Source organism: Gastrolobium bilobum, unplaced genomic scaffold (genome assembly GCF_033153095.1).
Source record: "Gastrolobium bilobum isolate Gb01-03AN ecotype WA unplaced genomic scaffold, APGP_CSIRO_Gbil_v1 utg48056, whole genome shotgun sequence".
NCBI classification, from domain to species: Eukaryota; Viridiplantae; Streptophyta; class Magnoliopsida; order Fabales; family Fabaceae; genus Gastrolobium; species Gastrolobium bilobum.
The window spans coordinates 16,679-86,907 of NW_026899624.1; the positions used below are offsets into that span (position 1 = coordinate 16,679).

Here is a 70,229-nt window from a genome sequence, read left to right on the forward strand (position 1 = left end):
TACAGAGTACTAAAACAACTATAAAGCATCAAACACTAAGCATACTCAACAATAGCTAACAGTTATTCCCGACGAAACTGCTCTGATACCATAAAGTGTAACACCCCGTTCTAGAACCGGTTTGTTAACATCGCATTATGATATTAAGCGCAGTTACAATCACATGGGTTCAATTAAAATCCGGATAAATTTTTCATTTTAAAACGTACCGAACTTATAATACCCAATTTCGTGATCATAACCATATTACCTTGCGGAAACAGATAAATTAAGCTTAACATCATGTTCATTTTCCATTTTAAACCATTAATTTACTTCTTATTTAGTTCACAACCTCTACTATATTGTAGGTTTCTTCATTAGCTATGCGTGGCTTCAAACCGCGCTCAAATCGGAGCACTGTAGCCCAAGTTAGGACAATTTGAAGCAACACAAGATAGTGTTGGTCACAGGCCCCGCGCGCTTCAGCGCGCTATCGGGCGCTCAAGCGCGCGCTATCGGGCGCTAAAGCCTCCATCTGGGCGCTTAAGCGCACGGAGGCAGTAAGCATCAGGCATTCCAGTGTGGATGGGCGCTTAAGCGCGCATCAGGGCGCTCAAGCGCGCTATCCTGGGCGCTTAAGCTCCCATTGGGACGTTTTAGCGCGCAGAGTCAGAAGCATCTCCTCCTTCAGTGGCTAAGGGCGCTCAAGCGCGGACCAGGGCGCTCAAGCGCGCAACCCTGGGCGCTTAAGCCCCACCCTGGGCGCTAAAACACGAGGGGACAGTAAGCATCCCAACTTTTTACAGCAAAGGGCGCTTAAGCGCAAGCCAGGGCGCTCCAGCGCGCAATCCTGGGCGCTTCAGCCCCCACTTGGGCGCTCCAGCGCGAGGAGGCAGAATGCATTGGCACACGGAGGGGCAGCAGGGCGCTTGGGCGCGCTCCTGGGCGCTTAAGCGCGCTGCCAGGGAATTCCAATTCCCACATTTTTCAAGTCCAAGCCTAGGGGAAGATGCATCCCCATTCCAAACCCCAATTGTCCATGCCCCAAAACTAAATCCTAGCACACATCCAACCTCTCCTCATGAGATTTAGCTAGAATTTGGGCAGCATGACCTTTGTTTTCTCATCGTTTACCAATTTAAACAAAGGGTACCTAATTGATTTTCAGCCCAACCAATTCAACAACTCAATACATAACAAGCATGCATATATTGAATTTCAAGTAGGCATCATTTACATTACATATCATTTACAAATCATAGAACTTAGCTTACAAAACACTATGATCATTCCCTTGGCTCCTATCAACAAAAGGTGTAACCAAAGGCATGAGCATAGGCTAAGTTCATCCAATGAATCAAGATATACAAATGACCAAAGGCTTTGAAAATAAATTCCTATACATGTCAACTACAAAGGCATGCATAAACTCAAAAGGAATGCCACATTTCATGCATAATCCAGATATGGCCACTTGCCACCAGAGGCTCCTGCAGCATCCTTACCTGAAAGGGGGTCCCCACAACACGGGGTGAGATATACGAATATATCCAGTAAACCAGGGGTCCTTGGAGCATCTCTCCACCCCACAGTTCCATATCAGTGTAATAGCAATAACAATAATAATGCAGTAAATACATATCTATGCAAAGTGCAATACATCTCCAGGAGAAATCCCTCGAGCTCTCAAGCTGTCCTAAGGAAACTCAGATGCAAATAGTCCTACTGGCCAGCTAACTACCATGTATGATTTACGCATCGTCATGCAACATACCAACATAGGGAAACACCATCCTATGCCACACCAAATGCATACACATACGTATAACAAAGCATTACACTATTTTATTGCATTTATATACACAATCACAACCTCCACCCTTTCAGGGCTTGGTAGAACAGTCAAGGGAATTACACCCAAGGTCCGAAGGCTTACCTCAATGCTTCAGTCGACCTTTGTTCTTCACCAACAGTTTCAGCAATCCACTTTTACAAATATACACCTATACAAGGGTAATGCAATTAACATATTGCATTCAAGGATAACTCATCATCATCAATCCAAGCTATCCTATTCATACCACAACACAAGGATGAGCTTACCAATTCCAATGAGCTATTCAAGCTCCATAGCTTGCTCCAATGATTGATCACTCACGGTTGGTCCAAATGTCTCAATCCTAGACATCACAAGGACACAATCAATCATTCAACTCACTAATTGTTCAACATGCTAGAATACTAACCAATCCAAGCATGAATTTTCCAATATTATGAACAATTATCAAATGACCATCTAGGCTCATTTCCACCGATTAAATGTCGTTCCTAGCATTTTTCACAACATGCTCTAAGCTTAAATCTTCCTAGAACATAGTCAACTTACTCACAATTTCTAAAATTCCCACTTTACTATTCACAAAACCCTACTCATGAAATTTTCCATGAAAATAAGGTTCAAGGGTTTAAATCTTACCACCAATGGTTGCACAACAATGATGTGAGTGCTCCTCAAGCTCCCATGGAGGTAGAAGCCACCAAAACTCCAAAATCTCACCAATGGCCGAATTTTTGAGAGGCAATATCCCTCTCCACAATGCTCCCCACTCAAAACAAAGCAAGGATTATGAAAGAGGAGGAGATTCTAAGCGATTTAGGCTTTTGAATCACTCAAATCGGTTAAGGTTTCCTCTCTCTCTCTCTCTCTCTCTCCCTTTCTTCTCCCTTCTTCTCCCTCTCCTTTCTTCTCTTCTGGTTCGACGGGTTGCTGGGGGAAATGGGGGGTTCTTTTTGGTGTTTTATCACTTAACATTGGTTAAGTGGTAACATGTGGGTATTGGTTCGTCTATCTATTTAACTCCAATAATTACCAAACTTTACCCAAAAGTCTGGAATATTATTCTAGGAATATTACTATTTTTATTTTTATATTTTGGGCACTTTCGTCAGTACCCATTTATACCCCTTAATTTTCACTGAGTACACTTTTTAACTCCAAAGTGACTCAGATTCATTTAATTAAGCCTTATACTTAATTTCACTCACTAAAACATGTTTAATTAATTAATTACACTAGATTTACTAATTAATTAAGTTGGGCTATTATATGTAGGATTTGATTTCTGCTGTTGCTGGTCATTTTGCAGTGTTTTGCTGTGCTTTTGATAGAGCATGTCTGAGTCCAGTAATGGTCTGATAGTATAAATCTCCAGTGTCCTTCCCACTTGTTATCCTCTGTACATCCTCCTCAGCATTCTTAACATCCTCTAAAGTAATTGATTGGATCCTGTCAAGTTTTATGTGAATAGCTAAAACTTCTAGTGTACACTGAAAACTTCTAGTCTACTTATTGTTATTTTCTTCTAAAAGCATGAAAAGCTTTTAAAATAATTCAAGGAAATTCATTAATTTAGTTACTGCTCTAGACATGTGAATTATCAAATTCATTGTCCAACTTCATTGCTATGCTGTATTATGATAAGTTGCCGAAAGTTTAAATCTTTAGTTTGATCTAGGTTTATGCTTTATGTACCGTAGCTTCCAAAACTATACATTGAATTTATGACATGTTGCTGTTTTTTCTTATATTTGCAATTTGTTACACTGAAGGGTGATATATTGGAAGACCCAGCAAAATAACCTAAAAAGGATATGTACATGATGACTGTAGACCCCCAGGATGCTCCAAATCAACCAGAGTAAGCATGCTCTTAACTTGTCTGCAAACTTTATTTATAGCCTCCCAAACCAAGTTTTATTTGTTTCTTTTATTTTTTCCATAAGAGTGGAATGGCATCTCCTGTGCAATATTATGGATTCAGTTTTCTTAACACTGACTATTGTATGCACATGCATAAATGGCACTCTTACAATTGTTTACCTTATGGATATTTAACTCTATTTTTGTGTGAATGGTGTCTGTTCAGATTGAGGATATTTTGAATGAACTTGCAAGTATGGTATTTGCACTTGACCCATCAGGGGGGCAAGTTGGGGATGATTTAATAGCATTGCTTCAGCAGGGGAGACAATTTAATGAATCTAATAACAGTATGGTGTTCTCCCACTATTATACTCATTGGTATGTATATCCATCAAGTTCTCTTGGTCAAATGGTAGAGCATATGGATGATAGTAATAGACATGGTTTTTGTTGAGAAGAGCCAATTTATTGAGAGTGTGTGCGAAATTGTTGTCAAGGGTCATTGGGGAAATTTGTTGAATGCAAAGAATGGCTCTGCTCTCACTTCCACTACCATACACAATGTGCTTTTGCATCTCTCACTTTATGGTTATGGGCCCTCTTATTCCTTTCCATTCTTCAAATGGGTTGCCTCCATCCCACATTTTAGCCACTCCTTGCAATGTTCATGGACCATGATTCACATACTCACCAAACACAAACATTTCAAAACTGCACAACAGATGCTTGACAAAATTGCCCACAAGGATTTTCTTTCATCTCCTTCGGTTTTGAGCTCTTTGGTGAGGATTCATGACGACCCAGAAGTTAATTCACATGTTTTGAGCTGGCTTGTGATACATTATGCAAAGTCAAAGATGACCCAGGATGCAATTCAAGTTTTTGAACAGATGAGGTTGTTATATAAAGTCAAGCCCCATTTGCATGCTTGTACTGTGCTTTTGAATTGTTTGGTGAATGATGGGATTACTAATATGGTTTGGAAGATTCATAAGAGAATGGTTCAAGGTGGGGTTGTTCTCAATATCTACATTTATAATTGTTTAATCCATGCTTGTTCCAAATCAGGAGATGTGGAGAGGGCAGAACAGTTACTAAATGAGATGGAAGCAAAGGGTGCGCTTCCTGACATTTTTACATATAATACTTTGATATCATTATATTGCAAGAAAGGTATGCACTATGAGGCTTTGTCCATCCAGGACAAAATGGAAAAAGAGGGGATAAATCTTGATATAGTTAGTTATAATTCTCTTATTTATGGATTTTGCAGAGAAGGTAGGATGAGAGAAGCTATGAGGATGTTTAGTGAAATTAAAAGTGCAGCTCCCAATCACGTGACATATACTACGTTGATTGATGGTTATTGTAAAACGAATGAACTGGAGCAAGCTTTGAAAATGCGTGAGCTGATGGAGGCTAAGGGATTGTACCCTGGAGTTGTTACTTATAATTCAATTTTGCGCAAGCTGTGTCAAGATGGCAGGATAAAAGATGCAAACAAGCTTTTGAATGAGATGAGTGAAAGAAAAGTTCAAGCTTGAGAGAATATACATTACTCAGCAAATGTTTTCAAAAAAATTGTTCCTGAAAGTTTGCGTAAGTTTCTGTATTCCTCTATTCATTCATGTGTGAGTCTGCTATGGCTCAAATTGTATACAGTTAGCAAGAAATAGAGAAAGAAAATGTTAAAAATATCATTTGAATTATATTTTTTATTTATGCCTGCATAGATATTGGACGTTTTTCATTACTATTGGATGAGAGTTTGGGATGGCATTGGCTTCAAATGAAAAGCAAGGATAAGAGAACAGATACTGCAAGTGTGGACATGAAATGGTATAACCTTGATAGACTGCAAAGGAGGTGAAGTTTGCTAGTAAGCGCAATGCAAAGATCTCTTGGGTATACTTTACTATTGGATGAGAACAGATATTTTTTATTTATGTTTCTTTATTGAAAAGGGAAAGAATCGAAATATGCATTTATTATACCCAACGAAAAGTTGCAAATTTTTTTTTTCACTCAGGGTATACTTTACTAATATTCACTCAAGTAAACAAAAAAAACATATTAGTATATCACGAAATAAAATTGGTTTGTCATGTAAAAAAAATAAAATTAGATATTTTTTCAGTAGTTACGTTCTTTTTTTTTTTTTTTGGTAATCAGTAGTTACAGTCTTTGTTTTGAAGAATTATACATCCAACTCATTAAATTTATCTATATCTTATATATATATATATATATATATATATATATATAATAAATTTAAATTTAATATAAAATTATTGAATAAACAAAAAAAATTAAAATTATAAATATATATATATATAGTTGATAAAATTGAAATTTGAAATTTAATTGAAAATAATTAAGAAATGACATATTTATACTTTAAAAGAAAATAAAATAAAAACTTAACTTAAAAGAATAATATAAAAAGATAAAAAATTTCCATACAAGTATTTTTAAGAAAATATTTAATATAAACCTTTTAAATATATATGTATAATCAATTTAAAATATATATAAAAATTAAAAATTAAAAGAGAACAAAATTATTTTTTAAAAGTATGTATAATCAATACAAAACAATTTAAATTTTAAATTTTAAATTTTAAAATTAAATAAAAAAATTAAAAATGACAAATATTATTCGGTTAAAAAAAGTAGAAAAATTTATTGACTATAAATATGTAGATTTTAATTTAATGCATATGAAAGAAATTAAATTTTTACTCGTTTGATGTAAGAGCATAATTAACACAAAAGATATACCAATGATTGTGATTTTTGAAGAATTATACATCCAACCATTAGATTTTATAGATACTTAATAATTGATTTTTTTGGAACATATAATGTCAGAAAATTTATATAAACTGAACTAATGTTAAATATATTCTAAATTAAATAGAATTGCATAAGATATGCAATTTTTTTTTATTTCTCCAACATTTGAGACGAAATGTCCAAAGATCTGAGACAGCGTATTATACAGTGGAAGTAGTTGAGATTTGCCACTATTTATATTTTTGTCAAATGGAAAAAAGTGAGTGGTCAAAAGAAGGATTTTGTTTCGGTGGGAAATGCAAAAAATGGAATTTGCAGTCCGCTTACCCTTCATCCTGAAAAAATGCAAGAAAAATCTTGGATTTTGAATTTTCATCATGGATTTAAGGCATATTAAAAGATTAAATGTTTCTCTTGTTATGGGAGATAAATTTATTTTTTATACACATATAAAAGTATATAAAATCCATGTGGATTCATATAAAAAAAATAATGAAAAAAAATATATAAAAAAATTATTTTCTATAACATGAGAAATATTAATCTCTATATAAAATTTACAAATATGGAATATTGTAATAATATTCTAGCAAGAAAAAAGAAATAGTATGATAATAAAAACTATAATGGATAAGAATGACCTATAAAAAATTTAACAGTGGAGCAACGAAATCATTACTCAATATTAATCATCCCCTCAAGATTTGATTTGATTTGTTTTGATTTGTTTTGTTTTTCAACATAATATTATTCTGATTTTTATTACCGTTACAATGACTAACAGTTATGATTCTTTATTGACAGTTAAATGTTTATAAAAAGGAATCTTTTATGTTTCTTTATTCAAAAGGGAAAGAATCGAAATATGCATTTATTATACCCAACGAAAAGTTGCAAAAAAAGTTTAGTATGGCGCTGTTGTCTTCTTTTCTTGTTTTAATTAACAATATAACATTAATTTGTCACTTTTATTTCTATAATTTTTTTTATTAATTTCAATAGCCTTTTCATTACGCTTAATTGGCATATAAATTAAATTTAAAATTAAGGATATTATATATGGTAATTTAATAATCAATCTATATCTTAATATATATATATATATATAAATTTAAATTTAACATAAAATTATTGATTAAACGAAAAAAAAAGTTAACAATATAAAAATATATATATAGTTAATAAATTGAAATTTGAAATTTAATTGAAAAAAATTAAGAAATAAAATATTTATACTTGAAAAAAAACTAAAATAAAAACTTCACAAAAATTCTACATAAAATAAGGACATAAAACAGAATGATTTTCTGGTAACGGATATATAAAAAAATTGCTTATTTTAAAAATTCACTCACGGTATACTTTACTAATATTCACTGAAGTAAACAAAAAAAAGCATATTAGTATATCACGGAATAAAATTGGCAGAATTATAAATTAGTAGGATTTTGTCATTTCAAAAAAATAAAATTAGATATTTTTCAGTAGTTATGGTCTTTTTTTTTTTTTTGGTTATCAGTAGTATTATACTTCCAACTCATTAAATTTATCAATATCTTAAAATATATATGTATATATGTAAAATAAATTTAAATTTAATATAAAATTATTGTTTAAACGAAAAAAAATTAAAATTATAAAAATATATATATAGTTGATAAATTGAAATTTGAAATTTAATTGAAAAAAATTAAGAAATGACATATTTATACTATAAAAGAAAAGAAAATAAAAACTTAACTTAAAAGAATAATATAAAAAGATAAAAAATTTCCATACAAGTATTTTTAAGAAAATATTTAATATAAACCTTTTAAATATATATGTATAATCAATTTAAAATATATATAAAAATTATAAATTAAAAGAGAACAAAATTATTTTTTAAAAGTATGTATAATTAATACAAAACAATTTAAATTTTAAATTTTAAAATTAAATAACAAAATTGAAAATGACAAATATTATTCGGTTAAAAAAAGTAGAAAAATGTATTCACTATATGTAAATTTTAATTTAATGCATATGAAAGAAATTAAATTTTTACTCTTTTGATGTAAGAGCATAATTAACACAAAATATTTACCGGTGATTGTGATTTTTGAAGAATTATACATCCAACCATTAAATTTTATAGATACTTAATAATTGATTTTTTTGGAACATATAATGTCATAAAAATTTATATAATATTTTGCCAAAAAAGTTGTAAGGACTTATAGAGAGAAAATAGTATTAATATAGATTATTTTTAATACCAATTTTTTATTAGAAAAATATATATTATGTCAATATTCATATAAATATTATATTGCTTCTTAATTAGATTTGTCTAATATGTTGATTTTAATAAAAAATTATACATTTTTGTGCTAAGAAAAATCGCGACCTATAACTTGAAAAATCATTTTTTAAATTTTCAAAAGCTCTAAAAAATCTAATGTTTTTGAGATGGATTAGGTTAGACTTTTGTTGGATTGTTATTTCTGTGTTGTTTTGTGATGAAAATCGCTTAAAAATTTATTTTTTTAGCTTTGATGAAGCTCTCCTAGCGAAACCCGGTTTCGAGCGGGTAGACCCGCCAAAAGAAAAAAAAACTTTGCAATTAGAAATCTTAAGAAAACATAGAGGTTAGTATAAGATTGTAAAAAAGACATCATATCTGTATTTCTCACTAAAAAATCTAATAAAATTTACATTAATAGAAAATTAACTAAAATCGTCATATATTTTGATATCACAAGATTTTTTTTCTTTATATAAAATACTTGTTGAATACCACCGGATTTGACTGCACTCTAAAATAATCTTTTAAATTCTTAATCAAATATTAAGTGATTTTTTTCAATCCTTCAAAATCATAATTAAATATTAGTAGATTTTTTTTTGCAATTCTTTAAAATTTCAATCCATAGAAAATCTTTCCAAATTAGCACCCTGTCTCTTTATATATATTAGTAGTATATGTCTATTTTATTTAATTACTCTTCACAGTAATCCATTACCCTCTCCTTCCCTCTGAAACTGCGAATTCCTTTTTTGAATACTCTTCTTCACTCGGTCTCGTCTCGTCTACTGCTATGGCAGAACCATCCACCGCCGAAACCACCTCCGCCAGCGATGCTCATCCGCCGGCGCCAGCTTCCTCGTCGCTCAACGTCCTCGGATTAACGATTGACGAGAACAAGAAGCCTTCTCCCAAGTTCTTGGACGAGCCTGAAGACTCCAACATCCAAGCGGTTGGTTTGATCCCCATTCCCGATTTCTCTTTTCTCTCTTTCTCGGCGAGAAATTGACGGTTTATGGTTTTGAATTTATGTGCAGGTTTCGTCCGGCGACACTCCGTACACGTCAGCTACCACCTTCGAAGAACTGAATCTCTCACCGGAGCTTTTGAACGGACTCTACGTGGAGATGAAGTTCCATAAACCTAGTAAGATCCAAGCCGTAACCTTGCCTATGATCTTGAATCCTCCGAATAGGGATTTGGTCGCACACGCGCATAACGGTTCCGGAAAAACCACGTGTTTCCTTCTTGGTATGCTTAGTCGAGTTGATCCAAAGTTGCAGGCTCCTCAAGCTTTCTGCATTTGCCCAACCAGGGAGTTGGCTATTCAGGTAAGGTTCTAAGACATTGCTTTTTTAAATCGACATATAATCTTATTCTTTCATGGATTAAATAACCCATAACTATGGTTGGAAGAGCATTACTTTGGAGTCAGATTCTGTTCAAGCTTTAAGCTATCTTACCAAGTAATCTTGCTTGATCCTGCTTGATAATCTTATTCTACCATATAATCCTGCTTGATCCTGGACAAGTCCCAGCTGATGTTTAGTTACTACTGTTCGATCTGCTATGGCTAACAGTAGTGCCTTTTACGCTTTCTGTTTTTTGCTGTCTTTGTAGTTTGCTTTTAGGTTCTGTTTTTGTCTTGTGGGGCTATGCCCCATGTAATTACCAAAAATAAAATAAAAAAAATAACCCATAACTAAGAATGCAATAGCTGGTGGCCCCATACTTCCGGAAGAAAAGCTATATCCCTCCAAAGGGATATCTGATCGTGAGCCCTAGAAGTTTTTTTTTTTTTCTTCTTTTTTTTTGGAAAAGCTCAGCAATGCCCTGCGTGGTTTACTAGAATCACCTATATCCCGTTGTTTTTTTTTATCACATATGTCTATTTGCAAAAAGTTATGTTTTTTATCACACATGCAGCTGTAATTTTTTTTTCACAAACCACATGGGTATATGTGATAAAAAAAAAATCACAAGGCATAGGTAATTCTAAAACAAACCATTTACTACAAAATCACCTATGCCTTTGATTATTTTTTATCACTCGTGTGGTTTGCGAAAGTATATGTTTTTTTATCTGCTCCCGTGATTTTTTACTTTTACAAACCATGGAACATATGTCATAGGTGATTCTAAAGCAAACCAGCTTCGGTGAACTTTCCTGTTTGTTTTTTTTTATTCGTTTGTTAATCACTGTTATCGAACTTTTCCTCGTGATTTTTTTATTTTTTACAAATCAATGGGACATATGTGATAAAAAACATTGGGCCATAGATGATTCTAAAACAAACCGGCATTGGTGAACTTTCCTCTCTTTTTTTATTCGTTTGTTAATCACTGTTATCGAACATTGTGATTTGTGACTGTGTTAGTTGTAGCTTGATGATTATTGTGTTGTGTGGCAGAATACTGAAGTTCTCCGAAAGATGGGAAAGTACATGGGGATTAGCTCAGAATGTGCTATACCAGCAGACAGTAGTGATGCTTTGCCGATAGCGAAACGGGCACCGATTATGGCTCAAGTGGTTATTGGGACCCCTGGCACGATTAATAAGTGGATGGCTTATAACTTGGACTAGGCAAGCACATAGCCTTATCATTCTCCCTGAGCTTATTATTGTTACAATCTTTTGGGGAGTTGGCAACACCCTTGTTTTTTAATAGAATAAGTTACAATTAAATGGTAAGTTGTGACTCTCCTCCTTTAATGATGGATAAAGAGGAAGAGTGCACTAGTAGACCGCTTGTTTTAACCATAGTTTTAAATAGCGGGTACAAGTTTTCAAAAACTTTTTTTAAAAGATTTAAAATAATTATTAAAATGGAGGAATTGAAAGCATATTATCAACAATGAAAAAAAAGAAGAGGAAACGTGTAGATATAGACTTATATCTGAAAAGCAGATGTGTGTGACAGCCAAAGAGAAGTGTACGGGACTGCAAGGAGTGTGACAGCAAAGAGATGTGTACGTGGCAGGTGTGCATGTGACATGATGACTGATTCAAACTTAAAGTTTTTTTTTAAAAAAAAAATTGGCTGGCTTTTAAAGTTAAATATCTATTTTACCCTTCATTTATCCTTCCTTTTTCCCATTATACCCTTAAATGATAATCTAATTTAATAAACACAGCCACCGTACTTTCAGCGTTTCGTCTTCTCCATTAACGTCTGCAACTCTTCTTCCTTTCCCTGTAGCGGCTTAATAACGCTGTAAGAGCTGTTGGCCGCCACTGCCGCCACCGTACGCTACCGGCGTCTACCGGAAACTGTGGCGTCGCGGTTCGAAAGTTGCGGCTGGGTGCCGCAACCCGCACCAGAACCGCTATCGCGCGCTATAGCGCCGCTATTTCAATCATAGGTTTTAACTCATGATAATATATATCTTTTTCTAGTTAGTAATTACTCTCTAGTAAGTATTCTAGAGATCCTAGGACCTAGTTTTAGGTTCAGGGAATTGTTATGGTTTACTGAATTAGTATTGTGATTTTCTTTTGTTTTTTAAAGCAGAGGTATTCGCAGTTCGGGTTCTAAATATGTTGTGCCCTAACTTGCTTAATTACTGTAAACTTTGCAGGATGGATTTAAAGATGATTCCCTGAGGATAATGAAAGGAATAGAAAAAGTCAATTCTAACTGTCAGGTTTGTTGAACTCTTTCTTGCGTAGTGTGCTTGTGTGCATGGCATTTTCATCCATCCAAGAAATTCTGGCATAGACTTAGTCTACAAGTTGCATAGCCTAAGCTAAGTACACACTTGACACATCGTCATTTTACATTAAATAACTACATGATATATGTGTCAATCTACTACTTTTAAAATGATAATGTATTAGTTTATGTTTTGGTTTTATTTATATGACTTGTGTAGATCAAATCTATGCAAGAATTTATCAATCCATAGGGACAGCACATCCATGTATACATGTTGTTTAAATTACCGTCACCCATCCTTCAACCTGTTCGGGTAGAACACCTGCCAATTCATGGAAGGTCATGCTCTCCCTGAGCCCTTGTGCAACTTGTGAAGTATATTTAAAAGAGTAAAGTGATTCATTCATCTTATAAGAACAGAAAAAAGTATGAGGAATTTTTTACGTAGTACATCATGCTCAATCAAATAATATTGCATAGATATGAAGATTGAATGTTAATTTGATTGATGCTAATGGTTTGCTATAATTTAATTTGAATCTATGTAGAAGGGAATTATAACTGTTCCTTGTTATTTTTGTGCACCATAACCATTTCGTCTGTACTTAAATGAACATTTTACCAAGATTGGTTGCTTTGTATGTGATTCAAATGTTGTGTGTGCTTGTATGTGATGTAGTTGTTTTTTTAGTTTCTTTTCTTATCTAAGAAGATTTTGATTGACTTGTGTATGTCTAGGTTCTTCTGTTTTCTGCTACATTGAATGACATTGTCCAGAATTTTGTTTCGAGGACAGTCAAGCAGGATTATAATACACTTTTTGTGAAGGAACTATCTTTAGATGCCGTAAAGCAATATAAAGTTCATTGTCCTGATGAACTCTCTAAGATTGAAATGAAAAAAGATTACATACTCGAAATAGGAGAGAATCTGGGGCAAACTATAATATTTGTTAAATCACTTGTTGTCGCTCCTGTTGTCGCTCCCGTCGCCCCAAGTAAGGGAGTCGACAAGGGAAAAAGGAAAGTGGTGAACATTGTTAAAAGGAAGGTCCGGTCTGCAGCGGACATTCCTGCCGAGGAGCTTGCTAGGAGGACTGGCGGCCCGGTTATTAAGGATGTGCAGGAGAATGCCCAGAGTTTGGCGGTCAACCCTTCTGCACCTGAAGTTATTCCTCCTAAACCAACGTATTCTGGAAGGAAGAGGGTTGCTAGCGAGGATTTAAGCTCGCCTAAAGGAGCTAAAACGGTTAGGGTGGAGCCGACTGAGTCTGGTCAATCAGGTGGTAGTCTCTCGTTTGCCATGGAGAGTTTCTCGGACGCCCCTGTTGTCGCTCCCGTCGCCCCAAGTAAGGGAGTCGACAAGGGAACCCGGGAGGCTACTCTTGCTGTTGACAACCGTTGTTCTACCCAGCATGATGACTTGGTACAGAAAGGGCGCAAGATTGAGTCCTTAACGGCCGAGATCAGGCGGTTGGGTAAGGAAATTAGTGACCTGAAGGCAACCAATAAAACTTTATCTGACAGCAACCAAGAACTGAAGGGGGCTAGTGACGTGGTACAACGCCTGTCGCAGGAGAAGGATGACTTATCAAAGTTATTGGATGAGTCTTCAACCGAGAAAAAGGGGCTCCAGGCGGCGAATAGCCAGTTGACTGCCGAGAAAGCTGCCCTTCAGTCGGAGAAGGATGCGTTATCTGTTGAGTTGACTGGCGTATGTGGTAACTTGCATGCCGCCCAAGAGGATTTTAAAAAAGCTTCTAGGCGAGTACAGGAGCTGGAGCTTGGCTTGCCTTCAGTTTTTTATGATTCTTTTAACAACGCCCTGAATCAGGTTCAATTTCGATATCCTGAGATAGATGCTTCGGGCTTGAGTGCCGATTATGTGGTGGAAGGGAAACGCCTGCTTCATAAACTCTATAATGGCGAGACGACTGTGATAGAGGAAGGGCCTGACTCTGATGAGGAAGAGGATGATGTAGAGGAAGAATCAGCCAAGTTCGGTGACTCACCTTTAGGCGACCACCATGTGCTGAGCGGAGAGCAACCCGTAGATGGCGAACCTACTGACGCCGTAGAGATCCCGTCGTGCGGATCCCATCGTTGGCGATGGTGTTATTGGCAACACTTCCTTTGGAAGGTATTGGTGAGGAAGCTTCATCTAGGAATAACGTTGAAGACACTGCTGGGGAGGACGCCACTGAGGGGGTCTCAATAGCTGAAGAGGGAATCCCTACTGAAGATTGCCCAACTTAGTTTTTCTTTTTAACAACTATCTGTGTTTGCCATAGTTGATTCGCCACTGTAGAATTGTACTTGTTATTAATCAATGGATAACCTTTCTTTTGGCAACTTCAACGCTTGATTATTGATAAATGATTGTGTAATACGCTTATTAACTGCACACTGGCTGCGGAGTAATTTGGAACTTCCTCCAATATCTATGTTTTTTTTTATCTAATGTTAAATATACATCTGAGAGATTTTATATATTTCTTTATTCTTTATTGATGACCCTTGCCATTAAGGATAGAAATTTTCACTAGAGATCAAAATTTGAGCATGGTCTACCAAATTCTCTTACGGATTCATTATGGCACAAAAGATGTTGGCACTTCAATCTCTGTTGCTTAAATTTTATGCATGATATAGACTTGATGAAGAATGTGTATACTGTTCAAAATACTAACTGTGTTCGTATATATGTTCTACCAACTTCAGAAATTGATAAATATACATCTGAGAGATTTTATATATTTCTTTATTCTTTATTGATGACCCTTGCCATTAAGGATAGAAATTTTCACTAGAGACCAAAATTTGAGCATGCTCTACCAAATTCTCTTACGGATTCATTATGGCACAAAAGATGTTGGCACTTCAATCTCTGTTGCTTAAATTTTATGCATGATATAGACTTGATGAAGAATGTGTATACTGTTCAAAATACTAACTGTGTTCGTATATATGTTCTACCAACTTCAGAAATTGATAAATATTAAGGATAGAAATTTTCACTAGAGACCAAAATTTGAGCATGCTCTACCAAATTCTCTTACGGATTCATTATGGCACAAAAGGTGTTGGCACTTCAATCTCTGTTGCTTAAATTTTATGCATGATAAAGACTTGATGAAGAATGTGTATACTGTTCAAAATACTAACTGTGTTCGTATATATGTTCTACCAACTTCAGAAATTGATAAAAAACCTTTGTACCAATATGGCCTAACTTTCTTTTATAGCTTAGAGTCTCGCCATTTAAATTAGGGAATATTGGTTATAGAATATAAAGGTTACACATTTTGACAGACTAAAATCCAATCCAAACAAGTAAAGGAAGAAAAATGGGGAGAAAGAACCTTGATGATCCCTTTGAGGTGCTTGACGAGCTCAGAATCGGAATTTGGGAGGTGAGAATGGTCTGCGAGAAGGAACAAATAAGAGAATGAGGAAAAGAAGCGAAGAAAGAAAGGAAATTTGAAGAAAGTACCAGGTGGGTTGTAAAGGCCAGAGCGGTCGATGGAGATTGCCGTGCCTATATTTTACTGGGAATATATTTTACTGAAATATTATTAAAAAACTGTTTGGCAGACCTATATTTTTCTGGGAAAATTAAGGTTATTTTACTGAGTATGTGTTTGGTTGGTTATGAAATATGAGTGGGAATGTGAGGTTATTTTACCAAAATAACCTCACCTTTACCCTTTACCAAAATTGTAACGTTCGTTCCTGAAGACCACTTAGAAAGAGATCTGAGTTTGAAGTGAGTCAGATTTATTAACGTTCACGCTCCTCAACATACGAAGATGAAGGAGGGTAACTTGGATCAACTCAAAGGTAAATGCTTTGTCCTTCTGCCAGAAATATCTTTTTGCATCCTTCCACTCTTGTATATATCATTTTTCACTATCTTACTCGTAGCTTGAACTTCATGTTTACTTTGGTTTTCAATTACTGCTGTGAAATAGTATTTTGGGTTCATATCCTTAATCATACCTATATTGCACTTTCATTATGTATTGCACTTTCACATTCAGTTTCTGTATTTTATGGGTTTTATTGCCATTTGAATGGAATGCTTTTATTCTTTGTATTAGCTTTTAATATCCTGAATTTATTATTTGATAAGTGAACATTTCTTTTGCTCCAAAATCTATTAACAACGTAATGCTCATGACTTTTATTTCGATGAAATGAAACTCGTTAGTTTTTTCATTTCGCTGAATGGCTATTGCATTTTATGCTATGAAGCTGTTTTGCCTTCATTAGCTACTCTTTCGTAGTGCTGTTTTCAAATTCCAATTTCTAATTTCTACTAGCTAAAATTGTATCTACTTGATAACATGTTCAAACTTTGTTTTAAAATGTATCTCTCTTGAGCATTGGATTGTGTTCTAACAAATTTCTTTATTCTTAGGTTGTTGACTGAATATTTGGTTAAATTTGTTTGTATTTCAGTCTTGCATGCACGGTGATCTAGCAGAATATAATTACTAGTTACTAAATATTCAATTAAATATTTTGGTTGCCATCATTTGCATATTTTTATTTAGCCTGCCAACAAGAGCAGGATATGAAATATACCAATCTCAATCTATGCTTCCCTGCTTTGTCCACCTTTAAATTATAGAATCATTGTGGTCGTTGTTGTGAGCTTCTGGTTCTGTATAAATATAACAAATGGAAGTGTAAAATCGTAGGTATGTTGTTACCTTCCTCAAGGAGCATAGCAAGGAAATATATAATGAAGTTCGTGCAGCGTACATTGATATAATACAAGCTGACTTTTATAATTAGATTCTTGAATCAATATTGCTATTTGGATTAGAAAAGTTTTGGTTTATCTTAATGTAAATTATCTTTGTTTATATTCTTGCTTGTAAGCATCTTTTTCAAAGTATAATGAACTTTACAGCAACATTTTAGTTCATATGTCATTTGGAGAATCTTTTTTGTTTGACGAGTTTACTATTCTAAAACCTAAGCCGCCTATAATATGGGAACCTGTTGACATAAAGCTTGTTTTGTACGATTAATGAATGTACCTAAATATAGGTTCTATATTGAAGGAAGTCCACACCAAAAATACATATTACATATTTTTTAAATGGAATTGTGTTGTGAGATATGAATATGATAGCATTCAAGACTTTAGGTAGCTCTGTTTTGGCCTGACACACATATAACTGCTGGATGGAAGGTGCTACTGCTTCTATGTTGATCATCAAGTGTCTCTAATGCTATGCCTGGTTAATCTATTGCTAACCTTCATACATTCATAGTTCTAAATCGTCAATCCACATAAAAGACTTTGTGCTCGGGTTGTTCCATTAGATTAGGATATTGTTTGATTCACAGAAAGTTATATTTATCAGGTACACACCGGATTAATGTTATTCAATTCAGCCACCCTTTTTTTGTTCAAGTCAAATATTGGTTTAGAAAGTGTGGGGTTCATAAATAGGGTTCTACTGCATGTGTGGAACTAATCAATAGACCCAAAAGCTTGTAATAAGCACACGCACCCACCCCACATTTTCATCAAAAGCAATTAAAAAATTCATTGCTTACACTTTACTACCCTGCACAGTATAAGCGGATAATCCTGCAGAATTGGAATTGATGCCATCTGTTTTTGGTCGAAGACAAACATGGCCTTGAAACTGTAAATTTTTCTAATGCAATTGAATTTTCTTCACTGTACTCAACTTGGTTCATCATACTATAAGTTTACATACATGTAATGCAAATATGAACAATAGGACTTTTCTGAAGCACTTTCATTATCTTCATCCTCTTCAGATTGAGACTCAGCATCATCCTCATTGTTACCTCCTTCTGTAGGATTTGATTTCTGCTGTTGCTGGTCATTTTGCAGTGTTTTGCTGTGCTTTTGATAGAGCATGTCTGAGTCCAGTAATGGTCTGGTAGTATAAATCTCCAGTGTTCTTCCCACTTGTTATCCTCTGTACATCCTCCTCAGCATTCTTAACATCCTCTAAAGTAATTGATTGGATCCTGTCAAGTTTTATGTGAATAGCTAAAACTTCTAGTGTACACTGAAAACTTCTAGTCTACTTATTGTTATTTTCTTCTAAAAGCATGAAAAGCTTTTAAAATAATTCAAGGAAATTCATTAATTTAGTTACTGCTCTAGACATGTGAATTATCAAATTCATTGTCCAACTTCATTGCTATGCTGTATTATGATAAGTTGCCGAAAGTTTAAATCTTTAGTTTGATCTAGGTTTATGCTTTATGTACCGTAGCTTCCAAAACTATACATTGAATTTATGACATGTTGCTGTTTTTTCTTATATTTGCAATTTGTTACACTGAAGGGTGATATATTGGAAGACCCAGCAAAATAACCTAAAAAGGATATGTACATGATGACTGTAGACCCCCAGGATGCTCCAAATCAACCAGAGTAAGCATGCTCTTAACTTGTCTGCAAACTTTATTTATAGCCTCCCAAACCAAGTTTTATTTGTTTCTTTTATTTTTTCCATAAGAGTGGAATGGCATCTCCTGTGCAATATTATGGATTCAGTTTTCTTAACACTGACTATTGTATGCACATGCATAAATGGCACTCTTACAATTGTTTACCTTATGGATATTTAACTCTATTTTTGTGTGAATGGTGTCTGTTCAGATTGAGGATATTTTGAATGAACTTGCAAGTATGGTATTTGCACTTGACCCATCAGGGGGGCAAGTTGGGGATGATTTAATAGCATTGCTTCAGCAGGGGAGACAATTTAATGAATCTAATAACAGTATGGTGTTCTCCCACTATTATACTCATTGGTATGTATATCCATCAAGTTCTCTTGGTCAAATGGTAGAGCATATGGATGATAGTAATAGACATGGTTTTTGTTGAGAAGAGCCAATTTATTGAGAGTGTGTGCGAAATTGTTGTCAAGGGTCATTGGGGCAATTTGTTGAATGCAAAGAATGGCTCTGCTCTCACTTCCACTACCATACACAATGTGCTTTTGCATCTCTCACTTTATGGTTATGGGCCCTCTTATTCCTTTCCATTCTTCAAATGGGTTGCCTCCATCCCACATTTTAGCCACTCCTTGCAATGTTCATGGACCATGATTCACATACTCACCAAACACAAACATTTCAAAACTGCACAACAGATGCTTGACAAAATTGCCCACAAGGATTTTCTTTCATCTCCTTCGGTTTTGAGCTCTTTGGTGAGGATTCATGACGACCCAGAAGTTAATTCACATGTTTTGAGCTGGCTTGTGATACATTATGCAAAGTCAAAGATGACCCAGGATGCAATTCAAGTTTTTGAACAGATGAGGTTGTTATATAAAGTCAAGCCCCATTTGCATGCTTGTACTGTGCTTTTGAATTGTTTGGTGAATGATGGGATTACTAATATGGTTTGGAAGATTCATAAGAATGGTTCAAGGTGGGGTTGTTCTCAATATCTACATTTACAATTGTTTAATCCATGCTTGTTCCAAATCAGGAGATGTGGAGAGGGCAGAACAGTTACTAAATGAGATGGAAGCAAAGGGTGCGCTTCCTGACATTTTTACATATAATACTTTGATATCATTATATTGCAAGAAAGGTATGCACTATGAGGCTTTGTCCATCCAGGACAAAATGGAAAAAGAGGGGATAAATCTTGATATAGTTAGTTATAATTCTCTTATTTATGGATTTTGCAGAGAAGGTAGGATGAGAGAAGCTATGAGGATGTTTAGTGAAATTAAAAGTGCAGCTCCCAATCACGTGACATATACTACGTTGATTGATGGTTATTGTAAAACGAATGAACTGGAGCAAGCTTTGAAAATGCGTGAGCTGATGGAGGCTAAGGGATTGTACCCTGGAGTTGTTACTTATAATTCAATTTTGCGCAAGCTGTGTCAAGATGGCAGGATAAAAGATGAACAAGCTTTTGAATGAGATGAGTGAAAGAAAAGTTCAAGCTTGAGAGAATATACATTACTCAGCAAATGTTTTCAAAAAAATTGTTCCTGAAAGTTTGCGTAAGTTTCTGTATTCCTCTATTCATGTGTGAGTCTGCTATGGCTCAAATTGTATACAGTTAGCAAGAAATAGAGAAAGAAAATGTTAAAAATATCATTTGAATTATATTTTTTATTTATGCCTGCATAGATATTGGACGTTTTTCATTACTATTCGATGAGAGCTTGGGATGGCATTGGCTTCAAATGAAAAGCAAGGATAAGAGAACAGATACTGCAAGTGTGGACATGAAATGGTATAACCTTGATAGACTGCAAAGGAGGTGAAGTTTGCTAGTAAGCGCAATGCAAAGATCTCTTGGGTATACTTTACTATTGGATGAGAACAGATATTTTTTATTTATGTTTCTTTATTGAAAAGGGAAAGAATCGAAATATGCATTTATTATACCCAACGAAAAGTTGCAAATTTTTTTTTTTCACTCAGGGTATACTTTACTAATATTCACTCAAGTAAACAAAAAAAACATATTAGTATATCACGAAATAAAATTGGTTTGTCATGTAAAAAAAATAAAATTAGATATTTTTTCAGTAGTTACGTTTTTTTTTTTTTTTGGTAATCAGTAGTTACAGTCTTTGTTTTGAAGAATTATACATCCAACTCATTAAATTTATCTATCTTATATATATATATATATATATATATATAATTTAAATTTAATATAAAATTATTGAATAAACAAAAAAAAAAAAAAAATTATATATATATATATATATATATAGTTGATAAAATTGAAATTTGAAATTTAATTGAAAATAATTAAGAAATGACATATTTATACTTTAAAAGAAAATAAAATAAAAACTTAACTTAAAAGAATAATATAAAAAGATAAAAAATTTCCATACAAGTATTTTTAAGAAAATATTTAATATAAACCTTTTAAATATATATGTATAATCAATTTAAAATATATATAAAAATTAAAAATTAAAAGAGAACAAAATTATTTTTTAAAAGTATGTATAATCAATACAAAACAATTTAAATTTTAAATTTTAAATTTTAAAATTAAATAAAAAAATTAAAAATGACAAATATTATTCGGTTAAAAAAAGTAGAAAAATTTATTGACTATAAATATGTAGATTTTAATTTAATGCATATGAAAGAAATTAAATTTTTACTCGTTTGATGTAAGAGCATAATTAACACAAAAGATATACCAATGATTGTGATTTTTGAAGAATTATACATCCAACCATTAGATTTTATAGATACTTAATAATTGATTTTTTTGGAACATATAATGTCAGAAAATTTATATAAACTGAACTAATGTTAAATATATTCTAAATTAAATAGAATTGCATAAGATATGCAATTTTTTTTTTATTTCTCCAACATTTGAGACGAAATGTCCAAAGATCTGAGACAGCGTATTATACAGTGGAAGTAGTTGAGATTTGCCACTATTTATATTTTTGTCAAATGGAAAAAAGTGAGTGGTCAAAAGAAGGATTTTGTTTCGGTGGGAAATGCAAAAAATGGAATTTGCAGTCCGCTTACCCTTCATCCTGAAAAAATGCAAGAAAAATCTTGGATTTTGAATTTTCATCATGGATTTAAGGCATATTAAAAGATTAAATGTTTCTCTTGTTATGGGAGATAAATTTATTTTTTATACACATATAAAAGTATATAAAATCCATGTGGATTCATATAAAAAAAATAATGAAAAAAAATATATAAAAAAATTATTTTCTATAACATGAGAAATATTAATCTCTATATAAAATTTACAAATATGGAATATTGTAATAATATTCTAGCAAGAAAAAAGAAATAGTATGATAATAAAAACTATAATGGATAAGAATGACCTATAAAAAATTTAACAGTGGAGCAACGAAATCATTACTCAATATTAATCATCCGCTCAAGATTTGATTTGATTTGTTTTGATTTGTTTTGTTTTTCAACATAATATTATTCTGATTTTTATTACCGTTACAATGACTAACAGTTATGATTCTTTATTGACAGTTAAATGTTTATAAAAAGGAATCTTTTATGTTTCTTTATTCAAAAGGGAAAGAATCGAAATATGCATTTATTATACCCAACGAAAAGTTGCAAAAAAAGTTTAGTATGGCGCTGTTGTCTTCTTTTCTTGTTTTAATTAACAATATAACATTAATTTGTCACTTTTATTTCTATAATTTTTTTTATTAATTTCAATAGCCTTTTCATTACGCTTAATTGGCATATAAATTAAATTTAAAATTAAGGATATTATATATGGTAATTTAATAATCTATCTATATCTTAATATATATATATATATATATATATAAATTTAAATTTAACATAAAATTATTGATTAAACGAAAAAAAAAGTTAACAATATAAAAATATATATATAGTTAATAAATTGAAATTTGAAATTTAATTGAAAAAAATTAAGAAATAAAATATTTATACTTGAAAAAAAACTAAAATAAAAACTTAACTTAAAAGATGAATATAAAAAGATAAAAAATTTCCATACAAGTATTTTTAAGAAAATGTTTAACTGTCAATAAAGAGAACAAAATATAAACGTTTTAAATATATATGTATAATCAACTTAAAAAATATATAAAAAATATAAATTAAAAGAGAACAAAATTATTTCAATTATAATTAATACAAAAGAATTTAAATTTTAAATTTTAAAATTAAATAACAAAATTGAAAATGACAAATATTATACGGTTAAAAAAAACTAGAAAAATTTAATCACTATAAAAATGAAAATTTTAATTTAATGCATATGAAAGAAATTAAAATTTTACTGTTTGATTTAAGAGCATAATTAACACAAAAATTCTACATAAAATAAGGACATAAAACAGAATGATTTTCTGGTAACGGATATATATAAAAAAATTGCTTATTTTAAAAATTCACTCACGGTATACTTTACTAATATTCACTGAAGTAAACAAAAAAAAGCATATTAGTATATCACGGAATAAAATTGGCAGAATTATAAATTAGTAGGATTTTGTCATTTCAAAAAAATAAAATTAGATATTTTTCAGTAGTTATGGTCTTTTTTTTTTTTTTTGGTTATCAGTAGTTACAGTCTTTGTTTTGAAGAATTATACTTCCAACTCATTAAATTTATCAATATCTTAAAATATATATGTATATATGTAAAATAAATTTAAATTTAATATAAAATTATTGTTTAAACGAAAAAAAATTAAAATTATAAAAATATATATATAGTTGATAAATTGAAATTTGAAATTTAATTGAAAAAAATTAAGAAATGACATATTTATACTATAAAAGAAAAGAAAATAAAAACTTAACTTAAAAGAATAATATAAAAAGATAAAAAATTTCCATACAAGTATTTTTAAGAAAATATTTAATATAAACCTTTTAAATATATATGTATAATCAATTTAAAATATATATAAAAATTATAAATTAAAAGAGAACAAAATTATTTTTTAAAAGTATGTATAATTAATACAAAACAATTTAAATTTTAAATTTTAAAATTAAATAACAAAATTGAAAATGACAAATATTATTCGGTTAAAAAAAGTAGAAAAATGTATTCACTATAAATATGTAAATTTTAATTTAATGCATATGAAAGAAATTAAATTTTTACTCTTTTGATGTAAGAGCATAATTAACACAAAATATTTACCGGTGATTGTGATTTTTGAAGAATTATACATCCAACCATTAAATTTTATAGATACTTAATAATTGATTTTTTTGGAACATATAATGTCATAAAAATTTATATAATATTTTGCCAAAAAAGTTGTAAGGACTTATAGAGAGAAAATAGTATTAATATAGATTATTTTTAATACCAATTTTTTATTAGAAAAATATATATTATGTCAATATTCATATAAATATTATATTGCTTCTTAATTAGATTTGTCTAATATGTTGATTTTAATAAAAAATTATACATTTTTGTGCTAAGAAAAATCGCGACCTATAACTTGAAAAATCATTTTTTAAATTTTCAAAAGCTCTAAAAAATCTAATGTTTTTGAGATGGATTAGGTTAGACTTTTGTTGGATTGTTATTTCTGTGTTGTTTTGTGATGAAAATCGCTTAAAAATTTATTTTTTTAGCTTTGATGAAGCTCTCCTAGCGAAACCCGGTTTCGAGCGGGTAGACCCGCCAAAAGAAAAAAAAACTTTGCAATTAGAAATCTTAAGAAAACATAGAGGTTAGTATAAGATTGTAAAAAAGACATCATATCTGTATTTCTCACTAAAAAATCTAATAAAATTTACATTAATAGAAAATTAACTAAAATCGTCATATATTTTGATATCACAAGATTTTTTTCTTTATTTAAAATACTTTTAAAATACTTGTTGAATACCACCGGATTTGACTGCACTCTAAAATAATCTTTTAAATTCTTAATCAAATATTAAGTGATTTTTTTCAATCCTTCAAAATCATAATTAAATATTAGTAGATTTTTTTTTGCAATTCTTTAAAATTTCAATCCATAGAAAATCTTTCCAAATTAGCACCCTGTCTCTTTATATATATTAGTAGTATATGTCTATTTTATTTAATTACTCTTCACAGTAATCCATTACCCTCTCCTTCCCTCTGAAACTGCGAATTCCTTTTTTGAATACTCTTCTTCACTCGGTCTCGTCTCGTCTACTGCTATGGCAGAACCATCCACCGCCGAAACCACCTCCGCCAGCGATGCTCATCCGCCGGCGCCAGCTTCCTCGTCGCTCAACGTCCTCGGATTAACGATCGACGAGAACAAGAAGCCTTCTCCCAAGTTCTTGGACGAGCCTGAAGACTCCAACATCCAAGCGGTTGGTTCGATCCCCATTCCCGATTTCTCTTTTCTCTCTTTCTCGGCGAGAAATTGACGGTTTATGGTTTTGAATTTATGTGCAGGTTTCGTCCGGCGACACTCCGTACACGTCAGCTACCACCTTCGAAGAACTGAATCTCTCACCGGAGCTTTTGAACGGACTCTACGTGGAGATGAAGTTCCATAAACCTAGTAAGATCCAAGCCGTAACCTTGCCTATGATCTTGAATCCTCCGAATAGGGATTTGGTCGCACACGCGCATAACGGTTCCGGAAAAACCACGTGTTTCCTTCTTGGTATGCTTAGTCGAGTTGATCCAAAGTTGCAGGCTCCTCAAGCTTTCTGCATTTGCCCAACCAGGGAGTTGGCTATTCAGGTAAGGTTCTAAGACATTGCTTTTTTAAATCGACATATAATCTTATTCTTTCATGGATTAAATAACCCATAACTATGGTTGGAAGAGCATTACTTTGGAGTCAGATTCTGTTCAAGCTTTAAGCTATCTTACCAAGTAATCTTGCTTGATCCTGCTTGATAATCTTATTCTACCATATAATCCTGCTTGATCCTGGACAAGTCCCAGCTGATGTTTAGTTACTACTGTTCGATCTGCTATGGCTAACAGTAGTGCCTTTTACGCTTTCTGTTTTTTGCTGTCTTTGTAGTTTGCTTTTAGGTTCTGTTTTTGTCTTGTGGGGCTATGCCCCATGTAATTACCAAAAATAAAATAAAAAAAATAACCCATAACTAAGAATGCAATAGCTGGTGGCCCCATACTTCCGGAAGAAAAGCTATATCCCTCCAAAGGGATATCTGATCGTGAGCCCTAGAAGTTTTTATTTTTTCTTCTTTTTTTTTGGAAAAGCTCAGCAATGCCCTGCGTGGTTTACTAGAATCACCTATATCCCGTTGTTTTTTTTATCACATATGTCTATTTGCAAAAAGTTATGTTTTTTATCACACATGCAGCTGTAATTTTTTTTTCACAAACCACATGGGTATATGTGATAAAAAAAAAATCACAAGGCATAGGTAATTCTAAAACAAACCATTTACTACAAAATCACCTATGCCTTTGATTATTTTTTATCACTCGTGTGGTTTGCGAAAGTATATGTTTTTTTATCTGCTCCCGTGATTTTTTACTTTTACAAACCATGGAACATATGTCATAGGTGATTCTAAAGCAAACCAGCTTCGGTGAACTTTCCTGTTTGTTTTTTTTTATTCGTTTGTTAATCACTGTTATCGAACTTTTCCTCGTGATTTTTTTATTTTTTACAAATCAATGGGACATATGTGATAAAAAACATTGGGCCATAGATGATTCTAAAACAAACCGGCATTGGTGAACTTTCCTCTCTTTTTTTATTCGTTTGTTAATCACTGTTATCGAACATTGTGATTTGTGACTGTGTTAGTTGTAGCTTGATGATTATTGTGTTGTGTGGCAGAATACTGAAGTTCTCCGAAAGATGGGAAAGTACATGGGGATTAGCTCAGAATGTGCTATACCAGCAGACAGTAGTGATGCTTTGCCGATAGCGAAACGGGCACCGATTATGGCTCAAGTGGTTATTGGGACCCCTGGCACGATTAATAAGTGGATGGCTTATAAGAAACTTGGGGTGACAAGGTTGAAGATTCTTGTTTTTGATGAGGCTGATCAAATGCTTGCTCAGGTAATTCTATCGTGATAATGAAATGTTGTTTATTTAGAATTTGAGGTTTCATTGTCCTTGGACTAGGCAAGCACATAGCCTTATCATTCTCCCTGAGCTTATTATTGTTACAATCTTTTGGGGAGTTGGCAACACCCTTGTTTTTTAATAGAATAAGTTACAATTAAATGGTAAGTTGTGACTCTCCTCCTTTAATGATGGATAAAGAGGAAGAGTGCACTAGTAGACCGCTTGTTTTAACCATAGTTTTAAATAGCGGGTAGCGGCCGACCCCAAAAACGCTATAGCGGTATAGCGGGTAGCGGTAAAACCGCTACTGTGAAGTCCATATAAATACTTATAATAAATTATACCACATATATTAATGCTATATAAATGCTAAAAGATAAGAAATCACCCAAAATAGGAGGAAATAAGTAATGAAAAGTATGATACTACACATTCAAAACAAGGATTAAAGGGAACATAAAGGAAGCAACATACTAGTTCATTGAAGGAAACTAAATTAATAATATTCTAGGAACATAAAGGATCCAAGTAGAGTCAAATACAAATTGCTCTATCAAAGTCAAGAAGGAAAAGAACTAATCAGAATTATCATCAAACATTTCTTCAAAGCCTTGTTCTTCTCCACCCTCACTTTCTTCACTAGTGTTAAATTTGTAGATTTGTTCATCCTCATCTTCTATTTCTTGGTTATCACCTTCTTCAATCTGTTCATCCCTTATTCCCTTAGAGCTTGATGGCATAGAGGCAGCTTCCTTCCTGAATCTAGTATGCTGCCTAGTGTAAGTTATAGGCTCATTAGCCCCAGTTACATTAGCAACATCTCCCCAAGTCAATGTATCATCATCAAAAACAAACTCATTTTCTGCATCTTCACCCACTTCTCCCACCAACCATTCATTACTTTCATCAATGTCTTTTAGGACAATAGGAGAGGGAAAGAAGATGACTACAGAAAGAAAACCATATTTGCCTCTTTTCTTAGCAAAAGTCTACGGAAAGAAAATGATGAAAAAGACGAGGGAAGAAAACAAGATTTCCCTCTCTTTTCATCAGCAAGATATAAAAAACAAATGCAAGTATATATATATATATATATATATATATATATATATATATATATTTTACATGTATTTATATTTTATTTTATCTTTGATAATATGCATTTATATTACATTAAACTGGAAAATATTTTTATTGTATCTTTTATTAAATTTAATAAAAAGTAATATAATTAATTTTTTCATTTTATTCTCTTGATTATTGACACTTACATTCTAACATTTTTTATTTTTAATAAAACAAACCCTTATATAAAAAAATATCCTTTAAACTAATACTTAATATCATCTAATTCTAATTTAAATAGATAAAATATCTGAAAATTTTATATCTTTTCTACACTTTTTTAAATTATATATCACATCTAAAAAATTATGTGATTCTAATTTGAAAAATTTCAAAAGTTTAAAAATAAACCCTTTTTTAAAAACAAACCCTTTTCTAATTTAATTTATATCTTGTTTAAATTATATATTTACAAGTTTTCAAAAACTTTTTTTAAAAGATTTAAAATAATTATTAAAATGGAGGAATTGAAAGCATATTATCAACAATGAAAAAAAGAAAGAGAGGAAACGTGTAGATATAGACTTATATCTGAAAAGCAGATGTGTGTGACAGCCAAAGAGAAGTGTACGGGACTGCAAGGAGTGTGACAGCAAAGAGATGTGTACGTGGCAGGTGTGCATGTGACATGATGACTGATTCAAACTTAAAGTTTTTTTTTTAAAAAAAAAATTGGCTGGCTTTTAAAGTTAAATATCTATTTTACCCTTCATTTATCCTTCCTTTTTTCCCATTATACCCTTAAATGATAATCTAATTTAATAAACACAGCCACCGTACTTTCAGCGTTTCGTCTTCTCCATTAACGTCTGCAACTCTTCTTCCTTTCCCTGTAGCGGCTTAATAACGTTGTAAGAGCTGTTGGCCGCCACTGCCGCCACCGTACGCTACCGGCGTCTACCGGAAACTGTGGCGTCGCGGTTCGAAAGTTGCGGCTGGGTGCCGCAACCCGCACCAGAACCGCTATCGCGCGCTATAGCGCCGCTATTTCAATCATAGGTTTTAACTCATGATAATATATATCTTTTTCTAGTTAGTAATTACTCTCTAGTAAGTATTCTAGAGATCCTAGGACCTAGTTTTAGGTTCAGGGAATTGTTATGGTTTACTGAATTAGTATTGTGATTTTCTTTTGTTTTTTAAAGCAGAGGTATTCGCAGTTCGGGTTCTAAATATGTTGTGCCCTAACTTGCTTAATTACTGTAAACTTTGCAGGATGGATTTAAAGATGATTCCCTGAGGATAATGAAAGGAATAGAAAAAGTCAATTCTAACTGTCAGGTTTGTTGAACTCTTTCTTGCGTAGTGTGCTTGTGTGCATGGCATTTTCATCCATCCAAGAAATTCTGGCATAGACTTAGTCTACAAGTTGCATAGCCTAAGCTAAGTACACACTTGACACATCGTCATTTTACATTAAATAACTACATGATATATGTGTCAATCTACTACTTTTAAAATGATAATGTATTAGTTTATGTTTTGGTTTTATTTATATGACTTGTGTAGATCAAATCTATGCAAGAATTTATCAATCCATAGGGACAGCACATCCATGTATACATGTTGTTTAAATTACCGTCACCCATCCTTCAACCTGTTCGGGTAGAACACCTGCCAATTCATGGAAGGTCATGCTCTCCCTGAGCCCTTGTGCAACTTGTGAAGTATATTTAAAAGAGTAAAGTGATTCATTCATCTTATAAGAACAGAAAAAAGTATGAGGAATTTTTTACGTAGTACATCATGCTCAATCAAATAATATTGCATAGATATGAAGATTGAATGTTAATTTGATTGATGCTAATGGTTTGCTATAATTTAATTTGAATCTATGTAGAAGGGAATTATAACTGTTCCTTGTTATTTTTGTGCACCATAACCATTTCGTCTGTACTTAAATGAACATTTTACCAAGATTGGTTGCTTTGTATGTGATTCAAATGTTGTGTGTGCTTGTATGTGATGTAGTTGTTTTTTTAGTTTCTTTTCTTATCTAAGAAGATTTTGATTGACTTGTGTATGTCTAGGTTCTTCTGTTTTCTGCTACATTGAATGACATTGTCCAGAATTTTGTTTCGAGGACAGTCAAGCAGGATTATAATACACTTTTTGTGAAGGAACTATCTTTAGATGCCGTAAAGCAATATAAAGTTCATTGTCCTGATGAACTCTCTAAGATTGAAATGAAAAAAGATTACATACTCGAAATAGGAGAGAATCTGGGGCAAACTATAATATTTGTGCGCACAAGAAATAGTGCAAAAATGTTACATAAATCACTTGTCGAAATAGGAGAGAATCTGGGGCAAACTATAATATTTGTGCGCACAAGAAATAGTGCAAAAATGTTACATAAATCACTTGTTGTCGCTCCTGTTGTCGCTCCCGTCGCCCCAAGTAAGGGAGTCGACAAGGGAAAAAGGAAAGTGGTGAACATTGTTAAAAGGAAGGTCCGGTCTGCAGCGGACATTCCTGCCGAGGAGCTTGCTAGGAGGACTGGCGGCCCGGTTATTAAGGATGTGCAGGAGAATGCCCAGAGTTTGGCGGTCAACCCTTCTGCACCTGAAGTTATTCCTCCTAAACCAACGTATTCTGGAAGGAAGAGGGTTGCTAGCGAGGATTTAAGCTCGCCTAAAGGAGCTAAAACGGTTAGGGTGGAGCCGACTGAGTCTGGTCAATCAGGTGGTAGTCTCTCGTTTGCCATGGAGAGTTTCTCGGACGCCCCTGTTGTCGCTCCCGTCGCCCCAAGTAAGGGAGTCGACAAGGGAACCCGGGAGGCTACTCTTGCTGTTGACAACCGTTGTTCTACCCAGCATGATGACTTGGTACAGAAAGGGCGCAAGATTGAGTCCTTAACGGCCGAGATCAGGCGGTTGGGTAAGGAAATTAGTGACCTGAAGGCAACCAATAAAACTTTATCTGACAGCAACCAAGAACTGAAGGGGGCTAGTGACGTGGTGCAACGCCTGTCGCAGGAGAAGGATGACTTATCAAAGTTATTGGATGAGTCTTCAACCGAGAAAAAGGGGCTCCAGGCGGCGAATAGCCAGTTGACTGCCGAGAAAGCTGCCCTTCAGTCGGAGAAGGATGCGTTATCTGTTGAGTTGACTGGCGTATGTGGTAACTTGCATGCCGCCCAAGAGGATTTTAAAAAAGCTTCTAGGCGAGTACAGGAGCTGGAGCTTGGCTTGCCTTCAGTTTTTTATGATTCTTTTAACAACGCCCTGAATCAGGTTCAATTTCGATATCCTAAGATAGATGCTTCGGGCTTGAGTGCCGATTATGTGGTGGAAGGGAAACGCCTGCTTCATAAACTCTATAATGGCGAGACGACTGTGATAGAGGAAGGGCCTGACTCTGATGAGGAAGAGGATGATGTAGAGGAAGAATCAGCCAAGTTCGGTGACTCACCTTTAGGCGACCACCATGTGCTGAGCGGAGAGCAACCCGTAGATGGCGAACCTACTGACGCCGTAGAGATCCCGTCGTGCGGATCCCATCGTTGGCGATGGTGTTATTGGCAACACTTCCTTTGGAAGGTATTGGTGAGGAAGCTTCATCTAGGAATAACGTTGAAGACACTGCTGGGGAGGACGCCACTGAGGGGGTCTCAATAGCTGAAGAGGGAATCCCTACTGAAGATTGCCCAACTTAGTTTTTCTTTTTAACAACTATCTGTGTTTGCCATAGTTGATTCGCCACTGTAGAATTGTACTTGTTATTAATCAATGGATAACCTTTCTTTTGGCAACTTCAACGCTTGATTATTGATAAATGATTGTGTAATACGCTTATTAACTGCACACTGGCTGCGGAGTAATTTGGAACTTCCTCCAATATCTATGTTTTTTTTTATCTAATGTTAAATATACATCTGAGAGATTTTTTGTATTTCTTTATTCTTTATTGATGACCCTTGCCATTAAGGATAGAAATTTTCACTAGAGACCAAAATTTGAGCATGGTCTACCAAATTCTCTTACGGATTCATTATGGCACAAAAATTTTCAATCTCTGTTGCTTAAATTTTATGCATGATATAGACTTGATGAAGAATGTGTATACTGTTCAAAATACTAACTGTGTTCGTATATATGTTCTACCAACTTCAGAAATTGATAAATATACATCTGAGAGATTTTATATATTTCTTTATTCTTTATTGATGACCCTTGCCATTAAGGATAGAAATTTTCACTAGAGACCAAAATTTGAGCATGCTCTACCAAATTCTCTTACGGATTCATTATGGCACAAAATATGTTGGCACTTCAATCTCTGTTGCTTAAATTTTATGCATGATATAGACTTGATGAAGAATGTGTATACTGTTCAAAATACTAACTGTGTTCGTATATATGTTCTACCAACTTCAGAAATTGATAAATATACATCTGAGAGATTTTATATATTTCTTTATTCTTTATTGATGACCCTTGCCATTAAGGATAGAAATTTTCACTAGAGACCAAAATTTGAGCATGCTCTACCAAATTCTCTTACGGATTCATTATGGCACAAAAGGTGTTGGCACTTCAATCTCTGTTGCTTAAATTTTATGCATGATAAAGACTTGATGAAGAATGTGTATACTGTTCAAAATACTAACTGTGTTCGTATATATGTTCTACCAACTTCAGAAATTGATAAAAAACCTTTGTACCAATATGGCCTAACTTTCTTTTATAGCTTAGAGTCTCGCCATTTAAATTAGGGAATATTGGTTATAGAATATAAAGGTTACACATTTTGACAGACTAAAATCCAATCCAAACAAGTAAAGGAAGAAAAATGGGGAGAAAGAACCTTGATGATCCCTTTGAGGTGCTTGACGAGCTCAGAATCGGAATTTGGGAGGTGAGAATGGTCTGCGAGAAGGAACAAATAAGAGAATGAGGAAAAGAAGCGAAGAAAGAAAGGAAATTTGAAGAAAGTACCAGGTGGGTTGTAAAGGCCAGAGCGGTCGATGGAGATTGCAGTGCCCTCGTCCACGGAAGGTGTGTCAGGTGAAGAAGAAGAAAGCAATGATATATATTGTAATGAAGTAAGGGGGCGTTTAGTAGGAGAGAAATTTTTTTTTATCCGGATAATAATTATTACTGGAATGTAGCTGGAAATATATTTTACTGAAATATTATTAAAAAACTGTTTGGCAGACCTATATTTTTCTGGGAAAATTAAGGTTATTTTACTGAGTATGTGTTTGGTTGGTTATGAAATATGAGTGGGAATGTGAGGTTATTTTACCAAAATAACCTCACCTTTACCCTTTACCAAAATTGTAACGTTCGTTCCTGAAGACCACTTAGAAAGAGATCTGAGTTTGAAGTGAGTCAGATTTATTAACGTTCACGCTCCTCAACATACGAAGATGAAGGAGGGTAACTTGGATCAACTCAAAGGTAAATGCTTTGTCCTTCTGCCAGAAATATCTTTTTGCATCCTTCCACTCTTGTATATATCATTTTTCACTATCTTACTCGTAGCTTGAACTTCATGTTTACTTTGGTTTTCAATTACTGCTGTGAAATAGTATTTTGGGTTCATATCCTTAATCATACCTATATTGCACTTTCATTATGTATTGCACTTTCACATTCAGTTTCTGTATTTTATGGGTTTTATTGCCATTTGAATGGAATGCTTTTATTCTTTGTATTAGCTTTTAATATCCTGAATTTATTATTTGATAAGTGAACATTTCTTTTGCTCCAAAATCTATTAACAACGTAATGCTCATGACTTTTATTTCGATGAAATGAAACTCGTTAGTTTTTTCATTTCGCTGAATGGCTATTGCATTTTATGCTATGAAGCTGTTTTGCCTTCATTAGCTACTCTTTCGTAGTGCTGTTTTCAAATTCCAATTTCTAATTTCTACTAGCTAAAATTGTATCTACTTGATAACATGTTCAAACTTTGTTTTAAAATGTATCTCTCTTGAGCATTGGATTGTGTTCTAACAAATTTCTTTATTCTTAGGTTGTTGACTGAATATTATTTTGGTTAAATTTGTTTGTATTTCAGTCTTGCATGCACGGTGATCTAGCAGAATATAATTACTAGTTACTAAATATTCAATTAAATATTTTGGTTGCCATCATTTGCATATTTTTATTTAGCCTGCCAACAAGAGCAGGATATGAAATATACCAATCTCAATCTATGCTTCCCTGCTTTGTCCACCTTTAAATTATAGAATCATTGTGGTCGTTGTTGTGAGCTTTCTGGTTCTGTATAAATATAACAAATGGAAGTGTAAAATCGTAGGTATGTTGTTACCTTCCTCAAGGAGCATAGCAAGGAAATATATAATGAAGTTCGTGCAGCGTACATTGATATAATACAAGCTGACTTTTATAATTAGATTCTTGAATCAATATTGCTATTTGGATTAGAAAAGTTTTGGTTTATCTTAATGTAAATTATCTTTGTTTATATTCTTGCTTGTAAGCATCTTTTTCAAAGTATAATGAACTTTACAGCAACATTGTAGTTCATATGTCATTTGGAGAATCTTTTTTGTTTGACGAGTTTACTATTCTAAAACCTAAGCCGCCTATAATATGGGAACCTGTTGACATAAAGCTTGTTTTGTACGATTAATGAATGTACCTAAATATAGGTTCTATATTGAAGGAAGTCCACACCAAAAATACATATTACATATTTTTTAAATGGAATTGTGTTGTGAGATATGAATATGATAGCATTCAAGACTTTAGGTAGCTCTGTTTTGGCCTGACACACATATAACTGCTGGATGGAAGGTGCTACTGCTTCTATGTTGATCATCAAGTGTCTCTAATGCTATGCCTGGTTAATCTATTGCTAACCTTCATACATTCATAGTTCTAAATCGTCAATCCACATAAAAGACTTTGTGCTCGGGTTGTTCCATTAGATTAGGATATTGTTTGATTCACAGAAAGTTATATTTATCAGGTACACACCGGATTAATGTTATTCAATTCAGCCACCCTTTTTTTGTTCAAGTCAAATATTGGTTTAGAAAGTGTGGGGTTCATAAATAGGGTTCTACTGCATGTGTGGAACTAATCAATAGACCCAAAAGCTTGTAATAAGCACACGCACCCACCCCACATTTTCATCAAAAGCAATTAAAAAATTCATTGCTTACACTTTACTACCCTGCACAGTATAAGCGGATAATCCTGCAGAATTGGAATTGATGCCATCTGTTTTTGGTCGAAGACAAACATGGCCTTGAAACTGTAAATTTTTCTAATGCAATTGAATTTTCTTCACTGTACTCAACTTGGTTCATCATACTATAAGTTTACATACATGTAATGCAAATATGAACAATAGGACTTTTCTGAAGCACTTTCATTATCTTCATCCTCTTCAGATTGAGACTCAGCATCATCCTCATTGTTACCTCCTTCTGTAGTGTAACACCCCGTTCTAGAACCGGTTTGTTAACATCGCATTATGATATTAAGCGCAGTTACAATCACATGGGTTCAATTAAAATCCGGATAAATTTTTCATTTTAAAACGTACCGAACTTATAATACCCAATTTCGTGATCATAACCATATTACCTTGCGGAAACAGATAAATTAAGCTTAACATCATGTTCATTTTCCATTTTTAAACCATTAATTTACTTCTTATTTAGTTCACAACCTCTACTATATTGTAGGTTTCTTCATTAGCTATGCGTGGCTTCAAACCGCGCTCAAATCGGAGCACTGTAGCCCAAGTTAGGACAATTTGAAGCAACACAAGATAGTGTTGGTCACAGGCCCCGCGCGCTTCAGCGCGCTATCGGGCGCTCAAGCCTCCATCTGGGCGCTTAAGCGCACGGAGGCAGTAAGCATCAGGCATTCCAGTGTGGATGGGCGCTTAAGCGCGCATCAGGGCGCTCAAGCGCGCTATCCTGGGCGCTTAAGCTCCCATTGGGACGTTTTAGCGCGCAGAGTCAGAAGCATCTCCTCCTTCAGTGGCTAAGGGCGCTCAAGCGCGGACCAGGGCGCTCAAGCGCGCAACCCTGGGCGCTTAAGCCCCACCCTGGGCGCTAAAACACGAGGGGACAGTAAGCATCCCAACTTTCTGCAGCAAAGGGCGCTTAAGCGCAAGCCAGGGCGCTCCAGCGCGCAATCCTGGGCGCTTCAGCCCCCACTTGGGCGCTCCAGCGCGAGGAGGCAGAATGCATTGGCACACGGAGGGGCAGCAGGGCGCTTGGGCGCGCTCCTGGGCGCTTAAGCGCGCTGCCAGGGAATTCCAATTCCCACATTTTTCAAGTCCAAGCCTAGGGGAAGATGCATCCCCATTCCAAACCCCAATTGTCCATGCCCCAAAACTAAATCCTAGCACACATCCAACCTCTCCTCATGAGATTTAGCTAGAATTTGGGCAGCATGACCTTTGTTTTCTCATCGTTTACCAATTTAAACAAAGGGTACCTAATTGATTTTCAGCCCAACCAATTCAACAACTCAATACATAACAAGCATGCATATATTGAATTTCAAGTAGGCATCATTTACATTACATATCATTTACAAATCATAGAACTTAGCTTACAAAACACTATGATCATTCCCTTGGCTCCCATCAACAAAAGGTGTAACCAAAGGCATGAGCATAGGCTAAGTTCATCCAATGAATCAAGATATACAAATGACCAAAGGCTTTGAAAATAAATTCCTATACATGTCAACTACAAAGGCATGCATAAACTCAAAAGGAATGCCACATTTCATGCATAATCCAGATATGGCCACTTGCCACCAGAGGCTCCTGCAGCATCCTTACCTGAAAGGGGGTCCCCACAACACGGGGTGAGATATACGAATATATCCAGTAAACCAGGGGTCCTTGGAGCATCTCTCCACCCCACAGTTCCATATCAGTGTAATAGCAATAACAATAATAATGCAGTAAATACATATCTATGCAAAGTGCAATACATCTCCAGGAGAAATCCCTCGAGCTCTCAAGCTGTCCTAAGGAAACTCAGATGCAAATAGTCCTACTGGCCAGCTAACTACCATGTATGATTTACGCATCGTCATGCAACATACCAACATAGGGAAACACCATCCTATGCCACACCAAATGCATACACATACGTATAACAAAGCATTACACTATTTTATTGCATTTATATACACAATCACAACCTCCACCCTTTCAGGGCTTGGTAGAACAGTCAAGGGAATTACACCCAAGGTCCGAAGGCTTACCTCAATGCTTCAGTCGACCTTTGTTCTTCACCAACAGTTTCAGCAATCCACTTTTACAAATATACACCTATACAAGGGTAATGCAATTAACATATTGCATTCAAGGATAACTCATCATCATCAATCCAAGCTATCCTATTCATACCACAACACAAGGATGAGCTTACCAATTCCAATGAGCTATTCAAGCTCCATAGCTTGCTCCAATGATTGATCACTCACGGTTGGTCCAAATGTCTCAATCCTAGACATCACAAGGACACAATCAATCATTCAACTCACTAATTGTTCAACATGCTAGAATACTAACCAATCCAAGCATGAATTTTCCAATATTATGAACAATTATCAAATGACCATCTAGGCTCATTTCCACCGATTAAATGTCGTTCCTAGCATTTTTCACAACATGCTCTAAGCTTAAATCTTCCTAGAACATAGTCAACTTACTCACAATTTCTAAAATTCCCACTTTACTATTCACAAAACCCTACTCATGAAATTTTCCATGAAAATAAGGTTCAAGGGTTTAAATCTTACCACCAATGGTTGCACAACAATGATGTGAGTGCTCCTCAAGCTCCCATGGAGGTAGAAGCCACCAAAACTCCAAAATCTCACCAATGGCCGAATTTTTGAGAGGCAATATCCCTCTCCACAATGCTCCCCACTCAAAACAAAGCAAGGATTATGAAAGAGGAGGAGATTCTAAGCGATTTAGGCTTTTGAATCACTCAAATCGGTTAAGGTTTCCTCTCTCTCTCTCTCTCTCCCTTTCTTCTCCCTTCTTCTCCCTCTCCTTTCTTCTCTTCTGGTTCGACGGGTTGCTGGGGGAAATGGGGGGTTCTTTTTGGTGTTTTATCACTTAACATTGGTTAAGTGGTAACATGTGGGTATTGGTTCGTCTATCTATTTAACTCCAATAATTACCAAACTTTACCCAAAAGTCTGGAATATTATTCTAGGAATATTACTATTTTTATTTTTATATTTTGGGCACTTTCGTCAGTACCCATTTATACCCCTTAATTTTCACTGAGTACACTTTTTAACTCCAAAGTGACTCAGATTCATTTAATTAAGCCTTATACTTAATTTCACTCACTAAAACATGTTTAATTAATTAATTACACTAGATTTACTAATTAATTAAGTTGGGCTATTATAATCACCCCACCTTTTAGCGATTTTGTCCGCAAAATCAAGAACGTACCTGTCCTTAAACTCAGGATATTGCCGGAGAAGCTCATCTTCCCGCTCCCAAGTGGACTCTTCAGGCGTCCTTCCTTCCCACTGGACTTTCACCATAGGAATAGATTTATTTCTCAGCTTCTTCTCATCTCTTTCGAGTATCTTCAGTGGTCCAACAGGAGTCTTCAAATTCTCCCGGATTTCAACATTATCAGGTTGAACCACATGAGAAGGATCAGCTACATATTTCCTCAGCTGAGAAACATGAAACACATCATGCAAATTTGCCAATTGCGGAGGTAAGGCAAGCTGGTAGGCAACCGGTCCCACCCTACGAAGAATCTGATAGGGTTCAATAAATCTCGGACTCAGCTTCCTCACTCCAAGGGCTCGTCCCACACCCGTAACCGGTGACAGCTTCAGGAACACATGATCTCCCTCCTCAAACTCTAGAGGCCGGTGCTTGAGATCATAATAACTTTTCTGACGATCCTGAGCCCTTTTCAGACGATCCTTAATCATTTTAATCTGCTCAGTAGTCTCCTGAACAAAATCCAATCCAAACCGCTCTGTGTCTCCAACCTCTGACCAACAAGTAGGTGTCCTACACCTGCGACCATACAAGGCCTCGTAGGGAGCCATACCCAGACTAGCATGAAAACTATTATTATATGAAAACTCAACCAGCGGGAGATATCGATCCCATGCAGTACCCTGCTCCAGGGTGCAAGCCCTCAGCATATCCTCCAACGTCTGAATGGTCCTCTCAGTCTGACCATCCGTCTGTGGGTGATAAGCAGTGCTCAGTCTCAACTGAGTGCCAAGAGCCTCCTGCAATGCTCCCCAGAAGCGAGAAGTGAACTTCTCCCGATCACTAACAATGCTCTCAGGCACCCCATGAAGCCTCACAATCTCCTTCACATAGAGCCTAGCCAATCTCTCCGCAGAGAAATCTACCCGAACTGGCAAAAAGTGTGCGGATTTTGTCAATCTATCCACAATCACCCATATAGAATCATAACTAGCCTGTGTTCGCGGCAATCCCACTACGAAATCCATGGAGATACTCTCCCATTTCCATTCAGGAACATCCAGAGGTTGCAACATACCAGAAGGCTTTTGATGCTCAATCTTTACCTTCTGACAAATGAGACACTTAGAGACAAATTCGGCAATATCTTTCTTCATACCAGGCCACCAGAAATTCATCTTTAGGTCCTGATACATCTTTGTAGCTCCCGGATGAACTGTAAAATGACCCTTATGAGCCTCTGTCATCACTTCCTCCGCCAACTGCCTAGGTACAACAACACGACCCTGATATAGTAGTACACCCTCATCATTGCAGGATACACCACTCTGACCTTTTAGTCGCTTAGCACTTTCATTTTGCAGCTGGGCTTCTTTGATTCTGGTCATCAGTTCATTCTCAATGCTTGTGATTTCAAAGCCACAAACTTTGCATGGAAAGATTTTAGATAATTGAATATCTCTGAACCTCTCAATCACATCATAATCTCTGATCATCATACTTGATATACTCACGGATTTTCGGCTCAGTGCATCAGCTACAACATTAGCCTTGCCAGGATGATATTTCAATTCGAAATCATAGTCCTTTAGGAACTCGGTCCACCGTCGTTGTCTCATATTCAGCTCCTTCTGATCAAACAAGTATTTCAAACTCTTGTGATCGCTGAATATTGCAAATTGCATTCCATACAAGAAATGCCTCCACTGTTTCAACCCAAAAACAATTGCAGCAAGCTCAAGGTCATGGGTTGGATAATTTTCTTCATGCGGTTTCAATTGCCTCGATGCATAAGCTACCACCCGCCTATCTTGCATCAGCACACATCCCAATCCCTTCTTGGACGCATCGCTGTATAGCTCAAATTCACCTTCCGGGTCGGGAAGTACTAACACCGGAGCGGTCGTTAGTTTCTCCTTAAGGCTCTGAAAGCATTCTTCACATTCTTGTGTCCAAACAAATGGAGTATCCTTCCGGGTCAAACGGGTCAATGGCAACACCATGGCTGAAAATTCTTTAATGAATCTCCGGTAATAACCAGCCAAACCCAGAAAACTTCTTATTTCTGTTACTGTCTTGGGTCTTTCCCAATCAACAACTGCCTCTATCTTGCTAGGATCAACCGCTACTCCATCAGCAGAGATAACGTGACCCAGAAATTGCACTTGAGAAAGCCAAAATTCACATTTAGAAGGCTTTGCATATAACTGTTTCTCTCTGAGAATTTGCAACACAGTTCTCAAGTGACCTTCATGCTCTTCCTTACTCTTCGAATATATCAGGATATCATCAATAAACACAATCACGAATTGATCCAGAAACGGCTTAAATATGCGATTCATGTAATCCATAAACACCGCAGGAGCATTAGTGAGTCCAAATGGAATTACTTGATACTCATAATGTCCATATCTAGATCGGAAGGCAGTCTTCGGAATATCTTCCTGCCTAATTCGGATTTGATGATAACCCGACCTCAAATCAATCTTTGAGAAAACACAAGCACCCCTCAACTGATCAAGCAAATCATCTATGCGAGGGAGAGGATACTTGTTCTTAATGGTAACCTTATTCAACTGACGGTAATCAGTGCACAATCTCATGCTACCGTCCTTCTTCTTAACAAATATGACTGGTGCTCCCCACGGGGACACACTAGGCCGGATAAACTGCTTAGCCGAAAGCTCTTCAATATGCTTCTTTAACTCGGCTAGTTCCGGTGGTGACATCCTATACGGAGCCAGAGAGATAGGCCCCACACCAGGCAACAGATCAATCGTGAACTCAATCTCTCTATGAGGCGGAAGTTGTGGAATTTCATCGGGAAACACATCCACAAACTCCCTCACCACGGAAATAGTGCCAATCTCCTCATGACTTCCGCCTACTAAACCCCCCACAAAGACATATCCCAATGCCCCGGCCCTCAAAGCCTTTCTAACCTGCAACACAGATAGATATGGGGAAGAACTAGTAGCAGAATCATCAGCATCAAGCACAATCCTTTTACCACAGCAGTCTATCATAACACAGTTCTTTGACAACCAGTCCATACCCAAGATAACTTGAAGGCTGATCATAGGTAAACAAATAAAATCCAGCACGTAATCTCGGCCTTCATATTTGAATTCGACATCTTTACACAACACGGATGTATAACACTCCTCTCCAGTAGCAGTAACCACTTTCATTGGAGGGCGAATGTCATACATTTGCAAATTTAGCCCAACGGCCATAAAATCAGACATACAGGAGTGTGTAGCTCCTGAATCAAACAACACTTCAAACATCCATATTATCAATGTAAATTGTACCTTTCACCAGATTCGGAGCCTTCTCCGATTGCTGACGGTCCATGGTATATACTCTACCAACCGTCTGAGACTCTAGCATAGGTTGAACAACAGAGACCGGAACAGCAGTAGCTTGAACTGCCATAGTCCTTGCTTCGTTCTGAGGACACTGCCTGGAGTAGTGACCGGATCTTCCACATTTAAAACAAATCAATTCACCGGTAGCACATGGACCCCTATGCTCTTTGCCACATCCCTTGCACTTGGGAGGAGGTCCTCTATCAACAAAATTCTTCTGAGTACCGGGTTTTTTGAACAAGTCAAAGGGCTTATTCGCATTCAGCTTCTTGCCTTGCACCTTCCTGTTCTTCCAATAACCTGAGCCCGTTGCTTTATTGGAACTAGGTGCCTGGGCCTCAGAAGACTTCTTGGTTTGGGACACCTTATACACTTCTTCCACCTTTCTACACTGGTTTACAAACCGACTGAACTCTCGGATGTCACAATTTGACATCTTCCGAGACATCTTCTCATTAAGACCCCATTGGAATTTGGAGGTCATTTCAGCCGGGGTGGGTAAGGCTCGCCCATAGTTGGCGTATTTCACCAACTCATTGAATTTTGAGAAGTATTGGTCAATAGACATCGACCCTTGCTTGAGATCGTTATACTCGTTCTGTTTTTGTTCCCTAGCCTCTCTAGGGAAGTAGTTGTCCAAGAACAATGTCTCGAACAACCGCCATGTGATCTCACGACCTTCAGCTTCTAATGGCTGCACAGTATTTGTCCACCAATCTTCTGCTTCCTCTTCCAGCATATAAACAGAGTAAGCCAACTTCATTGCGTCCGGGCATCTCATCACCCTGAATATTTTCTCCATCGCTTGGAGCCATTTTGCAGCCGCCATTGGCTCATAACCTCCCTTAAAAGAAGGAGGTTTGTGTTTTCAGAAAGCCATCAATCTCCTTTCCTCCACTTCATGATCACCAACATTTTCAACTCGAGGTTGACGAACCTCGGTGTGATGACTCCGACTCCCAGAGTGGTGACTACCCTCACCCTCATTGTTACCCACTCCACCCTCTTCCTGTGAAGGAGGTGGAGAAGGCGTAGCAGTGTGAGGAGGAGGAGTGGGTTGCCGGTTCACGGGCCTAGGACCCCTCAACGTCCTCAACTCGGTCATCATTGCGGCCATAGCAGTCCGCGAATCTTCATTTGTTTTCATCAGATTTTCATTGGCTTGCCTGCTAGCAGCCAACTCCCTCTGAACAGCTGCAAGAGCTTCAGCTACGGGATCAGGCTGTACGCCCGTTGCCCCACGGCCACTTCTAGGCCTCACAAGAGCAGCCAAAACAGGTTCTGGCTGAGCATTGGTGTTTGATGGTCCGGGGTTGTTTCGGTTCCTCGTCATGTCACTACACATGTTACACAAAGAAGTGAGTTGATCAGGCCCACACTTAGTGATCACAAATGCAATAATCATACAGAGTACTAAAACAACTATAAAGCATCAAACACTAAGCATACTCAACAATAGCTAACAGTTATTCCCGACGAAACTGCTCTGATACCATAAAGTGTAACACCCCGTTCTAGAACCGGTTTGTTAACATCGCATTATGATATTAAGCGCAGTTACAATCACATGGGTTCAATTAAAATCCGGATAAATTTTTCATTTTAAAACGTACCGAACTTATAATACCCAATTTCGTGATCATAACCATATTACCTTGCGGAAACAGATAAATTAAGCTTAACATCATGTTCATTTTCCATTTTTAAACCATTAATTTACTTCTTATTTAGTTCACAACCTCTACTATATTGTAGGTTTCTTCATTAGCTATGCGTGGCTTCAAACCGCGCTCAAATCGGAGCACTGTAGCCCAAGTTAGGACAATTTGAAGCAACACAAGATAGTGTTGGTCACGGGCCCCGCGCGCTTCAGCGCGCTATCGGGCGCTCAAGCGCGCGCTATCGGGCGCTAAAGCCTCCATCTGGGCGCTTAAGCGCACGGAGGCAGTAAGCATCAGGCATTCCAGTGTGGATGGGCGCTTAAGCGCGCATCAGGGCGCTCAAGCGCGCTATCCTGGGCGCTTAAGCTCCCATTGGGACGTTTTAGCGCGCAGAGTCAGAAGCATCTCCTCCTTCAGTGGCTAAGGGCGCTCAAGCGCGGACCAGGGCGCTCAAGCGCGCAACCCTGGGCGCTTAAGCCCCACCCTGGGCGCTAAAACACGAGGGGACAGTAAGCATCCCAACTTTCTGCAGCAAAGGGCGCTTAAGCGCAAGCCAGGGCGCTCCAGCGCGCAATCCTGGGCGCTTCAGCCCCCACTTGGGCGCTCCAGCGCGAGGAGGCAGAATGCATTGGCACACGGAGGGGCAGCAGGGCGCTTGGGCGCGCTCCTGGGCGCTTAAGCGCGCTGCCAGGGAATTCCAATTCCCACATTTTTCAAGTCCAAGCCTAGGGGAAGATGCATCCCCATTCCAAACCCCAATTGTCCATGCCCCAAAACTAAATCCTAGCACACATCCAACCTCTCCTCATGAGATTTAGCTAGAATTTGGGCAGCATGACCTTTGTTTTCTCATCGTTTACCAATTTAAACAAAGGGTACCTAATTGATTTTCAGCCCAACCAATTCAACAACTCAATACATAACAAGCATGCATATATTGAATTTCAAGTAGGCATCATTTACATTACATATCATTTACAAATCATAGAACTTAGCTTACAAAACACTATGATCATTCCCTTGGCTCCCATCAACAAAAGGTGTAACCAAAGGCATGAGCATAGGCTAAGTTCATCCAATGAATCAAGATATACAAATGACCAAAGGCTTTGAAAATAAATTCCTATACATGTCAACTACAAAGGCATGCATAAACTCAAAAGGAATGCCACATTTCATGCATAATCCAGATATGGCCACTTGCCACCAGAGGCTCCTGCAGCATCCTTACCTGAAAGGGGGTCCCCACAACACGGGGTGAGATATACGAATATATCCAGTAAACCAGGGGTCCTTGGAGCATCTCTCCACCCCACAGTTCCATATCAGTGTAATAGCAATAACAATAATAATGCAGTAAATACATATCTATGCAAAGTGCAATACATCTCCAGGAGAAATCCCTCGAGCTCTCAAGCTGTCCTAAGGAAACTCAGATGCAAATAGTCCTACTGGCCAGCTAACTACCATGTATGATTTACGCATCGTCATGCAACATACCAACATAGGGAAACACCATCCTATGCCACACCAAATGCATACACATACGTATAACAAAGCATTACACTATTTTATTGCATTTATATACACAATCACAACCTCCACCCTTTCAGGGCTTGGTAGAACAGTCAAGGGAATTACACCCAAGGTCCGAAGGCTTACCTCAATGCTTCAGTCGACCTTTGTTCTTCACCAACAGTTTCAGCAATCCACTTTTACAAATATACACCTATACAAGGGTAATGCAATTAACATATTGCATTCAAGGATAACTCATCATCATCAATCCAAGCTATCCTATTCATACCACAACACAAGGATGAGCTTACCAATTCCAATGAGCTATTCAAGCTCCATAGCTTGCTCCAATGATTGATCACTCACGGTTGGTCCAAATGTCTCAATCCTAGACATCACAAGGACACAATCAATCATTCAACTCACTAATTGTTCAACATGCTAGAATACTAACCAATCCAAGCATGAATTTTCCAATATTATGAACAATTATCAAATGACCATCTAGGCTCATTTCCACCGATTAAATGTCGTTCCTAGCATTTTTCACAACATGCTCTAAGCTTAAATCTTCCTAGAACATAGTCAACTTACTCACAATTTCTAAAATTCCCACTTTACTATTCACAAAACCCTACTCATGAAATTTTCCATGAAAATAAGGTTCAAGGGTTTAAATCTTACCACCAATGGTTGCACAACAATGATGTGAGTGCTCCTCAAGCTCCCATGGAGGTAGAAGCCACCAAAACTCCAAAATCTCACCAATGGCCGAATTTTTGAGAGGCAATATCCCTCTCCACAATGCTCCCCACTCAAAACAAAGCAAGGATTATGAAAGAGGAGGAGATTCTAAGCGATTTAGGCTTTTGAATCACTCAAATCGGTTAAGGTTTCTCTCTCTCTCTCTCTCTCTCCCTTTCTTCTCCCTTCTTCTCCCTCTCCTTTCTTCTCTTCTGGTTCGACGGGTTGCTGGGGGAAATGGGGGGTTCTTTTTGGTGTTTTATCACTTAACATTGGTTAAGTGGTAACATGTGGGTATTGGTTCGTCTATCTATTTAACTCCAATAATTACCAAACTTTACCCAAAAGTCTGGAATATTATTCTAGGAATATTACTATTTTTATTTTTATATTTTGGGCACTTTCGTCAGTACCCATTTATACCCCTTAATTTTCACTGAGTACACTTTTTAACTCCAAAGTGACTCAGATTCATTTAATTAAGCCTTATACTTAATTTCACTCACTAAAACATGTTTAATTAATTAATTACACTAGATTTACTAATTAATTAAGTTGGGCTATTATATGTAGGATTTGATTTCTGCTGTTGCTGGTCTGATAGTATAAATCTCCAGTGTCCTTCCCACTTGTTATCCTCTGTACATCCTCCTCAGCATTCTTAACATCCTCTAAAGTAATTGATTGGATCCTGTCAAGTTTTATGTGAATAGCTAAAACTTCTAGTGTACACTGAAAACTTCTAGTCTACTTATTGTTATTTTCTTCTAAAAGCATGAAAAGCTTTTAAAATAATTCAAGGAAATTCATTAATTTAGTTACTGCTCTAGACATGTGAATTATCAAATTCATTGTCCAACTTCATTGCTATGCTGTATTATGATAAGTTGCCGAAAGTTTAAATCTTTAGTTTGATCTAGGTTTATGCTTTATGTACCGTAGCTTCCAAAACTATACATTGAATTTATGACATGTTGCTGTTTTTTTCTTATATTTGCAATTTGTTACACTGAAGGGTGATATATTGGAAGACCCAGCAAAATAACCTAAAAAGGATATGTACATGATGACTGTAGACCCCCAGGATGCTCCAAATCAACCAGAGTAAGCATGCTCTTAACTTGTCTGCAAACTTTATTTATAGCCTCCCAAACCAAGTTTTATTTGTTTCTTTTATTTTTTCCATAAGAGTGGAATGGCATCTCCTGTGCAATATTATGGATTCAGTTTTCTTAACACTGACTATTGTATGCACATGCATAAATGGCACTCTTACAATTGTTTACCTTATGGATATTTAACTCTATTTTTGTGTGAATGGTGTCTGTTCAGATTGAGGATATTTTGAATGAACTTGCAAGTATGGTATTTGCACTTGACCCATCAGGGGGGCAAGTTGGGGATGATTTAATAGCATTGCTTCAGCAGGGGAGACAATTTAATGAATCTAATAACAGTATGGTGTTCTCCCACTATTATACTCATTGGTATGTATATCCATCAAGTTCTCTTGGTCAAATGGTAGAGCATATGGATGATAGTAATAGACATGGTTTTTGTTGAGAAGAGCCAATTTATTGAGAGTGTGTGCGAAATTGTTGTCAAGGGTCATTGGGGAAATTTGTTGAATGCAAAGAATGGCTCTGCTCTCACTTCCACTACCATACACAATGTGCTTTTGCATCTCTCACTTTATGGTTATGGGCCCTCTTATTCCTTTCCATTCTTCAAATGGGTTGCCTCCATCCCACATTTTAGCCACTCCTTGCAATGTTCATGGACCATGATTCACATACTCACCAAACACAAACATTTCAAAACTGCACAACAGATGCTTGACAAAATTGCCCACAAGGATTTTCTTTCATCTCCTTCGGTTTTGAGCTCTTTGGTGAGGATTCATGACGACCCAGAAGTTAATTCACATGTTTTGAGCTGGCTTGTGATACATTATGCAAAGTCAAAGATGACCCAGGATGCAATTCAAGTTTTTGAACAGATGAGGTTGTTATATAAAGTCAAGCCCCATTTGCATGCTTGTACTGTGCTTTTGAATTGTTTGGTGAATGATGGGATTACTAATATGGTTTGGAAGATTCATAAGAGAATGGTTCAAGGTGGGGTTGTTCTCAATATCTACATTTACAATTGTTTAATCCATGCTTGTTCCAAATCAGGAGATGTGGAGAGGGCAGAACAGTTACTAAATGAGATGGAAGCAAAGGGTGCGCTTCCTGACATTTTTACATATAATACTTTGATATCATTATATTGCAAGAAAGGTATGCACTATGAGGCTTTGTCCATCCAGGACAAAATGGAAAAAGAGGGGATAAATCTTGATATAGTTAGTTATAATTCTCTTATTTATGGATTTTGCAGAGAAGGTAGGATGAGAGAAGCTATGAGGATGTTTAGTGAAATTAAAAGTGCAGCTCCCAATCACGTGACATATACTACGTTGATTGATGGTTATTGTAAAACGAATGAACTGGAGCAAGCTTTGAAAATGCGTGAGCTGATGGAGGCTAAGGGATTGTACCCTGGAGTTGTTACTTATAATTCAATTTTGCGCAAGCTGTGTCAAGATGGCAGGATAAAAGATGCAAACAAGCTTTTGAATGAGATGAGTGAAAGAAAAGTTCAAGCTTGAGAGAATATACATTACTCAGCAAATGTTTTCAAAAAAATTGTTCCTGAAAGTTTGCGTAAGTTTCTGTATTCCTCTATTCATGTGTGAGTCTGCTATGGCTCAAATTGTATACAGTTAGCAAGAAATAGAGAAAGAAAATGTTAAAAATATCATTTGAATTATATTTTTTATTTATGCCTGCATAGATATTGGACGTTTTTCATTACTATTCGATGAGAGCTTGGGATGGCATTGGCTTCAAATGAAAAGCAAGCATAAGAGAACAGATACTGCAAGTGTGGACATGAAATGGTATAACCTTGATAGACTGCAAAGGAGGTGAAGTTTGCTAGTAAGCGCAATGCAAAGATCTCTTGGGTATACTTTACTATTGGATGAGAACAGATATTTTTTATTTATGTTTCTTTATTGAAAAGGGAAAGAATCGAAATATGCATTTATTATACCCAACGAAAAGTTGCAAATTTTTTTTTCTTCACTCAGGGTATACTTTACTAATATTCACTCAAGTAAACAAAAAAAACATATTAGTATATCACGAAATAAAATTGGTTTGTCATGTAAAAAAAAAAAATTAGATATTTTTTCAGTAGTTACGTTATTTTTTTTTTTTTGGTAATCAGTAGTTACAGTCTTTGTTTTGAAGAATTATACATCCAACTCATTAAATTTATCTATATCTTAATATATATATACATATATATATATATAATAAATTTAAATTTAATATAAAATTATTGATTAAACGAAAAAATAAAAAATTATAAAAATATATATATAGTTGATAAATTGAAATTTGAAATTTAATTGAAAAAAATTACATATTTATACTTTAAAAGAAAATAAATTAAAAACTTAACTTAAAAGAATAATATAAAAAGATAAAAACTTTCCATACAAGTATTTTTAAGAAAATATTTAATATAAACCTTTTAAATATATATGTATAATCAATTTAAAAAATATATAAAAATTATAAATTAAAAGAGAACAAAATTATTTTTTTAAAAGTATGTATAATTAATACAAAACAATTTAAATTTTAAATTTTAAAATTAAATAACAAAATTGAAAATGACAAATATTATTCGGTTAAAAAAAGTAGAAAAATGTATTCACTATAAATATGTAAATTTTAATTTAATGCATATGAAAGAAATTAAATTTTCACTCTTTTGATGTAAGAGCATAATTAACACAAAATATTTACCGGTGATTGTTATTTTTGAAGAATTATACATCCAACCATTAAATTTTATGGATACTTAATAATTGATTTTTTTGGAACATATAATGTCAAAAAATTTATATAATATTTTACCAAAAATATTGTAAGGACTTATAGAGAGAAAATAGTATTAATATAGTTTATTTTTAATACCATTTTTTTATTAAAAAAAATATATTATGTCTATATTCATATAAATATTATATTGCTTCTTAATTAGATTTGTCTAATATGTTGATTTTAATAAAAAATTATACCTTTTTGTGCTAAGAAAAATCGCGACCTATAACTTGAAAAATCATTTTTTAAATTTTCAAAAGCTCTAAAAAATCTAGTGTTTTTGAGATGGATTAGGTTAGACTTTTGATGGATTGTTATTTCTGTGTTGTTTTGTGATGAAAATCGCTTAAAATTTTATTTTTTTAGCTTTGATGAAGCTCTCCTAGCGAAACCCGGTTTCGAGCAGATAGACCCACCAAAAGAAGAAAAAACTTTGCAATTAGAAATCTTAAGAAAACATAGAGGTTAGTATAAGATTGTAAAAAATACATCATATCTGTATTTCTCACTAAAAAATCTAATAAAATTTACATTAATAGAAAATTAACTAAAATCGTCATATATTTTGATATCACAAGATTTTTTTTCTTTATTTAAAATACTTGTTGAATACCACTAGATTTGACTACACTCTAAAATAATCTTTTAAATTCTTAATCAAATATTAAGTGATTTTTTTCAATCCTTCAAAATCATAATTAAATATTAGTAGATTTTTTTTTGGGTTGGAATCATAATTAAATTCTTTAAAATTTCAATCCATAGAAAATCTTTCCAAATTAGCACCCTCTCTCTTTATATATATTAGTAATATATGTCTATTTTATTTAATTACTCTTCACACACGGCTCAATCCATTACCCTCTCCTTCCCTCTCTGAAACTGCGATTTTTTTTTTGAATACTCTTCACTCGGTCTCGTCGTCTACTGCTATGGCAGAACCATCCACCGCCGAAACCACCTCTGCCAGCGATGCTCATCCGCCGGCGCTAGCTTCCTCGAAACCACCTTCGTTCGGCGACACTCCGTACACGTCAGCTACCACCTTCGAAGAATTGAATCTCTCACCGGAGCTTTTGAAGGGACTCTACGTGGAGATGAAGTTCCAAAAACCTTGTAAGATCCAAGTCGTAACCTTGCCTATGATCTTGAATCCTCCGAATAGGGATTTGATCGCACAGGCGCATAACGGTTCCGGAAAAACCACGTGTTTCCTTCTTGGTATGCTTAGTCGAGTTGATCCAAAGTTGCAGGCTCCTCAAGCTTTCTGCATTTGCTCAACCAGGGAGTTGGCTATTCAGGTAAGGTTCTAAGACATTGCTTTTTTAAATCGACATATAATCTTATTCTATCATGGATTAAATAACCCATAACTATGGTTGGAAGAGCATTACTTTGGAGTCAGATTCTGTTCAAGCTTTAAGCTATCTTACCAAGTCTAGTAATGAAACTCGAAAGCCATCACTGGTGGCTGGGATTCGAGTTGTGCTTTCTAGAGACTGGACTGTCTCTTTCAAACATGTTCCAAGGTGCTGCAATAATTGTGCTGATTGGATTGCAAAAAAAGCCTTAGATACTTCCTTTAGCCTTATTACAATCTCATCCCCCCAACCTTCTTGCTGCGGACCTGCTTGATCCTGGACAAGTCCCAGCTGATGTTTAGTTACTGCTGTTCGATCTGCTATGGCTAACAGTAGTGCCTTTTACGCTTTCTGTTTTTTGCTGTCTTTGTAGTTTGCTTTTAGTTTCTGTTTTTGTCTTGTGGGGCTATGCCCCATGTAATTACCAAAAAATAAAAAAAAATAACCCATAACTAAGAATGCAATACCTGGATACGATATGTGGTGGCCCCATACTTCCGGAAGAAAAGCTATATCCCTCCAAAGGGATATATGATCGTGAGCCCTAGAAGTTTTTCTTTTTTCTTCTTTTTTTTTTGGAAAAGCTCAGCAATGGCCTGCGTGGTTTACTAGAATCACCTATATCCCGTTGTTTTTTTTTATCACATATGTCTATTTGCAAAAAGTTATGTTTTTTATCACACATGCAGCTGTAATTTTTTTTTCACAAATCACATGGGTATATGTGATAAAAAAATAATCACAAGGCATAGGTAATTCTAAAACAAACCATTTACTGCAAAATCACCTATGCCTTTGATTATTTTTTCTCACTCGTGTGGTTTGCAAAAGTATATGTTTTTTTATCTGCTCCCTTGATTTTTTACTTATACAACCCATGGAACATATGTCATAGGTGATTCTAAAGCAAACCAGCTTCGGTGAACTTTCTTGTTTTTTTTTATTATTCGTTTGTTAATCACTGTTATCGAACTTTTCCTCGTGATTTTTTTATTTTTTACAAATCAATGGGACATATGTGATAAAAAACACTGGGCCATAGATGATTCTAAAACAAACCGGCATTGGTGAACTTTCCTTTTTTTTTATTCGTTTGTTAATCACTGTTATCGAACATTGTGATTTGTGACTGTGTTAGTTGTAGCTTGATGATTATTGTGTTGTGTGGCAGAATACTGAAGTTCTTCGAAAGATGGGAAAGTACATGGGGATTAGCTCAGAATGTGCTATACCAGACAGTAGTGATGCTTTGCCGATAGCGAAACGGGCACCGATTATGGCTCAAGTGGTTATTGGGACCCCTGGCACGATTAATAAGTGGATGGCTTATAAGAAACTTGGGGTGACAAGGTTGAAGATTCTTGTTTTTGATGAGGCTGATCAAATGCTTGCTGAGGTAATTCTATCGTGATAATGAAATGTTGTTTATTTAGAATTTGAGGTTTCATTGTCCTTGGACTAGGCAAGCACATAGCCTTATCATTCTCCCTGAGCTTATTATTGTTACAATCTTTTGGGGAGTTGGCAACACCCTTGTTTTTTAATAGAATAAGTTACAATTAAATGGTAAGTTGTGACTCTCCTCCTTTAATGATGGATAAAGAGGAAGAGTGCACTAGTAGACCGCTTGTTTTAACCATAGTTTTAAATAGCGGGTAGCGGCTGGTAGCGGCCGACCCCAAAAACGCAATAGCGGTATAGCGGGTAGCGGTAAAACCGCTACTGTGAAGTCCATATAAATACTTATAATAAATTATACCACATATATTAATGCTATATAAATGCTAAAAGATAAGAAATCACCCAAAATAGGAGGAAATAAGTAATGAAAAGTATGATACTACACATTCAAAACAAGGATTAAAGGGAACATAAAGGAAGCAACATACTAGTTCATTGAAGGAAACTAAATTAATAATATTCTAGGAACATAAAGGATCCAAGTAGAGTCAAATACAAATTGCTCTATCAAAGTCAAGAAGGAAAAGAACTAATCAGAATTATCATCAAACATTTCTTCAAAGCCTTGTTCTTCTCCACCCTCACTTTCTTCACTAGTGTTAAATTTGTAGATTTGTTCATCCTCATCTTCTATTTCTTGGTTATCACCTTCTTCAATCTGTTCATCCCTTATTCCCTTAGAGCTTGATGGCATAGAGGCAGCTTCCTTCCTGAATCTAGTATGCTGCCTAGTGTAAGTTATAGGCTCATTAGCCCCAGTTACATTAGCAACATCTCCCCAAGTCAATGTATCATCATCAAAAACAAACTCATTTTCTGCATCTTCACCCACTTCTCCCACCAACCATTCATTACTTTCATCAATGTCTTTTAGGACAATAGGAGAGGGAAAGAAGATGACTACAGAAAGAAAACCATATTTGCCTCTTTTCTTAGCAAAAGTCTACGGAAAGAAAATGATGAAAAAGACGAGGGAAGAAAACAAGATTTCCCTCTCTTTTCATCAGCAAGATATAAAAAACAAATGCAAGTAAATATATATATATATATATATATATATATATATATATATATATATATTTTACATGTATTTATATTTTATTTTATCTTTGATAATATGCATTTATATTACATTAAACTGGAAAATATTTTTATTGTATCTTTTATTAAATTTAATAAAAAGTAATATAATTAATTTTTTCATTTTATTCTCTTGATTATTGACACTTACATTCTAACATTTTTTATTTTTAATAAAACAAACCCTTATATAAAAAAATATTCTTTAAACTAATACTTAATATCATCTAATTCTAATTTAAATAGATAAAATATCTGAAAATTTTATATCTTTTCTACACTTTTTTAAATTATATATCACATCTAAAAAATTATGTGATTCTAATTTGAAAAATTTCAAAACTTTAAAAATAAACCCTTTTTTAAAAACAAACCCTTTTCTAATTTAATTTATATCTTGTTTAAATTATATATTTACAAGTTTTCAAAAACTTTTTTTAAAAGATTTAAAATAATTATTAAAATGGAGGAATTGAAAGTATATTATCAACAATGATTTATTTATCCTTCCTTTTTCCCATTATACCTTAAATGATAATCTAATTTAATAAACACAGCCACCGCAATTTCAGCGTTTCGTCTTCTCCATTAACGTCTGCAACTCTTCTTCCTTTCCCTGTTGCAGCTTGATAACGCTGTAAGAGCTGTTGGCCGCCACTGCCGCCACCGTACGCTATCGGAAACTGTGGCGTCGCGGTGCGAAAGTTGCGGCTGGGTGCCGCAACCCGCACTAGAACCGCTATCGCGCGCTATAGCGCCGCTATTTCAATCATAGGTTTTAACTCTTGATAATATATATCTTTTTCTAGTTAGTAATTACTCTCTAGTAAGTATTCTAGAGATCCTAGGACCTAGTTTTAGGTTCAGGGAATTGTTATGGTTTACTGAATTAGTATTGTGATTTTCTTTTGTTTTTTAAAGTAGAGGTATTCGCAGTTCGGTTTCTAAATATGATGTGCCCTAACTTGCTTAATTACTGTAAACTTTGCAGGATGGATTTAAAGATGATTCCCTGAGGATAATGAAAGTAATAGAAAAAGTCAATTCTAACTGTCAGGTTTGTTGAACTCTTTCTTGCGTTGTGTGCTTGTGTGCATGGCATTTTCATCCATCCAAGAAATTCTGGCATAGACTTAGTCTACAAGTTGCATAGCCTAAGATAAGTACACACTGACACATCGTCATTTTACATTAAATAACTACATGATATATGTGTCAATCTACTACTTTTAAAATGATAATGTATTAGTTTATGTTTTGGTTTTATTTATATGACTTGTGTAGATCAAATCTATGCAAGAATTTATCAATCCATAGGGACAACACATCCATGTATACATGTTGTTTAAATTACCGTCACCCATCCTTCAACTTGTTCGGGTAGAACACCTGCCAATTCATGGAAGGTCATGCTCTCCCTGAGCCCTTGTGCAACTTGTGAAGTATATTTAAAAGAGTAAAGTGATGCATTCATCTTATAAGAACAGAAAAAAGTATGAGGAATTTTTTATGTAGTACATCATGCTCAATCAAATAATATTGCATAGATATGAAGATTGAATGTTAATTTGATTGATGCTAATGGTTTGCTATAATTTAATTTGAATCTATGTAGAAGGGAATTATAACTGTTCCTTGTTATTTTTGTGCACCATAACCATTGCGTCTGTACTTAAATGAACATTTTACCAAGATTGGTTGCTTTGTATGTGATTCAAATGTTGTGTGTGCTTGTATGTGATGTAGTTGTTTTTTTAGTTTCTTTTCTTATCTAAGAAGATTTTGATTGACTTGTGTATGTCTAGGTTCTTCTATTTTCTGCTCCATTGAATGACATTGTCCAGAATTTTGTTTCGAGGACAGTTAAGCAGGATTATAATACACTTTTTGTGAAGGAACTATCTTTAGATGCCGTAAAGCAATATAAAGTTCATTGTCCTGATGAACTCTCTAAGATTGAAGTGAAAATGTTACATAAATCACTTGTTGTCGCTCCCTCCCGTCGCCCCAAGTAAGGGAGTCGACAAGGGAAAAAGGAAAGTGGTGAACATTGTTAAAAGGAAGGTCCGGTCTGCAGCGGACATTCCTGCCGAGGAGCTTGCTAGGAGGACTGACGACCCGGTTATTAAGGATGTGCAGGAGAATGCCCAGAGTTTGGCGGTCAACCCTTCTGCACCTGAAGTTATTCCTCCTAAAGCAACGGCTTCTGGAAGGAAGAGGGTTGCTAGCGAGGATTTAAACTCGCCTAAAGGAGCTAAAACGGTTAGGGTGGAGCCGACTGAGTCTGGTCAATCAGGTGATAGTCTCTCGTTTGCCATGGAGAGTTTCGACGCCCCTATTGTCGCTTTCGTCGCCCCAAGTAAGGGAGTCGACAAGGGAAAAAGGAAAGTGGTGAACATTGTTAAAAGGAAGGTCCGGTCTGCAGCGGACATTCCTCCCGAGGAGCTTGCTAGGAGGACTGGCGGCCCGGTTATTAAGGATGTGCAGGAGAATGCCCACAGTTTGGCAGTCAACCCTTCTGCACCTGAAGTTATTCCTCCGAAACCAACGGCTTCTGGAAGGAAGAGGGTTGCTAGCAAGGATTTAAGCTCGCCTAAAGGAGCTAAAACGGTTAGGGTGGAGCTGACTGAGTCTGGTCAATCAGGTGGTAGTCTCTCGTTTGCCATGGAGAGTTTCTCGGACGCCTCTGGCGGTGATGACATGGTGGTGGTCGATACTCCGGACAGGGCGGGGGTACCTGTCATGGCGACTGTCGAAGGAACTTCATTGCCTGCGGATGTTTCGTTAGTGCAGATCCTGAAGCTATCGGAGAGGGATCTGAACTCTAGTTTCCCTAATCCTGAATTAAACGTGTTGGTACCACAACAAATTAATCGCCAAGACATCATTGACTGCGCACAGGTAATGATCGGTCAGATTGTGGGAACCCGGGAGGCTACTCTTGCTGTTGACAACCGTTGTTCTACCCAACATGATGACTTGGTACAGAAAGGGTGCAAGATTGAGTCCTTAACAGCTGAGTTCGGGGGGTTGAGCTTAAGAAAACATAGAGGTTAGTATAAGATTGTAAAAAAGACATCATATCTCTATTTCTCACTAAAAAATCTAATAAAATTTACATTAATAGAAAATTCACTAAAATCGTCATATATTTTGATATCACAAGATTTTTTTTCTTTATTTAAAATACTTGTTGAATACCACCGGATTTGACTACACTCAAAAATAATCTTTTAAATTCTTAATCAAATATTAAGTGATTTTTTTCAATCCTTCAAAATCATAATTAAATATTAGTAGATTTTTTTTGCGTTGGAATTACGAAATCCTTTAAAATTTCAATCCATAGAAAATCTTTCCAAATTAGCACCCTCTCTCTTTATATATATTAGTAGTATATGTATCTATTTTATTTAATTACTCTTCACACACTGCCAAAGGCTCAATCCATTACCCTCTCCTTCCCTCTGAAACTGCGAATTTTATATTTCTTTTTTACTCTTCATTCACTCTCGTCTACTGCTATGGCAGAACCATCCACCGCTGAAACCTCCTCCGCCAGCGATGCTCATCCGCCTGCGCCGGCTTCCTCGCCTAAGAGCTGGGTCGACGAAGCAGATGAAGAAACCAACGCAACGCCGATCTCCGAGACAGCAACCTCGTCGCTCAGCGTCGACGGATTAACGATCGACGGGAACAAGAAGCCTTCTCCCAAGTTCTTGGACGAGCCTGAAGACTCCAACATCCAAGCGGTTGGTTCAATCCCCATTCTCGATTTCTCTTTTCTCTCTTTCTCGGCGAGAAATTGACGGTTTAGGGTTTTGAATTTCGGTGCAGGTTTCGTCCAGCGACACTCCGTACATGTCAGCTACCACCTTCCAAGAATTGAATCTCTCACTGGAGCTTTTGAAGGGACTCTACGTGGAGATGAAGTTCCATAAACCTAGTAAGATCCAAGACGTAACCTTGCCTATGATCTTGAATCCTTCGAATAGGAATTTGATCGCACAGGCGCATAACGGTTCCGGAAAAACCACGTGTTTCCTTCTTGGTATGCTTAGTCGAGTTGATCCAAAGTTGCAGGCTCCTCAAGCTTTCTGCATCTGCCCAACCAGGGAGTTGGCTATTCAGGTAAGGTTCTGTTTTTCTTCTTTTTTTTTTGGAAAAGCTCAGCAATGCCCTGCGTGGTTTACTAGAATCACCTATATCCCGTTGTTTTTTTTATCACATATGTCTATTTGCAAAAAGTTATGTTTTTTATCACACATGCAGCTGTAATTTTTTTTTCACAAACCACATGGGTATATGTGAAAAAAAAAATCACAAGGCATAGGTAATTCTAAAACAAACCATTTACTGCAAAATCACCTATGCCTTTGATTATTTTTTATCACTCGTGTGGTTTGCAAAAGTATATGTTTTTTTATCTGCTCCCGTGATTTTTTACTTTTACAAACCATGGAACATATGTCATAGGTGATTCTAAAGCAAACCAGCTTCGGTGAACTTTCCTGTTTGTTTTTTTTTATTCGTTTTGTTAATCACTGTTATCGAACTTTTCCTCGTGATTTTTTTATTTTTTACAAATCAATGGGATATATGTGATAAAAAACACTGGGCCATAGATGATTCTAAAACAAACCGGCATTGGTGAACTTTCCTTTTTTTTTATTCGTTTGTTAATCACTGTTATCGAACATTGTGATTTGTGACTGTGTTAGTTGTAGCTTGATGATTATTGTGTTGTGTGGCAGAATACTGAAGTTCTTCGAAAGATGGGAAAGTACACGGGGATTAGCTCAGAATGTGCTATACCAGCAGACAGTAGGGATGCTTTGCCGATAGCGAAACGGGCACCGATTATGGCTCAAGTGGTTATTGGGACCCCTGGCACGATTAATAAGTGGATGACTTTTAAGAAACTTGGGGTGACAAGGTTGAAGATTCTTGTTTTTGATGAGGCTGATCAAATGCTTGCTGAGGTAATTCTATCGTGATAATGAAATGTTGTTTATTTAGAATTTGAGGTTTCATTGTCCTTGGACTAGGCAAGCACATAGCCTTATCATTCTCCCTGAGCTTATTATTGTTACAATCTTTTGGGGAGTTGGCAACACCCTTGTTTTTTAATAGAATAAGTTACAATTAAATGGTAAGTTGTGACTCTCCTCCTTTAATGATGGATAAAGAGGAAGAGTGCACTAGTAGACCGCTTGTTTTAACCATAGTTTTAAATAGCGGGGAGCGGCCAGTAGCGGCCGACCCCAAAAACGCTATAGCGGGTAGCGGTAAAACCGCTACTGTGAAGTCCATAAATACTTATAATAAATTATACCACATATATTAATGCTATATAAATGCTAAAAGATAAGAAATCACCCAAAATAGGAGGAAATAAGTAATGAAAAGTATGATACTACACATTCAAAACAAGGATTAAAGGGAACATAAAGGAAGCAACATACTAGTTCATTGAAGGAAACTGAATTAATAATATTCTAGGAACATAAAGGATCCAAGTAGAGTCAAATACAAATTGCTCTATCAAAGTCAAGAAGGAAAAGAACTAATCAGAATCATCATCAAACATTTCTTCAAAGCCTTGTTCTTCTCCACCCTCACTTTCTTCACTAGTGTTAAATTTGTAGATTTTTTCATCCTCATCTTCTATTTCTTGGTTATCACCTTCTTCAATCTGTTCAGCCCTTATTCCCTTAGAGCTTGATGGCATAGAGGCATCTTCCTTCCTGAATCTAGTATGCTGCCTAGTGTAAGTTATAGGCTCATTAGCCCCAGTTACATTAGCAACATCTCCCCAAGTCATTGTATCATCATCAAAAACAAACTCATTTTCTGCATCTTCACCCACTTTTCCGACCAACCATTCATTACTTTCATCAATGTCTTTTAGGACAATAGGAGAGGGAAAGAAGATGACTACGGAAAGAAAACCATATATGCCTCTTTTCTTAGCAAAAGTCTACGGAAAGAAAATGATGAAAAAGACGAGGGAAGAAAACAAGATTTCCACCTCTTTTCATCAGCAAGATATAAAAAACAAATGCAAGTAAATATATATATATATATATATATATATATATATATTTTACATGTATTTATATTTTATTTTATCTTTGATAATATGCATTTATATTACTTTAAAATGGAAAATATTTTTATTGTATCTTTTATTAAATTTAATAAAAAGTAATATAATTAATTTTTTCATTTTATTCTCTTTATTATTGACACTTACATTCTAACATTTTTTATTTTTAATAAAACAAACCCTTATATAAAAAAATATTCTTTAAACTAATACTTAATATCATCTAATTCTAATTTAAATAGATAACATATCTGAAAATTTTATATCTTTTCTACACTTTTTTAAATTATATATCACATCTAAAAAATTATGTGATTCTAATTTGAAATTTTTTAAAAGTTTAAAGATAAACCCTTTTCTAATTTAATTTATATCTTGTTTAAATTATATATTTACAAGTTTTCAAAAACTTTTTTTAAAAGATTTAAAATAATTATTAAAATGGAGGAATTCAAAGTATATTATCAACAATGAAAAAAAGAGAGGAAACGTGTAGATATAGACTTATATATGAAAAGCAGATGTGTGTGACAGCCAAAGAGAAGTGTACGGGACAGCAAGGAGTGTGACAACAAAGAGATGTGTACGTGGCAGGTGTGCATGTGACCTGATGACTGATTCAAACTTAAATTTTTTTTTTAAAGTTAAATATCTATTTTACCCTTCGTTTATCCTTCCTTTTTCCCATAATACCCTTAAATGATAATCTAATTTAATAAACACAGCCACCGTACTTTCAGCGTTTCGTCTTCTCCATTAACGTCTGCAACTCTTCTTCCTTTCCCTGTAGCAGCTTGATAACGCTGTAAGAGCTGTTGGCCGCCACTGCCGCTACCGTACGCTACCGGCCGCTACCGGAAACTTTGGCGTCGCGGTGCGAAAGTTGTCGCTCCCGTCGCCCCAAGTAAGGGAGTCGACAAGGGAACCCGGGAGGCTACTCTTGCTGTTGACAGCCGTTGTTCTACCCAGCATGATGACTTGGTACAGAAAGGGCGCAAGATTGAGTCCGTAACGGCCGAGATCGGGCGGTTGGGTAAGGAAATTAGTGACCTGAAGGCAACCAATAAAACTTTATCTGACAGCAACCAAGAACTGAAAGGGGCTAGTGACGTGGTGCAACGCCTGTCGCAGGAGAAGGATGACTTATCAAAGTTATTGGATGAGTCTTCAACCGAGAAAAAGGGGCTCCAGGCGGCGAATAGCCAGTTGACTGCCGAGAAAGCTGCCCTTCAGTCGGAGAAGGATGCGTTATCTGTTGAGTTGACTGGCGTATGTGGTAACTTGCATGCCGCCCAAGAGGATTTTAAAAAAGCTTCTGGGCGAGTACAAGAGCTGGAGCTTGCCTTGCCTTCAGTTTTTTGTGATTCTTTTAACAACGCCCTGAATCAGGTTCAATTTCGATATCCTAAGAAAGATGCTTTGGGCTTGAGTGCCGATTATGTGGTGGAAGGGAAACGCCTGCTTCATAAACTCTATAATGGCGAGACGACTGTGATAGAGGAAGACCCTGACTCTGATGAGGAAGAGAATGATGTAGAGGAAGAACCAGCCAAGTTCGGTGACTCACCTTTAGGCGACCACCATGTGCTGAGTGGAGAGCAACCCGTAGATGGCGAACCTACTGACATCGTAGAGATCCCGTCGTGCGGATCCCATCGGTGGCGATGGTGTTATTGGCAACACTTCCTTTGGAAGGTATTGGTGAGGAAGCTTCATCTAGGAATAACGTTGAAGAAACTGCTGGGGAGGACGCCACTGAGGGGGTCTCAATAGCTGAAGAGGGAATCCCTACTGAAGATTGCCCAACTTAGTTTTTCTTTTTAACAACTATCTGTGTTTGCCATAGTTGATTCGCCACTATAGAATTGTACTTGTTATTAATCAATGGATAACCTTTCTTTTGGCAACTTCAACGCTTGATTATTGATAAATGATTGTGTAATACGCTTATTAATTGCACGCTGGCTGCGGAGTAATTTGGAACTTCCTCCAATATCTATGTTTTTTTTTATCTAATGTTAAATATACATCTGAGAAATTTTATATATTTCTTTATTCTTTATTGATGACCCTTGCCTTTAAGGATAGAAATTTTCACTAGAGACCAAAATTTGAGCATGCTCTACCAAATTCTCTTACGGATTCATTATGGCACAAAAGATGTTGGCACTTCAATCTCTGTTGCTTAAATTTTATGCATGATATAGACTTGACGAAGAATGTGTATACTGTTCAAAATACTAACTGTGTTCGTATATATGTTCTACCAACTTCAGAAATTGATAAATATACATCTGAGAGATTTTATATATTTCTTTATTCTTTATTGATGACCCTTGCCATTAAGGATAGAAATTTTGACTAGAGACCAAAATTTGAGCATGCTCTACCAAATTCTCTTACGGATTCATTATGGCACAAAAGGTGTTGGCACTTCAATCTCTGTTGCTTAAATTTTATGCATGATAAAGACTTGATGAAGAATGTGTATACTGTTCAAAATACTAACTGTGTTCGTATATATGTTCTACCAACTTCAGAAATTGATAAATATACATCTGAGAGATTTTATATATTTCTTTATTCTTTATTGATGACCCTTGCCTTTAAGGATAGAAATTTTCACTAGAGACCAAAATTTGAGCATGCTCTACCAAATTCTCTTACGGATTCATTATGGCACAAAAGGTGTTGGCACTTCAATCTCTGTTGCTTAAATTTTATGCATGATAAAGACTTGACGAAGAATGTGTATACTGTTCAAAATACTAACTGTGTTCGTATATATGTTCTACCAACTTCAGAAATTGATAAATATACATCTGAGAGATTTTATATATTTCTTTATTCTTTATTGATGACCCATGCCATTAAGGATAGAAATTTTCACTAGAGACCAAAATTTGAGTATGCTCTACCAAATTCTCTTACGGATTCATTATGGCACAAAAGATGTTGGCACTTCAATCTCTGTTGCTTAAATTTTATGCATGATAAAGACTTGATGAAGAATGTGTATACTGTTCAAAATACTAACTGTGTTCCTATATATGTTCTACAAACTTCAAAAATTGATAAATATACATCTGAGAGATTTTATATATTTCTTTATTCTTTATTGATGACCCTTGCCATTAAGGATAGAAATTTTCACTAGAGACCAAAATTTGAGCATGCTCTACCAAATTCTTTTAGGGGGCGTTTGGTTGAGGAGAAATTTTATGAATAATAGGAAAATGTTATATATAGGGAAATGGTTGGAAAGTGAGATAAGTAGGAAAATGTAAAAAAAAGTTGTTTGGTTGGAAAAAATTTTACCGGGGAAATTAAGTAACTTTTTTAAAATCTATGTTTGGCTGTAGATAAAATATAGATGGGAAAATAGGATGAAATGACAAAAACAACCCGATACAATTATTTTAAAGGAACCACTGCCTAAAAGTGAGTGTGTCGTAACATATCTCACTCCCCCCTAACGTAAATGTTTGGTTTCCTTATCGCTGTCTCTCTCTCCGGCTGTCGTTTCTCATATCGCCAACAATAACTCCGGCACGGTGAGGCAGTGGTGTGAACTCTGAGTCAACAGGCACAAAAAAGCTTCGACATTAAGGCAGTGTTCTACATTGCAGAGGTTTTGGGGACATTAGGGTTCGACCTGCGGGCTGGCACCATAAGCAACCATAAAGCGTGTTAATCCTTGTATGTACAGGTAAAAAAAATTCCCTGCTTTGAGTTATTGATTCCTCCTTTTGTGGTTTTGGTTTAGGCTTAAGAACAAGAGAGAAACAAAAATGGCTGGTCCAGAATGCTGTTCAAACCCACCAACCCTGGACCCCTCTAGTGGATCCGGCCATGTTCGTAAATTCGCTGGTCTTAATTCCTATCTCTCGGGCTCCCCCTACTCCAATCGAGCCATTCTCTTTGTCTCCGATATTTTTGGTATTAGTTCTATTTTATTTTGTAATTAATGACTTCAAAATATTAATTTCTTTCATATTTTAAAACATTTTTAGAACAAAATTATATCATTTTATATTTTTATTATATCTTTCTAATAATTTATAATCAATATAATTTCTTGCCTAGTTGAAGATATAAAAAAATCGGTATTTTGTGGAGCCTGTGGTTTATATAAAAAATTGATTGTATTGAATGCATGCAAACAAGGTTGCAGCTGCTGGGTATTATGTGGTGGTTCCTGACTTCTTCAATGGTGATCCCTTTGATTTTGATAATGTGAACAGGCCTTTACCTATTTGGATAAAAGATCATGGAGTGGTTAGTTCTTATTCAATGATAGTTGATTGTTTATAATTTTTTTTTAAGAAAACTTCGTGTTTTTGTTGAAATCCAATTTTTGGTATCCTTATCGAAACTTTAATAACTCTGATTTTGGATAAGAAACTGCTTATGTAATGTTATTGTCATTTTTCCAATTGGCCTGCCACTTTTATAGATGGTTTGGATTTGTATATGTAATATTATGAATTGTTTCAATTAAAATGTATAATAATTGTGACTTGTTTGTAAATTGGAATGTATTCTTTTTTCTGATGCTTACATATTATACTTACAGGACAAAGGCTTTGAAGCTGCAACACCCTTAATCAATTGATGACATGCTAGTGGAATCTTCCTTTCTTTTGGTTCTAGTTTTACATTTTGTTTGTATCTATTTTTTCTCTTCTATGTGGCTGCTAAAAGGAAGACCTAGCTTTTCAACAAACACAAAATATTCCTTAAAGAATCGCATCATTTTCTGACCAAACTATTCTAGTTCTTTTTCTTATCCCGTCTTAATGAACCCCTTTTGTTTAAGCAATACTCTTATCCAAGTCGGTTGGAATCTTCTTTACTCAATCACCCTCCTAGTCATATACTTTTCTTCAAATTATTTCTAAATGATTGAAGTCACATAATTTGATTGAGTACATTTCTTTCATTTCATTTAGCCCTAAGACTTTTTGCTACACATTGGACAAATCATGCCCCTTATCACATTCTGACATGTAAAGATTGGCTCCTTGTGTTTGGTCACAATTTTATAATTGAATCTTTGACCAAGCTTTTCTTTTACACTTTTTGTATATGAGTTAGGAGCTAAGGTGGCAGTTCCAGGTAAATTCATCAATGGCGGATTTGATTGGATCACGGGCATACTGCTGCTTTAAGTGCCAGAACCTTGTTGCTTTCCATGATGATATCATTTCCAAAGATTTCCAGGTGAACTTTTTTCTTGCATTTTTGGCATTAATCTTAAATGGATCATCCATTTGAAACCAATCTTTTGAGTTCAGAATAGGATCATAAAATTCATGTCTTGAGATAACTTGCTGAGCTAAAGATTCAGACTTACACACTCAATATAAATCACGTTATCAATCTTTTCAAACAAGGCCCTGAAATTAATTTGATCTATTTCACTTGTCTAAAGAGAATCACTTCAAATTATATATCAAATTTCATTCAAACTTGTGTGAACCATGGTTTTATAGTTCAAGTTTATTTGTTATTTGTTGCTTATACGAGTTAATAGGATGATTGATAAAGAAATTTCAGGTTCCTTTTTAACCAAGGATTAATATAATGTAATAATTTCATGGAAAAATTAATATTTTTTATGAAAGGTTATACCAATTTGAAAACTAAAAAGTTTAAGTTTCTTGGTCTATTTTAAGGCCTTCATGTAATGTAGGCTTCTAAATTGGTTTTCTGAGTTTCCAAGTTTCTCGACCTATGGCCTACATGCAATGTAAGCCTAAGCTTATTTAGGCAAAGTCTAGCTATTTGTACCTTTAGTTACAGTATCATGCTTGCCTTTTTTTCTTTTGTCATTCTACAGGTCTTTCATTTGATACTCTATGTTGCAATCTTGCTAACTTTAATATCTTTAGTAGTTTATTTATTTTTAAATACTGTGTGTTGTGGCCAAATCTGAATTTTCTTGATGTAATTAATACTCTGGCCATGTGTCTATGAGTTTGAAGTTATAATAAAGAGTCCTATATCTAAGAGTTGTTGTTTTGTTCACAATCATAGATGAGTACTTTCACCATGGTACATCATACTGCACCGCACATACCATTCAAATATTCAGAAGAATGGAATGCTGCTAAAGCACAGCTAAATGGAACTTTTCACTGTGATTATCCTCAATGGTAATGGGTTCTTTCTGCTCCTTTCATTCTAGTATATGCTTTTCTTACCAATATATTGACACATGGGGACGTAATCCCTGGTTTCTATTATCAATTAATTATGAAACATCTTTGAAATGTTTTAATACTTACAATTTCCTGATATCCATTTAATCTGTACCGCCAGTGAATATGTTAAATTTAAAATCACCTGATTATCCATATTTGAATTTCCTCAATATAAATCACGTTGAAAGCTTTTCAAACAAGGCCCTGAAATTAATTTGATCTATTTCACTTGTCTAAAGAGATTCACTGCAAATTATATATCAAATTTCATTCAAACTTGTCTGAACCATGGTTTTATAGTTCAAGTCTTTTTGTTATCTGTTGCTTATATGAGTTAATAGGATGATTGATAAAGAAATCTCAGGTTCCTTTTTAACTAAGGATTTTCAAGAGTTGTGTTTGACAGGCAAGCAATGGAAGTGAAAGGAGGGATCTGAAGATAACAAGAATTCCCAAGGTGGCATCAACGTAGGTGCTCGACACTCTACAATTGCTCCTAACTTGCCAGGAAGAACAGATAATTAGAAGCCACAATTATTGGAATACCCACTCTACTGCCTTCTAAAAGAGTTGCAACCTTCAAGAAGGGGTGCTGAGCATGAAAGAATGTTAGTTGCAACCTTCAAGAGTTGATTGGGCCCTTTTGGGATAGGGAGAGAGTGGAACCTCTCAAATGTGTTCCACACTAGCTTATTTTTCCTGCATTGACATTTATTTCTTGTCACTGTCATTTTCTGATTTGTGCTACATATAAAACCTTGTATGCACTAGTTATTCAATATATTAGGGAATTGGATTCAGTTCCAAATTGCTGTATTACTTGCTTTAATTCTGTACCTGTCTGGTTGGTTAAGCAATAGTTGTTGTGATATTTCAAATTGAGTTCCATTTGTTGCAGAGATCCTTAACCCTTTTTCTCATCTTTATTCACACAAAAAAAAGGAGGCAGAAATCGGTTCATTATACTTAGTTTTTTCCCAGCAGCTTTTAATGTTAACCATTGTGTTCATTTGTGTCCTGTAAGAAATCATAAAATACGTGAAAAAAATTGAGGAGGCACAAATTAGATAACTGCCTGTCATGTCTATCTTGTCCTACTCCAATTTGTACAACGAATTAAAAACATCCTCATAACCTGTTCATTAACTCAAGCTTCATAAACAATATTTGTTGTTTGATTTCTCTCATGTTAAAAAGGTTTAATGTAGTTAAAAAATGACTTAACCTAGAATTTCACTTGCAAGTGTCCGGCTGCATTCTGAGCAAGATGGAATTTAATTTGTTGCATCATTGTGAGTATGAACTGTGCTGTTTCATTGTTGATACATACCCCATTTGATTTTCACAATACAGGTTGGAAGGTCATTCGTGTGAAACTTTGGGATGCTAGAACAGGGTGAGAGCTTCGCTCATTGTGAGTATAAAAACAGGTGTTAATGAAATAGCATATTATCTCTTGTCTTCTTCGGTATAGAATCTTACATCTTGCATTGTCAATTATTTCATCTAATTGTTAGACTTAATGGTTTGGTGGACTAAGAATTCTTTCCTTATTCAACATTTCTTGATAATATAAATCCAGTTGTAATATTCAAAGGCTCTTTGTTGTAGGCTGAAGAGAATTGTGGATGGTAATTCTTATAATTAGAAACGTTGCCTATTATGAAAGATAATTAACGAAACATCTGACATTATTTTGAATTTGTTTATCTGTCAGTATACGCTAAACAAAATCCTGTCGCTGGCCGTGTGAGCAACAACTCCAGGACCATTTGTTGTTGGGTTGACTTGAAATGAGGGTACCATTCCAATTGTTGAAGTTGCCATGCCCTTATCAGTTCCTTTTGTTGATGTCCCTCAAGGGAAGCAAAAGCATCCCCATCCTGTTTAAATAGGTGCTGCTCCTCTTCCTCAAGGTCAACATATATCTCTTCTCACTGCCATTCAACAGAAACCTTACCCACAGAAATCCCACAACATTAGCAACAAGCACTACCATAACATATGGTTCTTTTGCCTATGCCTCCAAATATGCCACAAATTTTGGATATTTTGGTTGATCTATAATCATAGGATTAGCATGATAAAATGTATCTTTCCATAGTATCTGAGAGATGTAACTAGAAATCTTGTGGATCGGAGATGGAAAATATTTGTACTCAAGGTCACTATTAAACGAGGGTAAACAAGAATATTTTGTGTTACTTCATTTTCTAACCGTGTGCTAATGCTAAACAATCATTGAATGAATTCTCCTGAGTCAACGGTTACAATTGCTGGAAAAAATACTAGTGTTATAATGCTTGAGAGAATATACATTACTCAGCAAATGTTTTCAAAAAAATTGTTTCTGTACAAGCTCTCTTGTTTTCTTCTCGAGATCAGTCTGTACTTTTCTGCTTCCTTTGAAATTTGATCCCCTGTAGTGCATGTTAAAGTAACTTAGAATTTTGCAGGCTACTAATCAAGCACTTGCATGAGTATTGTGATATTGTGTACATTAATTTGGTTTCTAGTCCAATTGGTTTAACTTAGTTCGAAGTGCAAAAAATCCTGAAAGTTTGCGTAAGTTTCTGTATTCCTCTATTCATATGTGAGTCTGCTATGGCTCAAATTGTATACAGTTAGCAAGAAATAGAGAAAGAAAATGTTAAAAATATCATTTGAATTATATTTTTTATTTATGCCTGCATAGATATTGGACGTTTTTCATTACTATTCGATGAGAGCTTGGGATGGCATTGGCTTCAAATGAAAAGCAAGGATAAGAGAACAGATACTGCAAGTGTGGACATGAAATGGTATAACCTTGATAGACTGCAAATGAGGTGAAGTTTGCTAGTAAGCGCAATGCAAAGATCTCTTGGGTATACTTTACTATTGGATGAGAACAGATATTTTTTATTTATGTTTCTTTATTGAAAAGGGAAAGAATCAAAATATTATACCCAACGAAAAGCTGCAAATTTTTTTTTTTCACTCAGGGTATACTTTACTAATATTCACTCAAGTAAACAAAAAAAACATATTAGTATATCACGAAATAAAATTGGTTTGTCATGTAAAAAAAATAAAATTAGATATTTTTTCAGTAGTTACGTTTTTTTTTTTTTTGGTAATCAGTAGTTACAATAATAAATTTAAATTTAATATAAAATTATTGAATAAAAAAAAAAAATTAAAATTATAAATATATATATATATATATATATAGTTGATAAAATTGAAATTTGAAATTTAATTGAAAATAATTAAGAAATGATATATTTATACTTTAAAAGAAAATAAAATAAAAACTTAACTTAAAAGAATAATATAAAAAGATAAAAAATTTCCATACAAGTATTTTTAAGAAAATATTTAATATAAACCTTTTAAATATATATGTATAATCAATTTAAAATATATATAAAAATTAAAAATTAAAAGAGAACAAAATTATTTTTTAAAAGTATGTATAATCAATACAAAACAATTTAAATTTTAAATTTTAAATTTTAAAATTAAATAAAAAAATTAAAAATGACAAATATTATTCGGTTAAAAAAAGTAGAAAAATTTATTGACTATAAATATGTAGATTTTAATTTAATGCATATGAAAGAAATTAAATTTTTACTCGTTTGATGTAAGAGCATAATTAACACAAAAGATATACCAATGATTGTGATTTTTGAAGAATTATACATCCAACCATTAGATTTTATAGATACTTAATAATTGATTTTTTTGGAACATATAATGTCAGAAAATTTATATAAACTGAACTAATGTTAAATATATTCTAAATTAAATAGAATTGCATAAGATATGCAATTTTTTTTTATTTCTCCAACATTTGAGACGAAATGTCCAAAGATCTGAGACAGCGTATCATACAGTGGAAGTAGTTGAGATTTGCCACTATTTATATTTTTGTCAAATGGAAAAAAGTGAGTGGTCAAAAGAAGGATTTTGTTTCGGTGGGAAATGCAAAAAATGGAATTTGTAGTCCGCTTACCCTTCATCCTGAAAAAATGCAAGAAAAATCTTGGATTTTGAATTTTCATCATGGATTTAAGGCATATTAAAAGATTAAATGTTTCTCTTGTTATGGGAGATAAATTTATTTTTTATACACATATAAAAGTATATAAAATCCATGTGGATTCATATAAAAAAAATAATGAAAAAAAATATATAAAAAAATTATTTTCTATGACATGAGAAATATTAATCTCTATATAAAATTTACAAATATGG

General features: G+C 35.0%; 4 protein-coding genes and 3 long non-coding RNA genes across 9 annotated transcripts; 4 read left to right on the forward strand and 3 right to left on the reverse strand.

The window, feature by feature from the left end:
• Window positions 1-1,421: 1,421 nt before the first annotated feature.
• LOC133292088 (uncharacterized) lies at window positions 1,422-2,679 on the reverse strand. 2 transcript variants are annotated; one of them, XR_009748874.1, is made up of 4 exons: window positions 2,459-2,679; window positions 2,086-2,162; window positions 1,919-1,985; window positions 1,422-1,487 (listed from the first exon to the last, which is right to left on the reverse strand). It is a non-coding gene; the product is annotated as an uncharacterized LOC133292088 (long non-coding RNA). The 2 variants fall into 2 exon arrangements; XR_009748873.1 differs by lacking the exon at window positions 2,459-2,679 and having other exon boundaries at window positions 2,086-2,382.
• Window positions 2,680-3,740: 1,061 nt separating this feature from the next.
• On the forward strand, window positions 3,741-5,229 carry LOC133292085 (pentatricopeptide repeat-containing protein At5g38730-like). The gene has a single exon (XM_061490463.1). The coding sequence runs from the start codon at window positions 4,111-4,113 to the stop codon at window positions 5,227-5,229; it is 1,119 nt and encodes a 372-aa protein (XP_061346447.1). The 5' UTR covers window positions 3,741-4,110.
• Window positions 5,230-25,117: 19,888 nt separating this feature from the next.
• Window positions 25,118-31,715, forward strand: LOC133292089 (ATP-dependent RNA helicase DRS1-like). The gene is made up of 5 exons (XM_061490464.1): window positions 25,118-25,276; window positions 25,362-25,655; window positions 26,734-26,961; window positions 29,311-29,376; window positions 30,126-31,715. The coding sequence occupies exons 1-5, from the start codon at window positions 25,118-25,120 to the stop codon at window positions 31,713-31,715; spliced, it is 2,337 nt and encodes a 778-aa protein (XP_061346448.1).
• Window positions 31,716-36,247: 4,532 nt separating this feature from the next.
• Window positions 36,248-38,079, reverse strand: LOC133292086 (uncharacterized). 2 transcript variants are annotated; one of them, XR_009748871.1, is made up of 4 exons: window positions 37,854-38,079; window positions 37,481-37,557; window positions 37,314-37,380; window positions 36,248-36,882 (listed from the first exon to the last, which is right to left on the reverse strand). It is a non-coding gene; the product is annotated as an uncharacterized LOC133292086 (long non-coding RNA). The 2 variants fall into 2 exon arrangements; XR_009748870.1 differs by having other exon boundaries at window positions 37,481-37,899.
• A 6,084-nt stretch (window positions 38,080-44,163) lies between these two features.
• On the reverse strand, window positions 44,164-45,474 carry LOC133292087 (uncharacterized). The gene is made up of 3 exons (XR_009748872.1): window positions 45,397-45,474; window positions 45,230-45,296; window positions 44,164-44,798 (listed from the first exon to the last, which is right to left on the reverse strand). It is a non-coding gene; the product is annotated as an uncharacterized LOC133292087 (long non-coding RNA).
• Window positions 45,475-46,993: 1,519 nt separating this feature from the next.
• Window positions 46,994-48,643, forward strand: LOC133292084 (pentatricopeptide repeat-containing protein At5g38730-like). Its single transcript, XM_061490462.1, has one exon. The coding sequence runs from the start codon at window positions 47,364-47,366 to the stop codon at window positions 48,480-48,482; it is 1,119 nt and encodes a 372-aa protein (XP_061346446.1). The 5' UTR covers window positions 46,994-47,363; the 3' UTR covers window positions 48,483-48,643.
• Window positions 48,644-63,572: 14,929 nt separating this feature from the next.
• Window positions 63,573-64,396, forward strand: LOC133292090 (endo-1,3;1,4-beta-D-glucanase-like). The gene is made up of 3 exons (XM_061490465.1): window positions 63,573-63,745; window positions 63,936-64,059; window positions 64,358-64,396. Exons 1-3 carry the CDS (start codon window positions 63,573-63,575, stop codon window positions 64,394-64,396), a joined length of 336 nt encoding a protein of 111 aa, XP_061346449.1.
• Window positions 64,397-70,229: the final 5,833 nt, after the last annotated feature.

What these genes read in the sequence shown, in the direction of transcription:
- LOC133292085 (XM_061490463.1), top strand. Translation starts at nt 4,111, where the DNA reads ATGATAGTAATAGACATGGTTTTTGTTGAGAAGAGCCAATTTATTGAG.
- LOC133292089 (XM_061490464.1), top strand. Translation starts at nt 25,118, where the DNA reads ATGGCAGAACCATCCACCGCCGAAACCACCTCCGCCAGCGATGCTCAT. An exon ending in CTGATCAAATGCTTGCTCAG is followed by an intron (nt 26,962 to 29,310) that starts GTAATTCTATCG and finishes TAAACTTTGCAG; the next exon opens with GATGGATTTAAAGATGATTC. An exon ending in AAGTCAATTCTAACTGTCAG is followed by an intron (nt 29,377 to 30,125) that starts GTTTGTTGAACT and finishes GTGTATGTCTAG; the next exon opens with GTTCTTCTGTTTTCTGCTAC.
- LOC133292084 (XM_061490462.1), top strand. Translation starts at nt 47,364, where the DNA reads ATGATAGTAATAGACATGGTTTTTGTTGAGAAGAGCCAATTTATTGAG.
- LOC133292090 (XM_061490465.1), top strand. Translation starts at nt 63,573, where the DNA reads ATGGCTGGTCCAGAATGCTGTTCAAACCCACCAACCCTGGACCCCTCT. An exon ending in AGTTCTATTTTATTTTGTAA is followed by an intron (nt 63,746 to 63,935) that starts TTAATGACTTCA and finishes ATTGTATTGAAT; the next exon opens with GCATGCAAACAAGGTTGCAG. An exon ending in GGATAAAAGATCATGGAGTG is followed by an intron (nt 64,060 to 64,357) that starts GTTAGTTCTTAT and finishes TTATACTTACAG; the next exon opens with GACAAAGGCTTTGAAGCTGC.